At 41.6% G+C, this 58,977-nt stretch overlaps 2 protein-coding genes and 1 pseudogene across 4 annotated transcripts; 1 reads left to right on the top strand and 2 right to left on the bottom strand.

Annotated features, from left to right (window-relative positions):
* Window positions 1-502: 502 nt before the first annotated feature.
* Window positions 503-32,625, bottom strand: CANX (calnexin). Of its 2 annotated transcripts, XM_082836655.1 has the most exons (15): window positions 32,464-32,623; window positions 15,660-15,836; window positions 15,310-15,383; window positions 14,800-14,858; window positions 13,977-14,118; window positions 13,455-13,536; window positions 12,757-12,949; window positions 11,142-11,331; window positions 8,716-8,829; window positions 8,254-8,410; window positions 6,912-7,127; window positions 5,895-6,014; window positions 4,878-5,004; window positions 4,613-4,692; window positions 503-2,843 (listed from the first exon to the last, which is right to left on the bottom strand). In XM_082836655.1, exons 2-15 carry the CDS (start codon window positions 15,831-15,833, stop codon window positions 2,790-2,792), a joined length of 1,782 nt encoding a protein of 593 aa, XP_082692781.1. In that variant the 5' UTR covers window positions 15,834-15,836; window positions 32,464-32,623; the 3' UTR covers window positions 503-2,789. The 2 variants fall into 2 exon arrangements, with proteins under 2 accessions (XP_082692781.1, XP_082692780.1); XM_082836654.1 differs by lacking the exon at window positions 503-2,843 and having other exon boundaries at window positions 3,594-4,692; window positions 32,464-32,625.
* A 2,451-nt stretch (window positions 32,626-35,076) lies between these two features.
* Window positions 35,077-35,643, bottom strand: LOC309958852 (large ribosomal subunit protein uL30-like; annotated as a pseudogene). The gene has a single exon. The product of its transcript is annotated as a large ribosomal subunit protein uL30-like (transcript).
* Window positions 35,644-48,629: 12,986 nt separating this feature from the next.
* On the top strand, window positions 48,630-50,636 carry CBY3 (chibby family member 3; the record flags this gene model as incomplete). Its single annotated transcript, XM_082834996.1, is given in 3 exon segments — window positions 48,630-48,679; window positions 49,951-50,512; window positions 50,514-50,636. Coding segments are annotated over 3 exon segments (735 nt in total).
* Between the last annotated feature and the right edge of the window lie 8,341 nt (window positions 50,637-58,977).

Here is a 58,977-nt window from a genome sequence, read left to right as displayed (position 1 = left end):
TCTTTTCTAATGGGAAAGATAATCGTAACTAGGAGCAGTACATTTTGGGTACTCTTCAGTAAGCAATTCAAAAGCCTAATAATACTGCATAAAAAAGTTATGGCCTAATGTTCAAAAATATTCCTGAAATATGTAGGAATATATAAAAGATGGAGTCTGATTCTGAACAAAGATTTATTTTCTAATAAATGTTTAAAAGTCGAATGGTTCCCATAAATCTCAAAGAATAATCTACAAATTACCATTCCCTTTCTGAGCTGCTATACCTATTATAGAACTGAAATACTGAACCCCAATCCAGCAGGAAAAGGATGCAAAGCCTACTCTGAATTATATTCAAATCCACGTGGTGAGATGTAGTAATTATTTCATCGTCCATAATAGTTTCTGCAATATTAGAAAATTCCATGTAGTAGTCAATTAAAGGAAGATCAACCCACTATTGAACCAGTAAAACACACAAATTGAAGGTTATTATGAAAGAAGGTCAGTCAAAAGCAGATGCTTAACACAGGGCTTTAATGTAATACCATTTAGTAACGCAACAATTGGAGAAAAATGAAGAGTATTTTATGGATGAGAGAAACTGAGGAACACATCTGATGGAGTGGGCATTTTACAACAATGGGACAAATAACCAGCATGTAAAATCATAATGTAAGTGCCTTTTAAAGAGCTGAATACTGCTGCTGGTCATTCATTAATGTGTCAGACTTCTAGGTGCACCTAGAAGGCTGCACCTTTAACAAAGAGTGAAAAGAAAACCAAGAAATGACTTTTTGTTTTGTCTTTCTTTTTTTGGACAAACGTTGCTAAATTACCCTTGGAAAGGCAAATGAACAGTCTACTGATTTATACTTGTTATTCCACAGCTCAGCTGGAAGAAACCGTAATGTCAATGGAGGATAAAGAAGGCAGATTTCTGGAAATGCAATGATCCCACACACTTGCTTCAAGGAGAAACCTGCAGACATATTTTCAGGTCTTGCTAAGTAACTGTTTATTTGCACTCAATACAATTGGGAAAGTCTGCTACATAGCTAAGGTCACTGTGACCACAGAACAACAGATGAAAAGGATAAAGCACTGAACAGTAAGAAAAATGCATCCCACCCTCATAAGAATTTAAGTGAACCAGTAAAAAAACTGAAGATAAACAAAATAAACAGATACAGCCTTCATCTTTTATGAATATACTTCCTCCCCAATATCTCCCCAATATAAACACTCTGGAGTGTTTATATATTCAGTGCAAGGAACAGTATCATCGGTACATTTGAAACACCTCTGAAAAAACAATAAAGCTAAAAAAAAATCTAATTCTGAATACATTTCAGTGTGGTGTAATAATGATGTTATTACACTATAGTGATGGGGGAGAGGCTCTGATAGCACCCATCTGCATTCCACATGAAAAAACAAACCTAAGATCATTTCTTAAAAATTATACAAGCCACATACTTAAAAAAAGTTTTGAACAGGACTGCTTTATCATGTAATTTAAGACAGAACTGTTACATGAACTGCAAATAAAGACTTAAAAGATTTAGCAGCTACAAAAATCAGAAAACTCATGCTAAAAGTCACTTCTCCATAAATACTTTTAGCCTGTGTTCAATTACAGTCAATTCTGAATTGGCTCGCCTCTGGATTACACTTCTAAAGTCTTTACACGGAGTAAAAGAAATGGTAAAGATGAAGGACACTATTCTATCGTGTACTTTGACCCTGGAAAGGTGTGGGTCTGCTTAATAAAGGAAGAAACATACACATAATCACAGTAAAGCTTAACACTATGCAGAGCTCATAAGCATTTTCAGCAACGGACTGCAAGCTGTGCTGTGAAGACAATGCATAGCAGAGAAGAAAGCTGGGAATTTGGGGAAATTGAGAAGGTAAAACAGTGTCAACACAGTGGAAGATGTGATGAAAACATCTGCCTCTACTCTGGTAGCGTTCCTTAAGAAGCCACCTGCTTGAGAAGGCTGAAGCCCAGACACTCCCAGGGTGTGAAGAATGAATGCCCGAGCGCCACATTACGCCACCTCCTCCACTAACTGCAAAGCTGTCTGGGAACTGAGCTGTTCCAAAGGCAAAAGAACACACATACTTCATGGCCTAACCAACATCAAGTGAAAAGTTTTTTTCTTTTTGTATGTCTATTTTTAATACAATTTTAACAGAACCTTTATATAAATTTGGGCTTCCATCCAATCACTCTCCTCAATTTCCTTAGGAGGAATTGAATAATGGAAGCAAGCAAAACAAGATTATAACCACAAATGACTGCACTTTAAACATGATTATCAATTTTAAGGGACAAAGACACGTGAATGTTTTGTAATACCAAACTTAAAAAACAAAATCAGTTACTTCAAATTCAGCCCCCTAGCATTTTTAAAGGTTGGTGTTATTTCTGCATGGACAGATTAATATATTAAATTAAGCCAAGATTTTTAAAGACTGACAAAGTTCTATCACTCTATTTTAAAAAACAAAGATGTTTAAAAACAAAAAAAATACAAGTTAGTTGCTTCATGTTACATTTCACAACCATTATGTTAAATGCTTTCTTTCTACAGAAACAGGGTCCTTTATGTCACAACTGCAATTATTTACTGCTAGATGTTTAAAATTACACGGGCTAGTGTTCAGCTGGAACCTGTTGATGGTGACTCTGAAGGTTTTCTGAGTTTCAACCTAAGATGTGCCAGGTCCTCTCCTAGGACCCACACTTTGCAGGGGAAGGGCAGGGAGAGGAAATCACAGATCAAGTTCTTAAGATTGTTTCACTCTCTTCGTGGCTTTCTGTTTCTTGGTGATCTGTTCAAAATTTCATCCTCCTGTTGGTTGAAAAAACAAGAAATTCACTATAATTAGCATATTTTTTAAAAAAGTAAAAGTTCACCAAGTTTTCAAATGAGCCAGGCTGAGTATAACCCATCTGAGGAAAAACAGGAAAAGAAAAATGATTGGAAGAAAATGCATCAAAAACAATGTTGGCTCAAAGGTGGTGGGATTGTATATGTTCTAATTCAGTCTTTGTTTTCTAAATCTAACCTATAAGCATTTTCTTTAAAAAGGACCAGACACCAGGCTTTCACATGTTATCCTGCTTAATCCTGAATAACTACTGGCCTGTGGACACCTTAGTCCCACTTTGAGGCTGAGAAAGCCTCAAAGATTCATGAGGACTAAAGGCTATCAAAGCTGAGTCCCACATAAAACTCAAGACTACAAACCCAGTGCTCCTTCTACTCTACACACACTTATTGTGTGAGGAAGTTTGGGGAATATAAAAACAGACTGGTCCCTACCTGAAAGAACTATGCATTCTAGTTGAGACAGAATACGTCCACTGAAAATATAAACAACATTGACCTTTATCAATAGAAGGGCAGAGTTGTGGTAGCTGTAAATGGAAACTGGGTAGTTTCCAGAAAGGATCAGAATGAAACAGCAGTGCTTAGAAAAGGGACCTTGGTAAGAAAGGTGTGGACTATTCTCTTTCCCTCATACCTCATATCCAATCCACCAGAAAATCCAGATCCTTCTCTCCTATCACCCTGCTCTGGGCCACCATATCTTGCCTGGATTATTACAGTAATCTCCTAACTAGGCTCCTTGATTCTCCCTGGTCTGTGAAAAACATAGCAGCCAGAGTAATCAGGTCTGATCACTCCTTTGCCCCAAAGTCTACAATGGCTGCCCATTTCACTAGGAGGAAAAGCCAAGCCCCTACAACAGCCTAGGAGGCCTCACCTAATCTGGAGCCTTCCCCATGTTCCTTTGCTCCACCCTCTTAATCTACTGACCGTACTGGCCATCTAGACTACCACTTCAGGCCCTTGTACCGGCTGTTCTCTCAGGAATGCTCTTCCCATGGACATCTCCATGGCAAAGTCCTTTATCTCTTTCAAGTCTTTGCTCAAATGTCACCTCTCCACTGAGGCCTACCTACCATCTTTTAACATTACATACAACACACCCCGCCTCCAGCATTTCCAATACCTTTTCCTGTACAACTTTTATTTTTCATAGCCCATTGCTTTTTAACATACTGTTCTCATTTACTTCCTTATAACGTCTACTGCTTACTGTCTGTTTCCTTCCACTAGAATTTAAGTTCCCCAGATGTAGCGTATCTTTGCCTGTCTTGTTCACTAACAATACCTGGTACACAATGGGTACTCCACAAATATTTATTGAATGAACGAAAGAATGACTCCATCAGCAAGAGGGATAAAAATTTTAGAATGCAGTGATTTGTCCAATAAATATTTTTAAGGGCACAGTGAGGAGAGGTAGATGATGACACAGAACTGTAAAATAATAACCTGAAGCTGCCATCTTAGAAAGCATTTTGTTAGTCTTTCCTTACCTTCTATTTATTACAGAAAACCATTTTCAGCACAGAAAATACTTTTGAGATTCAGATGTAATTTGAAATTTAATTTTTTAGTGCTAAGAATTCCACTTTTACAAAATTGGCTGTAATGGAATTTTTACTGCCACAGCCATTGAAAATTACCCTATGAAAATACTCTCTACTTAAATGTACCTTCACTGAGTTGCTTGAAACATTAAGATATACTCTCCCCCTTTCTATTACCTCTGCTTTAGGTTTCCTATCTTCCTCCTCTTGACTGACAGTGCCACCATCTTCTTCAACGTCACTTTTTTGCTTCTCTTCTAAGACAGAAAACAAAGCAAAACAACTGAGCAAAATCTTATACTTGTTTTTGGTAACTAGAAAATCAGCATTAGAACACACCTCTAGAGTCTGAAACAATCTTGACAGTAACTTGCTTATAAGGGTTTGAAACGTCTTCTTAGGATGTTGGTTTAAAGCAGATATTTTGGGGTCTACTTCTTACCAAGTTTCTCTTCACCTTCCTCCTCCTCATCTCCCTTTTCCTTTTCCTCTTCCTTTTCTTCTTCGTCCTCCTTCACATCTGGTTGAGGAGCATCAGTCTTCTTGTACTCCACAGGATTGGGCTGTTTCTGAAATATTCCCCCAAAGCATGACAGTTTTGTTCACATTTTATGTATTACGTTACCATATAATTACCGAAGGCCTATGAGCAAAGTTCTGTACAAAGGCTATATGCTGGGGTAGATACAAAGAAATGAGTAAGATGGAATTCCTGCTTGAGAGCTTCCTCTTCACTGAGCATGTGTATGGTTCAAGGTAGAAGGAACAGTAGAAGCAAAGGGGTCAGGCAGGAATGTGCAAGTCTAACTAGTCAAAGGTGACTGAGGTACAGATATGCAGAATAGTGGTGGGGGGATAAGGCTGGAAAGGAAGATTGGGGATCAGGTTACAAAACATCTTGAATGCAAGGTGAAGCATAATCCTCATTTAGTAGAAGTAGAGGGTCTAAACAAAATTTTCTTTTTGTTTGATTGCATATAACAAAGGCTAAAGAATAAGGCTGTATCAGCCCTACATGTGTTTTGCGGGGGAAGGGAGGGTAGGGATGCTGAGGGAGAAATGGATAATGAGAAATCAAAGACTGAATTATAAAGTATATGAATAGAAACAGCTATGCCAGAAGGAAAAGCTAGTTTGTGCCCAGATGGCTCAGTTTTATATCTCTAAGTTGTTTTTTTCTTTTCTTTCAGAAAGCTTCTGCCAAATGTGAAGGAGAGTAATATAGTAGGCTAATACTATTAGAAACCGAGGGGCTAACAATCCTACTTCCATCTGGCCACAATAAATGGCCACTGAAAGTAGTGAACAGGGTTTCAGAAGTCAACACCAAATGTGGCCCAGTCACTACTGAGCTGCTACAAAGAAAAACCTCAGGCGATGTATCTTAGTTATTTTTAACAATATAAGAGTGAATCAAAATAAAAAAACAAAGCAAAAACAAACCAGCAACAACTCATACCTTTCCAGAACAGCAGAAGAGGATGACAAGAAATACGGGCAGAGCTACAGTCAAAATGTAGACCACCCAGAGCCATGGGCGCTCCTCGGCTGCCTCAATCATCTGCCCCACTACACCTGGCTGAAAAACAAGACAGGACTCATTTCAAGTTTTGGCTTTTGACACTAAATACAGGCTGTACTGTCCCACTGTTCAATTACCGCATGGCACTACTCAGGCACCTTTTTCAGAGGATTCAAGCCTAGATGTTCACACAATGTAAAAAGGAAATAAGAGAAAAATTTCGATTTTCCTGCTTTCTTTATCATCAAGGGGATTTCCCCTTCCTAGGTGTGAAAGCTGGCTTCTTAATCACCTACAAAGGTTTCCTTAACCTCAGGGACCAGTGAATGAAGAATTTCTTGATCTCAATGTCTCTCCAATTCCCATCTTGGCCTTATGACCAATTATGTGAAAATTCCACTTATTGGGTAAACCAAGATTCAGTATTTAAGAGTGCATTAGCATATACCCTAAATGGCAAATTTTGTTAAATATCTTAAAAAAATTTTTTTTAAATTGGAGTATAGTTGATTTATAATGTTGTGTTAATTTCTGCTGTACAGCAAAGTGAGTTAATTATACATATATCCACTCTTTTTAGAGTCTATTCCCATATAGGTCATTACAGAATAGAATTGAATAGAGTTCCCTGTGCAATACAGTAGGTTCTTTTTAGATATCTATTTTATACATAGTAGTGTGTATATGTCAATCCCTGTTAAATGTATCTTAACACAATTAAAAAAAAATACCCTACACATACCACAAATACAGACTCTAAAGCCATTATATTGGCCTAATGAAATCATGTCCAAAGCCCCAGTGTTTTGTCTTTAGCAGACAAAGTCACACTTTCTATGCCAACATCCCCCAAAAAGGGAAAAGACAAATCTTAGAAGATAGCTTTTCATAACAGAAGCAATTAGTTACCTGTAATAAAAGACATAAATGCACAATAAACAAGCAAGCACAAACCTCAGCAGCCCCATCCGCAGCTTTCTTCAGACCCCATCCATCATTGGCCCAATCATCAACTACTCTTCTATCACCAGAAACAATAAAGTTGTCAAAAAAAATGTCTGAGGTCATAGACCACAGTTCTAAACCAATAGCACTAAAAGGAGTCATCTTGAAAGGCTCCAGATCTTCAAAGAAATCTGGATTTGGTATTTTCCGGGGTTTCCAGATTCCCTAGAGAAAAATATTTTAAAAAATCATTTCAGATAATGATCACCACAAATTTATGGTGAACCTAAATAAGAATTAAGATGAATTCTGCATTACCTGCGAGTTAAGTGCTGACTTTGTAAAACTTAAGTAACAGGAAGAAAACAATAAATGCTACTGATGCCTCTAAGACATCTGGACTCCAGCTACTTTCAATTTCATCCATGACCTTGATCCAAACACCTTGCTCTACCTGGCACATTCCAACAGCCTCCACTCTTATCAACTAACTGCTGGTAGGAGTGGGAGCATAAATCAGTACAGACTCCTTCAGTGGTGATTTAAAATGTACACAATCTTCAACCAGATATTTCACCTCAGATAACTACCTAGAGAAATAGTTACCACATATACTCAGACATTTACAAGGAAAATTACTGCAGCAAGGACTCTAAAAGCAAAAAATGGCAATTCACCTAAATGGCCATCAACAAAACAGCTAAAGCGCAATTTTTAACTTATCTTATTGATTGCACAAGTACATTTAAAAACAGAAAAGTATATACATAGTAGATACATAGAGATACAGACCTACACTTTACATTTTGAAGTGTGACAGAGTAGAAATTAATGATTTTAAATAATTTGACTAGAACAGAAACAGAAGTGAGACCAGGGTCTGAGTTGTTACATTTCCATAGTAAACTTAAAGCTTTAAAATATCACCACCTGTATTACCATCTCATTTGAGCCTCACAGTCTTTTTATAGTTGAAGATACTGAGGTCAAGCAATGAGCTGACTTGTGTTCCCTGACTTGTGGTCAGGGAACCAACTCCCATCATAATCCTCTATCCACCCTACCACAGAGATTGCCAAGTTGGATCCACATGGCAGCAGGGTGCCCAAACCACAAGTTTTCTATTTTTTGTTTGCTTTTAAACACAAGTTACAAAGCAATTATGAAAGTTCTTTCTAGTTTCTAGGTTTACCTTTTCAACACTTAACACACAAGTTTTCTCTCAATTTTGAAGTTTACTTTGTTTTCAATTCAATAGTTTGAATACAGGGGATCAACCTGGCAGCCTCACTATAGACAAAACTTCTATCTGAACACAAAGAGATCTATGAAACCACAGAGAGGTACAAACCTGGTAGTTAGGATTGTCAATCATGGGCGGCTTCCATTTGCCCTTATAATTAGGGTTGTCAATCATAGGTCGCTGCCAGACACCACACCCAGGAGCCGACTCACACTTAGGGTTGGCAATCTGAGGAGCCTCCCATTCTCCATCCATATCTTCATCCCTGTGGAGATACAAACAAACTACAAATGGGTTCTGTGATGCAGGACTGTGAAAAGCTGCCCCAGGGCTTCCCTGAAATCCTGCAGAAATACTTTCACAATGTCGTACTACAGAGCATCATCTTGTTTCCACATTTCCAGTAATAAGGGTTTTTCATGACAGATGCATTTAAAAAAAGAGATGAAAATGTAATCAATTTAGTTTGTTGAGCTCTACACTTAAATTTGAGCAGTTAGCTGTATTTAAGTATTAACTTTTACTTCAATAAAAAAGCAGGCAATTTCAAAAGTTAACTAAAGCTCATACCAATCCTCTGGCTTCTCTGCATCTGGGTCAGGTACATATTCAGGTTCATCATCTAACCAGCCTTCAGGCTTTGTGGCTTCTTCATCTGGAATCTTAGCAGGGGCATCTTCATCCCTTAAACACAAAAGAAAAAGCCAATTACTGACAACATTGGCCAGAGAATCACAATGTGGTCCCACTTTGTGAATCTGAAACAGGGCAGTCTAAAAATATGTAGGCCTTACTTAATCAAAAAACTTAAAATAGTTCCTCCTATAAATATCTAAAATCATATACAAGGGCCTAGTATGCAGAATTTATAAAGAACTCTTACAACCTAATAATAAAAAGACAACTCAATTTAAAAACCAGCAAAGGATTGAATAGACATTTCTTCAGACATAGAAATGCCCAATAAGCACATGAAAATATGTTCAACATCATTAGCCATCAGAGAAATGCAAATCAAAACCACAATAAGATACCACTTCATACCCAGTAGGATGGCTATAATAAAAAAAACTGATAAAACTAAGTATTGGCAAGGATGTGGAGAAAATGAAACCCTCATACATTGATTGTGAGCAAGTAAAATGGTACAGCCACTTTGGAAAACAGTTTGGCAGTCCCTCAAAAAGTTAAACGTCATTACCATATGACCCAACAATTCCACTCCTAGGAATATACCCAAGAGAAATGAAAATGTATATTCACCCAAAAACCTATACATGAATGTTCATAGCAGCATTATTCATAACCACAGCCAAAAAAGGGAAACACCCTAAATGTCAATCAAATAAGGAATGGATAAATAAAATGTGGTATTATCCACACAATGGAACAGTCTTCAGTCATAAAAAGGAATGAAGTACTAATCCATGCTTCAACATGGATGAGTCTTAAAAACATTATGCTGAGCAAAAGAAGCTAGACACAAAGGACCACATATTATATTATTCTATATCCAGAATGGGCAAATCCACAGAGACAGAAGGCAGATTAGTGGTTGCCAGGGGCTGGTGGAAGGGAGAAATACGGAGTAACTGCTTCATGGGTATGGGCTTCTTTTTGGGTGATAAAAATGTTCTGGAATTAGACAGTGGTGATGGTTGCACAACACTGCAAACATACTGTAAAACCACTGAACTGTACACTTTAGAGGGTGGATTTTAGCATGTGAATTATGACTCAGTTACCCTTAAAAGTTCATCAAGAAGTACCTAATTTCAAAGCTTTATGCAGTTATTGTTAGAGCCACTTTAGCTGGTAAGCAGAGACATCTTCTATTCTTGGTCAGGATTATGCTTGGTTTTGAAATTTGCTAGTTTAAAATTGTGTAAGAACTTAAACTTGTATATCATTCAGCTGATCTTTCAAGCTGAACATTCACTTCTCCACCCCCAAAATAAAACAGCTAGTTAAGGAATACAATATTGAACAAGGCTGAGTCGAAATCTAATGTTCACCAAATATACAAATAAACTCACCCACTACACCAGTGCAGCATAAAAGTTATCAACTAGAATTTAACTGTGAAGCCTAAGAGGATACTTACAAATGGAAGATCAGTTTTATCACTTCTCTTTGTTCACTTCCTGACATTTCCAAAAGTCACCATACCAGAGTTCAAAGATGGTTACATACAAGAGTACAACCCACCTGTTTTCTTTTCTTACCACTCTCCAATTTGCACCTTATGTAAAAGGCTACTCAATTTCCCTCACACGTGTTAAGCTCACTCCTATTCCTCTACTTTTGCACCTGATATTCTCCTTCAACCAGGGAATACCATTTTCCATCTTCACCTTAACTTAACTTCACTTTAAGTTAACTCTTGCCCACTTTCAGTTCTCAATTTGATTTGCCCAACTCCAAGAAACTACTGAAGTTAGGTATACCTGGTGCTCTGGTCACAAGTAACACATATTAGACCATTCATCCCATGCATGCCAACTTCAAGTGCCTGTCTCACAACTAGACTGGGAGTTGTGTAGGCAGCTGGTGTGCTTGTGGTTTTGTATTCCAGTGCTCAACACAGAGCAGAGATCTCCTGAGTATTGTTTAAATAGTAAAAAGGTTATTTTTCAAATTAAAATTTTAGGACTCCAGCTTTAAATGTGAATTCATAGAAGCATTGGAAAGGCCAGGCCGAAAGACCCGAGGTTCTGCCACAAACCAACCGTGTCACCACAGGCAAACTCTATCATCAGTTTCAGCATTTGGTGGCTTGTAAAATGGTATGAGGCAGCCCAGATGATCACGATGGCCCTAGTAATCACTAGGTGGTCACTACTATTTTCAGCTATAGTAGTCTACATTTTTCCTAACATTTAGACTGCATCACAGATTATCCAAATTATCAGATTTCAACCACCATTCAATTGTTCAAGCCAAATGGAATGTATGAAATGCTCCACTGCATTCAAAGACAGGTCCCAAAGACTCACCAGTCATCTGGCTTGACAGCATCAGGATCTGGTATTTTTGGTCTTTCATCCCAATCTTCAGGCTTCCGGTCTTCTGGGTCCTCAATTTCACGTGAAGGATTTACAGGAGGAGTCATGTCATTTAACAGATTCCCACTGTTTACAACAGACTGGTCCACTAAGATTTCAAAACTATTATCTGGATTCAAGACTGAAAAAATTAAATGCAATTTTAAAAAGTTAATTAGCCACTCATTCCCAAGCTCTCTTCACCACAACACAAACAATCATATTTCTAACAGAAAGCAGAAGCATGGAGTAAAGACCTTGGGCGTTAGAACATGGTCATGGAGCCTTATGCAAGTTAGCACGCTTTTTCCTTATCTGTAAGTCGTAAATGTTAGTTCTTCAGGTTTTTAGGAATTAGAACAAATGACAGGTAAAATTTTTACACACCAAAAGATTCCATGTATGAACATTAAAAACATCAAAAAAAAGGTACATAAACTAATGCAATATTGGTTTGACACAAATGGTTACACACCAGTCAACAGGCAAATAAGTTTACTTATTATAACTGTCCCCCAACAGAAAAGGCCCATTTCCTCATTTTTTGAGTTGGTATTACCACTATGTTGCCCAAATTTCAAATTACACAAAATTTCAATTACATGTGGTTTATTAAACCACGTGTCTACTCAGGTTGTACTTTTGGAATCCAGTGAAGAATGCAAACATAATTTTAAATCCATAAAGGTATCTTAAGTGTGAATTATGCTAAAGCCTGGATCCTACATCTAAAAGCCTAATAGGCAACTGACTAGGTCACAGAACATCCAGAGTACTATGGAAAATGACAGAGTACTATGCTGCTATCCTCAATGACAATGAAGGTTATCAATGTTATCAGTGATATCTACTCTCACAGAAAGATTCTCATGCTTTTGTGAAGAGAAAAAGTGAAATATAGCACACTTAACTTCTAATAAAAATTACATGTGTCTATACATATATACATGTTTATTCACATATAGCCAAATACATATCACAGTGTTGATATTTCAAATAATTTTAAATGTTTTCTTTTTGCTTTCTTTTTCCTTTTAAATTCCTATGCTGAATATATATTACTTTTGTTATAAAGAAGAAAGGTTATTGCATTCTTTAGGAAAAGAGGCATGTCTATATGTGATCTCAAAGCAGCAGGAAAAACTTCATTAAATAAAAAGACCCATTCCAATGTCCAAATGATTAAACTCAACTGTCTAGGTGTTGGAGCATCCAAACAAGTTCAACTAGAAGATACTTTGAAAAAAACTGTATACATATTTCTATTGTATGTCCTATAACTTAACATCCCATCAACAAGAAAATAAACAAAGGGAGGAAATGAAGGGTGAGAATCAAGCAAAGAAGCTCTTTATGGGACATACAATCTTATTCTTAAAATTGTTTCAAACCCTAGCTCTCAATTCAACCTAAGGAAGAGACATTTTAGTGCTGAGAAATTAAGTTCTTCTCACAACTAATATTAAGTCAACAGAGATTCTTATTTGCAGGCTTACAATCTTTAAATTAAATGGATGATAAATGTGTAGTGCCATAAAAACCAAAATTTATTAATAGTTTTTCTTACTTAATGTATAAAGATGTGTTTTCTTATCAGTAAAATAGGTCTTCAGATCTGCATCTGGCCTCTTAGCATGCTTTTCTTCATATACACCCGTTTTGGGGTTTTTGTGGCGAAAGATGAAGTGCAATTTATAGTCCTCTCCACATTTATCTGGACCAAACATAATCGTGTAAGGGGTCTTGTCGTGGAAGTGATCCTTCAGAAACAAAAATGGATTAAGTAACTCAAAGTGTTGAAAAGCAACCTTTCAAAAGTGTGATATGTCCTCTTATAAAATCCCAAATAGTGTCCTATTACAGGAAAAGTTTATTCATTTATGAGGTTTGTACAGATACCAGTGAAAAGGAATAACCAGAAATTACCGGGAAATTTTACATGAGAATATATGAAAGTGCTTAAAAACACAAAATAATGCATATACCTAGATAGTTACTGCTTCTTTCATAAAACAAAGAAATAAGTTTGCTAAAACTAAAAATTACACAGGACAGAAACCAAGGATAAAACAAAACAGCTTTGAAATTTACATTTCAAATAAAAAGCACAGAAATGTCAAGGTCAGTATTTCCAGCCTCCAAAATATTTCAACAGCAGGAGAAACGGCCTTATTTTCACTGGTCTTAGAAAATTTTCTTTCCTTTTCTCTGAGATTCTTAAAAGGTAACTGTGGGAGGCCACATAAAGAAATAGGAAGTACCTACCAGGTTGAGCTCTGGGGTTTTGGAAAGTAGTTTCACATAGGCACCACCACATTCTATTCCATTTTGGAAATTAACCTCATACCTAATTTCAGAGAGAAAGGCAGAGACCATATGGCATTATGAAAGATCAAATTTCTTAATTTATTTCCCTTTCCCCCACTTTGGTCACATGTTTTATCACAGGTCATATGTGAAGATTCCATCTTCTATTGTTATACTTACCCAATCCCCCAAAATTAACTAAGTAAAAGAAAATTAAATCTTAATGCAGATTCCCAGTAAATACTATTTGCAAAATCCAGAAGTTCATTTGCTATCAGTAGGAAAAACAGCTGATTTATTTCAAAATAATTTACTGGGCATGAAAAAAATGTTACATTACAGGATGCTTAAATACATCCTAAAATTCCTACTGTAGCATGTAATTATTCTCATAATTTTTTTTTACATAGAGTAATAGTTTTATAATATAATGTCTTCACTCTTCCTAGAAAGGGTCTATCAAGCAATTGTTTCACTCACTGAATAATGAGAGGCTTGGTATCAAAGATGAAAGGCTTGTTCAGTTTAGCAGAGATAGCATGATGCTTGGCTCGAGACATCAATACAAGTCCTTTATCGCCTGGAAGTTTTGTTTCCTTCATTTCATCTACCTCCCATTTTCCTGCAAGACAACAAAAAGGTCCCACTCCCTAATTACACCTCTGAAGATCCTGAAATCGTAACAAACAAAACTCCAAGTTGTGCAAATCCATCATACTGACAAATGTTTAACATGTTCCATTTACCTCTGAGAGCTGGTCTATTAATATTAAACACACATAATTGACAAATATTAGGATATGGTTTTTAAAAACCTATAGCACATTCATTCTACCAATGCCTAGAAAAGACCTTCCATTTCCAAAATACAGCACCATGAGTAATAAATCTTCCATTTTATGGTGTAAAAATAAACATTAAACAGGTCTAACCCTATAAAATATAATAGAACACACAAAGAAAGCAAACTTCCAGTGAAAAATCTTAAAATGTATACATACTCTTTTTTTTTTTTTCCCGGTACATGGGCCTCTCACTGTTGTGGCCTCTCCCGTTGCGGAGCACAGGCTCTGGACGCGCAGGCTCAGCGGCCATGGCTCACGGGCCCAGCCGCTCCGCGGCATGTGGGATCTTCCCGGACCGGGGCACGAACCTGTGTCCCCTGCATCGGCAGGCGGACTCTCAACCACTGCGCCACCAGGGAAGCCCTATACATACTCCTTTTAAACTAGTCTTGAGAGATACTATGGAAATACATCAAACCTCAATCTGCTATTATATCTAAATCAAATGCAACTCTCACCATCATATTTGGCAATTTCGTCATCAGTGTCATCTTTCTTGGCTTTGGATAAAATCCACCTGTAATTAAGACATACCCCTAAATTAAGATTCAAATTATAGTTGGCCTGTAAAAAGAAACAATGTAAACAATAATAAAAATAGGAACTATCCAGCTCTTCTTAGCCTACCTAACCACTGTACTTTCAACTTTTAAATGTCATTCAAGTAGTGATAATATATTGTACTCAACTCAAAAATCTGTAAGAAAAAGTACCAAACCCATGAAATAATGTCACCTTTTAAGACTCAAGAGAAAACAACTTTCTCAAAGAACAAAATACAGGGTGAAGGGAAAAGATATGGAAGCAAGAACCACATGTTCTAAAACACTATTTTCCTAAAAGGGATGAAAGATATAATATAGTTAGACATTTCACTATATAAAATAATATCCAAAAAGGAATACACTATCCCATCTTATTTATATGATGTCTGCCTCTAAGATTTTTTCCCCCTAAGAAACACTTACCCTGACAGAGTTCCTCTGTCAAAGCTATCAGCAAAATACACTTCCCCTGTTGGAACTGGAGCTTTGTAGGTGACCTGTGTTAAATATAAAAATGAATTAAGAATTGAAATATTCAGCAACACTCCTTTCTCAGTAGGATCTATTCTCTTGATTTGCTTTCAAACTTTCATAGCTGGCCCTCGAATTCAATCCATATAACTTATCTTTGGGACAATATAACAAAGGCTGACAGAGAGATCAATAAAAATTTTAGCAAATTTTGCTTTCCCTGTGATAAGGATCCAAAATTTACCTTCATCCTTTGGTTATCTCAAGAGGCAAAATGAATAGATTCAAAGACCACTTCAAACCTTTGGAGATGGAGGAGTGCTGGTATCTGCTTTCGGTTTTGAGTCTTCTACCTCTTCAATGACATCATCAAGGTCATCCTCAATGTCAATCACATCATCTTCATGTCCATCATGAGCCTGAACAAGAGCAGTTCCAAGCACCAGTAACACACACAGCAACCACTTCCCTTCCATGATCTAAATATAAAAAAGGGTACAGTTAAATGCATCACCTCCTTTTAAAAAAATTTTGTAAGACCACTACATGGACCACTTATTTATTTGTTTTTTTTTCTTTGCGGTACGCGGGCCTCTCACTGTTGTGGCCTCTCCCGTTGCGGAGCACAGGCTCCGGACGCACAGGCTCAGTGGCCATGGCTCATGGGCCCAGCCACTCCGCGGCATGTGGGATCTTCCCAGACCGGGGCACAAACCTGTGTCCCCTGCATCAGCAGGCGGACTCTCAACCACTGCGCCCCCAGGGAAGCTCTAACCCCTCTCTTATTTAAAATTAAGGCTTTCAAATCAGAACTTCATTGTAGTTCATTTTACAGATAAAGAAAGTGAATCCAGAATGATAAAGCGGTTTTCCTAAAATCAGTTAGTTAAAAGATTCAATTTCAATAAAAATTTCAAAATAAAACTCAAACATAAACAGGTATCCCCATATAGAATATCATGTTGGCTACACAAATTTATGGTGTTCAGATACAATTTCAAACTAAATTCCTGCATTTGTAAAGAGCTCTACAATGGACAAAGCCCCTTTTACAGGTTAGTTTAAATGAGTTAAAACATTACAATGAAGTAACAGAGGAGCTAACTAGCCTCACATTAAACACTTAATTTAGATGCTGCTGCTCTTGTCCAAAGACCATCAAGTGTAGATATGGTTTTAAATTAGTGTTTTAAGACTCAACAAAAAAATATATTAAACCACAGACCAGCTATCTTTACCTCTTATTTTCTAAGCCTGTAAGTGCCTTATGTATTGTATTAGACTGTCATGGATGGTAGTCGGTCCTTTTCCCAAAACCGCAGACCTAAAGATATAAAAACTGAGCCACATGGATGCACAAAAAGATTTGGTAGTAGGTAGTATAGAGTTTCAATTCTCCAAGACGAAAAGAGTTCTCTCTGGAGATGGATGGACGTGAAAGCTGCACAACAATGAGAATGTACTTAATGCCACTGAACTTAATAATGGTTAATATGGTAAGTCTTATGATAAGCGTTTTTACTACAATAAAAAAGATTTTAGGGGCTTCCCTAGTGGTGCAGTGGTTAAGAATCCGCCTGCCAATGCAGGAGACACGGGTTTGAGCCTTGGTCCAGGAAGATCCCACATGCCATGGAGCAACTAAGCCTGTGTGCCACAACTACTGAGCCTGCACTCTAGAGCCCGTGAGCCACAACTACTGAGCCTGTGTGCCACAACTACTGAAGCCCACGCGCCTAGAGCCCGTGTTCTTCAACAAGAGAAGCCACTGCAATGAGAAGCCCACGCACCACAACGAAGAGTAGCCCCTGCTTGTCGCAACTAGAGAAAGCCCGCGTGCAGCAACGAAGACCCAACACAGCCAAAAATAAATAAATAAAATAAAAAATTTTAAAAAAAAATTTAAAAAAAGAAAATAGCTTAATTTTTTTTGGTGTCTTATACATCAACTTATTCCAATGCTGAATTTGACGCCTAATTCCTTATAAACTCTATAATCCTTTAAAGTGAGTAACAGTATGTAGAACTAGATTTTCACATATCATTTGGTGGTATTTCTTTTATTTACATATCTTGGGTACTGTTTTCACAAAATGAAAGAAGGTAAAGTTCACTGGATTCCTAAATGCTTAGCATTTAGGCAGTGCAGAAAATAAAAGTGCTAAAAAAAAAAAGTGCTAAATAAAATCATTGATAATGTTTCCTAGGACTGGTATTAGTTTTTAGGAGAAACTCTCAATGTCAACATTCTGCTCTAGTTTCTAATATACTAGGAATATCACTGATTTCATTTATTCACTGGAAAGGCCTCTATTCTCTACTATCAAAATAATATACAATGGCACAGCAACATTGCTTTCATTTACAACTACAAGGGATTCTCTAAAACTAAACAGGTTGATCCAACACTTTTATCTAAATCAACTCTATACAACTCCCAAGTCCTCACAGAAACAATGCTATAAATGATAGCTGGGTTCCCAGGGATAAGCTACAAAACCAAATTAGCCCAAAACATAGCTAAAACAATATATGCATACAATTGTTAAAACTTTTTAAAAGACAAAATGTGGTAAGCCTAGTAGTAATTAAATGAAGCACAAAACCAGTGGATTAATCTGGACTAAGTACTGATGCTGGAACATCGCTGCTCAAGGAAAAGCTAATCAGGGAGATGAGCTAACTACTTACCTTTTAAAAAGGTAAGCCTGATTTTTTTTTCCCAATAATTTTTAATTTGTTGATACATTGCTGTTGTGGGCTTAACTGTGCCCCCCTCCCCCCATTCACATGTTGAAGCCCTAACTCCCAATGTAATATTTGGAGATAGGACCTTTAGGGAAGTAATTAAGGTTAAAAGAGGTCATAAGGCCTAATCCGATAGGCCTGGAATCTATATAAGATGAAGAGAGCCAGAAGTCCGTGTGCACATAAGTCCATGTGAGAGGACACAACAAGATGGTGGCCCTCTGCAAGCCGAGGAGAAAGTCCACACCAGAAACCAACTCTGCCAATGCCCTGATCATGGACTTCCAGACTCCAGACTGTGAGAAAATAAATTTCTGTTTTTTAAGCCACCCAGCCTGTGGTACTGTTACGGCAGTCCAAGCAGACTAATACAACTGTCCTTAGGTTAAGCATAATTTTATATAAGGCAGTGCTTCTCAAACTTTAGCATGCATCAGGGGGCTTTTTAAAACAAATCACGGGCTTCCCTGGTGGCGCAGTGGTTAAGAAACCGCCTGCCGGGGGTGGGGTAGTAGTGGTGGTGGTGGTGGTGGGATGAATTGGGAGATTGGGATCGACATATATACACTAATATGTATAAAATGGATAACTAATAAGAACCTGCTACATAAAAAAATAAATTAAATAAAATTCAAAAAGAGAAATCCGCCTGCCGATGCAGGGGACACAGGTTTGAGCCTTGGTCCAGGAAGATCCTACATGCCGTGGAGCAACTAAGCCCGTGCGCCACAACTATTGAGCCTGTGCTCTAAAGCCCACGAGCCACAGCTACTGAGCCCGCATACCACAACCACTGAAGCTTGCGTGCCTGGAGCCCTTGCTCCACAACAAGAGAAGCCACTGCAATGAGAAGCCCGTGCACCGCAACAAAGAGTAGCCCCCACTCGCTACAACTAGAGAAAGGCTGCACGCAGTGACAAAGACCCAACACCACCAAAAATAACTAAAATAAATAAATTTATTTTAAAAATTAAAAATAAATTTAAAAAATTGCTGATTCAGTAGATGTGGGCTGGGCCCAGTGGGCTAGGACTTCACATTTCTAACAAGTTCCAGGAGATGCAAAGGCTGCTAGCTCAGGAATCACACTTTGAGAACCACTGATTAGGGTTTATGAATAATCAATTTGTGCTTTGTTTTCCAGTTAATAAAAGCACTTTCACATAGGCACACTGTTTCGCATAAACCTCCCTTGAGGTATTACTCTAATTTTACTTTACATATTAATAACTAAGACTAGTAAAATGAAAATAACCCAATCATTTACTCATTATCACAACCAATAAGAGTCAAAGAATTCATATCCCATATTTCTATTATGCTAGACAAAATGTAGTTGAATACTGAGAAGGTGTGATAGAGACAGGACTGGAAGACTAGTCAGTAAGGGTACTAAAGGGAGTGGTCTAGAATAGGGGATTCAGGTAGGGTTTAGTAAAGTAAAGTGCAACTGCAGAACAGCTAGCCCTGGTTGGTGGACCAAAGATCCTGGGAAAGGAGGCATCTGTGTGGCGGAGGCAGAATGACCCAATGAAAGGAAAACAGTTTTCAGGTAGCAGAAGGCTACCATCCCTGTCAAGAACAACGAAGGGATAGGGAGTCTCCAGCAAACTTCAGGAAATGCACTTCGCTCCACCACCGTTTCCCCTACACCCTGAGTTGCAGGACCCAGTTTTTCAGAAGTCTTAGGCACATATCTGTTAACTTTTTGCATTATCCACAGGGTTGTAAAGCTGTGGAGGAACCACTACTGCCAAACCATGGTAAACCGATTCTCATAGCTGTGCACTGATGATCCTAAGCCACTGCTAGTTTTACATATGCTATTTCAACATTTGTAATTTGCCAAGACTCCCGAGAAATTGCTACAGCAAACAGGTCTAGTCCCAAGAGCCACTATGAAGCCAGCCCAAACATTTCAAGTTTTGTTAAAGACCTGGTCACACTTACAAATAATTCAAGACTATATATTTTAAGGTGATATTAATTCTCTGCTTCATTAATGAAAATCCAATATTACCAAGAAACAAAATCCACCCTCATTTCAATCCTCCTACCCACACTCCTTATATCAAATGGAGTCCAAAAAGGATGTTGCACTATTACGCTTTCCAGATGAAAACACAGGAGAAATTTTAAGTGATCTTGGGTTTGACAATGAGTTTTCAATACAACATCAAAAGCAAGATACATTATTTGCACAGTATATCTTTTCCAATTCTTTTACTTTCAACCTTTTTGTACCATTTTTTGTTTTTTTAATAAATTTTTAAAAATTAAAAAAAGCAAGATACATGAAAGAAAAAATTGGTTAAACTGAAATTTATTAAAATTTAAAACTTCAACTCTATGAAAGAAACTTAAGAGAATTAAAAAACAAAACAAGGTAGGAGAAATATTTGCAAAATACATATCTAATAATGAACTGGTTTCCAAAATGTACGAAGAACACAACTCAACAATAAGGAAACAGGGACTTCCCTGGTGGTCCAGAGGTTAAGACTCCGTGCTCCCGGACTTCCCTGGTGGCACAGTGGTTAAGGATCCGCCTGCCAATGCAGGGGACACGGGTTTGAGCCCTGGTCCGGGAAGATCCCACATGCCGCGGAGCAACTAAGCCAGTGCGCCATAACTACTGAGCCTGCGCTCTAGAGCCCGCAAGCCACAACTACTGAAGCCCACACACTTAGAGCCCGTGCTCCTCAACAAGAGAAGGTACTACAAAGGCCGTGCACCACAACAAAGAGTAGCCCCCCACTCACTGCAACTAGAGAAAGCCCACGTGCAGCAACAAATATCCAACTCAGCCAAAAATAAATAAATTAAAAAAAAAAAAGACCCCGTGCTCCCAACACAGGGGGCCCAGTTTCAATTCTTAGTCAGGGGACTAGATCCCACACACCACAACTAGGAGTCCGCATGCCGCAACTAAAGATCCCGCATGTCACAACTAATACCCACAGCCAAATAAATTAAAAAATAAATATTTTTTAAAAATAAGAAAACCACTCAATTATAAAATGGGCAAAAGATATGAACAGATACCTCACCAAAGAAGATATTCAGATGGCATATGAAAAGATCAAACATCATTTGCCATTAAGTAACTGCAAATTAAAACAACAATGAGGGCCTTCCCTGGTGGTGCAGTGGTTAAGAGTTTGCCTGCCCATGCAGGGGACACGGGTTCAATCCCTGGTCCAGGAAGATCCCACATCCCGCAGAGCAACTAAGCCCATGCGCCACAACTACTGAGCCTGTGCTCTAGAGCCCTCGAGCCACAGCTACTGAGCCTGCGTGCCACAACTACTGAAGCCCGCGAGCCTACAGCCCATGCTCTGCAACAAGAGAAGCCACCGCAATGAGAAGCCCGCACACCACAACGAAGAATAACCCCCACTTGCCGCAACTAGAGAAAGCCCGCACGCAGCAATGAAGACCCAACACAGCCAAAGATAAATTTTAAAAAATAAATAAAATAAAACAAAACAATGAGATACTACTATACACCTATTCGCATGGCTAAGATTTAAAAAACTGGCAAGGATGTGAAGTAACGGGAACTCTCATTTCACTGCTGGTGAAAATCCAAAATAGTACAGCCACTCTGGAACACAGTTTGGCAATTTCTTACAAATCTAACTATAGACTTACCACAGGATTCAGCAATCATGCTCACAGGTACTTGCCCAACTGATCTGAAAGCTTACAAATGCACAGAAACTCACACACAAATGTTTATAGCAGCTTTATCCATAAGCACCCAAAACTTGAAGAAACCAAAATGTTCTTCAGTAGGGGAATGAATAAACAAACTGTAGTACACCTATACGATGGAATATTGTTCAGAAATTAAAAGATGAGCTATCTAAAATGAATCACTTTGCCATACAGCAGAAATTAACACAACATTGTAAATAAACTATAAACTATACTTCAATTAAAAAAAAAGAGCTATCAAGCCAAAAAAAGACTTGGATGAATCTTTAATGCCTATTGCTAAGTGAAAGAAGCCAGTCTGAAAAGGTGACATGCTATAGAATTCCAATTAGATCACATTCTGAAAAAGGCAAAACTCTAGATACCAAAAAAAAAAAAAGTCAGTGGTAGTCAGAGGTTTAGGGGAGGAGGTCAGGTTGAACAGGTAAGCACAGGGGACTTTCTTAGGCAGTGAAACCATTCTGTTATGATGCTATAATTATGGATACATGACACTATCCATCTTTCAAATCCCATAAAACTTTATAGCACAAAGAATGAATCTTCATGTATGAAAAAATTATTTTAATATATTTTTAAAAACTTATTTTATTTATTTATTTTTGGCTACATTGGGTCTTCGTTGCTGCACACAGGCTTTCTCTAGTTGCGGTGAGGGAGGTTACTCTTTGTTGCAGTGCGCAGGTTCCTCATTGTGGTGGCTTCTCTTGTGTGGAGCATGGGACCTAGGTGTGCAGGCTTCAGTAGTTGTCGCACGCAGGCTCAGTAGTTGTGGCTCGCGGGCTCTAGAGCACAGGCACAGCAGTTGTGACACACTGGCTTAGTTGCTCGGTGGCATGTGGGATCCTCCCGGACCAGGGCTCAAACCTGTGTCCCCTGCACTGGCAGGTGGATCCTTAACCACTGCACCACCAGGGAAGCCCCATGTATGAAAATTTTAAAAAATCATTGAAGAGGTTGAGTGATCCAAGGATGGCACACAGGATGTGACAAAACAATCTAACTGTATTACAAACATACAAAACAACCTCACTGAATGGGGTGGAGGGAAAAGATGTTAACCTAAGTAACTCTGGAAATGAGTGGAGTCTGTAAAACCAGACTGTACAAAAGCACTGCTCAAGTTGAGTAAGTTGTTTCACATGAATATACAGGTTAAGAATTCGGATACTGCTATATATGTATATCAAAATTTAAAAACTAAATAAATGGATTGTGGGAGCCACTTTCAGTGTTGGGTGTGTGAATTTTACAGATAAGCAAGGGAAAGAGGCTAAAATAATCCTCATGGTAATGGGTGAGAGAGACTATAGTATGAATTCATGTTCATCTTAATATACAGAGGATTACACAGAGAAGTATTTATAGATATGTGCATATATACCAGTTAGTATACACACATATATTTCCTTGCTCTGTCAGCTAAGAGGGCATACAAGAAACTGCTACACCCCAGTAGCAATAAATACACCTAGTAGCAAGGATCTTGGTTTCCAATATCATCTCGAATACAAGGAAACAGTGTTCCTTGGCTGACTCTAGGATTAGGGCAGGAAATATACAAGACGAGCCTGGAGCATCTTGTGGTGCCCAAAAGGGAAGTGTTCAAAGCAAAAACAGAACACCCACAGTGATGGGGGCTATGTCAAAAGAACACAAGAAAAAGCAATGGCCAAAGCTGGAACAATACAAGCAACAAAATAAGTGGTACTGGATTATACCTCAAATTATAAAATAAATGCCCATGAATCTACACAATACAAATATATTATTGAGTAAATAAATAAATGAGGAAGAGACAAATTTCCCATGAAGAAATATTCCAAGTAACAGATGTAGATACTCCACTGTCAAGGAGGTGGAACGTAACCCCCCACTCCTTACGGGTGGGCTACACATAGTGATACTGATATCCTTCCAAAGAGCACAGTATGGAAAGGGGGAAAAACAAGAATTTTACAGTGGAGAAACCTAGCAAACACTACCTCAGCCAGCTGATCAAGGTCAACATCCAAAGTAATAGGTCATGTTGATAGTATGTACCCTTGATAAAATATAATGAAAACAGTACTTTAACCTCTGTGGTCTTCTTCCCAAAAATCCATATTCCCTCTCGTCATGAGAAAAACATCAAAGAAATCCCAACAGAGGGACATGCTACAAAGTAATCTGACCAGTAGTCCTCAAAATATGTCAAGGTCATCAAAAAACAAAGAAAATCTAAAAAACTGTCACAGCCAAGAGAAGCTTAAGGAGACATGATGACTAATGTAGTGTGGTATCATGGAACAGAAAAAGGGCAGCAAGTAAAAACAAAGGAAATCTGAATTAAATCCGGGCTTTAGTTGGTAATTATTTATCAATATTGGTTCGTTAATTATAATAAACGTACTATACTAATGTTGTTAATAATGGCAGAAACTGGGTATGGGTTATATGGGAATACTCTGTACTATCTTTATAATCTTTTTGTAGATCCAAAACTATTCTGTAAAAATTTTTTTTTAAAAAAGATGTTCCATTATTATGCACCAAATGTGATTGATTTGCCAAAAACCAGTTATTGGCAGAATCAGGATCAGAGGCCAAGTCTCCTGTCTCCTAATACCTTACTTGGTAATTCTATACTGGCTTTGTCTTAGAAACACAAAATAATTTTTCACATTTTAGTGTCTAAAAAGATTTCAGAAGCTTTTTTCTCCCTTTAAAACCCTTCATTTGGGGACTTCCTTGGTAGCACACTGGTTAAGACTCCATGCTCCCAATGCAGGGGGCCCAGGTTCAATCCCTGATCAGGGAACTAGATCCCACATGCATGCCACAACTAAGAGTTCGCATGCCACAACTAAGGAGCCCACCTGCTGCACATAAGACCGGGCACAACCAAATAAAAATAAATAAATATTTTTAAAAAAAAACCCTCTTCATTTGTCTTAACATTTACAGACTCCTAAGCAGAGAGCGTATTTCTCTGTTGTCACCCACTATTTCTAGGATTATCAATAGGAAATACGTAACAAGTAGCTCAGCAACAAAGCAATAATGCTTTTAAAAAACAAATAGCACATCTCCCCCACCCCCAACTTGCCCAAAGCCACAGAGCAAGTGATTCCTAGATCCAGAATGCTCAGGAATAAAAGTGAATAAAGAAATTAGGTACCTTTAAACCGAGTAACTTTCCAGCAGTAAATAAACATTTACTACATTTTCTAAGTCTCTTCTACTTCACAGTTCATGCTCACTAAGCTACATTAGCTCTTCTAGTACAAGATTTCTCATATTCCTGAATGCCATTATAGCAGTTTCTCCCATACTTTTACTTTCTGCTTGAAAGCCATCATTTTCTTGGAGCACTTCATTTCCTGGTTTTCTTCCAAGAGCCATTTTCTCGCTCTAATTTTTTTATCACTGCAAGACCGTTACTCTACAGCAGTGCCCCTTTGAGCTAGGGTGCAAATGCTGGGTGGATGTCTAACTCATGACTAAGCTACTTAATGCCACAAACTGTCCCACAGTAGGCCCATTTAAATTCCTGTCTTGGCCAAATTACAAATTACTTACAGGCATAGACCTCCAGAAGAGCCAGCAATTAAAAATCAAAACCACGAACAAGAAAATCTTTTAATATTTATGAGTCTACTGAAGTGAACTTTTCTTTAAAATACCTTAAGTTATATGTAAATTTGAGTTTTTAACTAGAGCAAAGCCTAAGTCAATAAAACCAATACTATGAGGGCCAACACTATATAGTCCAAGTTCTGATTTCTGTTGATCCAGAACTGATCTACAAATAAAACTTACAATTTCTAGGTTCTAGAGAAGTGAACAGACTGCACTTCCTTCAAATACTCATCAATAAATCTCTCAACTGGACTTTATCTTTTTTTTTTTTTTGGCCGCACTACACAGCTTGCAGGACCTTTGTTCCCCCACCAGGGATCGAACCCAGGCCCCAGCAGTGAAAGCACTGAGTCCTAACCACTGGACCACCAGTGAATTCTCTCAACTGGACTTTTAATAAATGCTGGGTGGCAGAGTTCAAGACTGTTTTCTGGCAGTCACAAGACTGAACTGTCGGAATTCTGCGTTACAAAGGGTTAAAGGAGAATATATCTGATGCCCATCAGAAAACCCAGCACATGTTAGAAACTAAATGAATGTTTGCTGATAGTGGTCAATTCCATGAGTGTCAACTAGTTACTAAGGATTAAAAAAAAAAAAGTCTCTGACCTTCAGGATCAATCTATATAGGGTGTCCTTAAAGTCTGGAAACATAAAAAGTATTTGCCCATGTTTTCAGAGTTTATGAATATTCTGTAGTATTAGTTCTATTAATCAAATGTTGGGGGTTTTGGGGGGATAATACCAAAATAAACTCATAACCTTTTATCTAACTAGGAAAAAAATGTGCATAGGTATGTTAGTACTACTTAACGCTCTAGCTTGAGTATTTTCCTTCTATTAAAAAAAAAGTCAAGTAAAAATTTCAAAAATGAATTAGTGTCATGATAAAACTGCACATAACTATGTACACACAAGGGCATATAAAACCTGGAGAAATCTGAATAAGGTCTTTAGACTGTACCAGTGCAATTTTTTCCTAGTTTTGATATTTTACAATAGTTATCTATCTATACTACTATTGGGGGAAGCTGGGTGATGGGTACAAGAGACCTCTCTGTACTATTTTGCAACTTTCCGTGGGTCTATAATTATTTCAAAATTAAAATCTTCTTTTAAAAAATTTATTACTGGATCAGTATAGATGGTTCTTTAGACTTGATCAAAGTTAAATTTAAAAGCACAGAAGTACAGAGGAAGACTCAGAAATGAGTTGGATTAGAAATATGAACCTCTTACTCCCTTCCTTCCAGTTAATAAGTGTTTTGTTTTTAATAATAAAATATAATTATCAACCTATATCCAAGTCAGAGAAGCTCTACCCTCTGGGATCACATAGACAAACATACACAAAGCCAAGAAAACAGGAGCTAAACATATGCACATTTGTAATATATATTTATAAATAATATAAATAATTTCTGACTTGCTTCTCAGTTTCCCAAGGACAGAGCAAAAAGCCCAGTTCTCAAAATCTGAGTCAGAAGGATTTTTCAAGAGAAACTAATCTACTCACTTTTAATGTTTCAGTTCACTCTTTTAACTTTTCAAAGAGTGAATTTATCTTGAATTCTAGAGATGGAAGTTTTCTATTTTAAAAACTGATGATTCAGAAAATGAACTCCTTATACAAAAGGCAGTATGGTATATGTGATGGTGTAAACTGTCAAGTCAGAGAAAGCTGGGTTCTAGACTTTCCTGATCCTCTTTGTGGCCTTGGTCAGCTTACTGAATTTCCATGAGTCTTTCTTCCCTATTTTATAATGTAGCTAGTAGTATTAGTGGCTCGAAGGCTTGCTGTGAAAACATAAAAAGATAATACAAAGTCTATCAGAGTCCAGTACTTCATAGGAGTTCCCAAATGGTTTATTCTTTGATACAAAATTAGTACAACCACAGTGAATACATTTTCAATTCCCAGAATGGGCCAAAAGGTGTAACTGTGCCCGTACACCTCCTATATTTCAACAAAGCTGAATGATTTTATGTAACAAGAAACACTAGCTTTCCTCTGATTATACTCTATGATTTCGTCTTTAACTCTTCCTTGCAACGGTGTATATACAATTATAGCATTTGGACAGGGAAATATCCCTATTTATCTGTGATTTTCTTTTTTCCTGCTCTTCCACCAATTTTCTTTATGAATTCTCCCAAATTTAACTTATTTTTGGTTAATGATAATTCTGTTCTCAACACACATTCTAAAAAAAGTCCATATTATTTTACTATACACATTTAATAATGTACATGAGACTTCAACTGAACACAAAATATTCTATTTAATGGAAACAGACACATTCTGCATTGAATTTTAACAAATCCAAAATTGATCAACTTTAGGAATGGGCAAACACTAAAGAAATATTACATTTGTCACCTCTCATTGGCAGAATCTTTATGCTCAGTAAGGGTCCATTCAGAAAAAAAATCTTTAAAACAAAGAGAGGCTCAAATTATTTTTAAATTAAATTTAAACTTTAATATTTTCAAGTTAGTCTAGTTTTGCATCTATTTTCTTAAAAGATACCGGTCTACGGTTTTCTTATGAAGTCTTTGTCTGGTTTTGGTATCAGGGTAATATTGGCCTCATAGAATGAGTTGGAAAGTGTTCTCTCTTGTATTTTTGGCAGAGTTTGTGAAGGACTAGCATTAATTCTTCCCTAAGTATTTGGTAGAATTCACCAGTGAAGCCATTTGGTTCTGGGATTTTCTTTGTAAGACTTTGTTTCTTAAAAGTAGTTAGGAAATTTCACCTCTAATTCCTTTAATCCATGAGAAATTAGAAAGAGGAACAGAAGGAATCCCACAGAAGGGATTATTTGTCTCAAGAGGGCTGAGGAAGTTCCTTTCTATTCCTAGTTTGTTGAGTGCTTCTATCACGAAAGGGTGTTGCACTTTATCAACTGCAATGATCATGCGGTTTTTGTCCTTTATTAATGCAGTATATTACATTCTTTATTATAGTTTGGTGAACCAACCTTACATTTCTGGGATAAATCCCACTTGGTTGTGGTGTATAATTTTTTTTTTTTAATTTTTAAATTTTATTTATTTACTTTTGGCTGCACTGGGTCTTCGTTGCTGCACGCGGACTTTCTCTAGCTGCGGCAAGTGGAGGCTACTCTGTTGCAGTGCGCAGGCTTCTCATTGCTGTGGCTTCTCGTTGCAGAGCACAGGCTCTAGGTGCTCGGGCTTCAGAAGCTGTGGCACTCAGACTCAGTAGTTGTGGCGCACAGGCTTAGTTGCTCCGCGGCATGTGGGATCCTCCCAGACCAGGGCTCGAACCCGTGTCCCCTGCATTGGCAGGCAGATTCTTAACCACTGCGCCACCAGGGAAGCCCTATAATTCTATATGTTGCTGGATCCCATTTGCTAGCATTTTGAGGATTTTTGCATCTATTTTCTTAAGGGATACTGTTCTATGTTTTTCTTTTCCTGTGAAGTCTGTCTGGTTTTGGTATCATGGTAATATTGGCTTCATAGAATGAGTTGGGAAGTGTTCCCTCTTCTATTTTTTAGAAGGGTTTGTGAAGGATTGGTGTTAAAACCATTTGGTTCGGGGCTTTCCTTTGTGGAATTTTACCTCTTAAAAGTAGTTAGGAAATTTCACCTCTAATTCCTTTGATCCACGAGAAATTAGAAAGAAGAACAGAAGAAGTGGCCTAGCTGGTGTTCTAGGATTCTGGGGGGGGAAAAAAAAAGATTTTTATTTTTTGGCCATGCCGCATGGCTTGTGGGATCTTAGTCCCCCAACCAGGGATCGAACCCTGGCCCCCTGCAGTGGAAGAGCCAAGTCCTAACCACTGGACTGCCAGGGAATTCCCAAAAGTGATTTTTTTTTAAAAGGCAGTGTGTAATAAAAAATGAGGCAGTCTTTCTTTCATGTAGGCTATCCATTCATCTATTAATATACCCTTTTATTTTTTAAATATATTTATTTATTTATTTAGTTTGGCTGCGCCAGGTCTTAGTTGCAGCACGCAGAATCTTCGCTGCGGCATGCGGGATCTTTTAGTTGCGGCATGCATGTGGGATCTAGTTCCCTGACCAGGGATCAAACCCGGGCTCCCTGCATTGGGAGCACAGAGTCTTAATCAATGGACCACCACGGAAGTCCCAATATACCCTTTAAAAATGTTAAGTCTTACCTTAGGTTGTCTAATTTAACCCTCAGAAGAACCCCAGGAAGTTCTATCATTCCCATGTGACACATGACAAAACTAAGGCTAAGAGAAGTTACATAAGCTGTCCAAGGTCACAGTTAGGCGTAGAACACAGAATAGTGTTATGAGCAGGAACTCAGAAGTCACAATCCCTAATCGGCTACTTAATAACTTCAGGGCCTCAGTTTCTTCATCTCTAAAATGAGAATAACAACACTATGTACTTCTTAGGATTGTTATATAAACAAAATGCATGTTAAGTGTTTATGTCAGTACTTGGCTTACAGTAAATGCAACATTAGCAGTGATTTCTACTATTACTAGGTATTGCCCAGTGACACCATTTAAGTTTTGATGGTTCTAAAACGCTGAGTTTTAAGGCAATAAGAAATTTGAAGTCTTAGATTGAAAAGGAACCACTTAAAAGGAATTTGATTCCAGTCGCAGATAACCATTTTAATACTACTACTTTCTGTCCCTCTGATATTACTACATGTGCATCTAGTCAAAATATAGAAGCACTTAAAGGGGGAAAAAGTACATAAAATTCAAAGTGGTCTTTATTGTAAATGATCATCCACTTAAAAACAGATATATACTACTGCCTAGTTTACAGTTTTGAATTTTGCTTTTCACTGACAGGAACATTAAAATCTATTTTTCCATAGCACTTTCTTTTCTCCTATAAACTAAGTAGGTTTAAGATGTGGATACGCAAAACATTGCTGAAGATTCTAAATTATTTAAAAAACAAAATTCTCCAAATAATTTTCAGAGCGCACAGTTAAGCTTAATTTAAAGGCACATCTGTTTTAGTTAACAAAGCATTCAACATACACTTTACTGACAAAGTTCTACGGTAAGCTATATAGGTTATAACTATGTTCAGGCACTTTTATTATTTCCTAGGAGTTGTTATGAGCTGCCAATTCTTCTATTTGCACAGTTCACTATGCCATTCAAAGTAATTTCATGTTCACCATCTTATTTGTCCCTCCTGGTAAGGTATCCAGGGCACTCTTCATTCCCATTTTAAAGAGGTGGAAACCAATGTAGTTCATTAAGCTAGTTACCATGCTGGGCCTGGAATTCAAGTCTCTTGAGCCTGCATTTATGCTTACCAACTGTCACTTCATCCCCTTAAGCTATCTCTCAGGGCAAAGTGAACTCTGTAACTGAAAGGATGCAAGAGCATGATTGCCAAAACTGCAGCAACAACTTCCGTCAAAACGTTTACCCCTCGAGGTCCTTGAAAGATAATGTGCTAGTTGAAACTGCTGAGTTAAGATAGTAAGGTAGCGAGGGATGCTAACACCCATTATCAGATAGGTCAGAAAATTTGTTTGTTGTGCGACACATTTACTCCAATACAAAGTTCATTCTGGCCATCTCATAATCCAGTTCCCCCGCTTATTTGCTTGTGTACCCTGGGTGGTGCACAGAACTCCCCACACCATCTTTTACCTCTGCTCTAACTATAGCAAATGTACAATTCAGCAGTGATTTTATTCATGGCCCTTAAACAGCACTGTCAAAAGACTGAGATACAGAATGATTTTAAGATCAATACAGTTCCTCCCTTAAAAGAAACTAAACCAAATCAAATCCTCCCAACCCACCAACTCTACTTATTAAAAAATTAAGCAAAATGTTCCATTTCCTAAATTAGAGGTAAAGAGCCTAACTGTGGCTCACCTTTGTCCTCCCAACCTTTTAATATTCAGCTCAGTTTAACTTCCTTCAGCCAGCATTCACTTGTGTCATGCCCAGCAGTTAATCCACTAAGTCAGTTTCTTCCTCTATCTCCATAAATGTGATTTTAGGTCCCAGGGCTTAACCAACTCAAAAAGTAGGATGCTGGTGTAGTGGACCAACATCATTCAGACCGTAACAATTTATTTCAATCGTTTATCAAGCAGTTAAAGTCCTTTTTTATACACAATTTAATTCTAACAACTCCACCAGGTATTATACCCATTATTTGGAGAGAACTGGGGCACAAAGGGGAAGTAAACTGTCCAAGTTCACATAGCAACAAATTGCTGATGAAGGACTTGAATCAGGGCTTAGCCTTAACAACTACACCAAATCTGCCTCAACAGTAATTCCAACGTGATCATAAAATTAATCGCATGACCTTGAGCCAATCATTCAGAGCTCTGGGCCTCAGTTTCCTCCACTATAAAACAACCTGCCCACAGAGAGCTTTTGGGAGCTTTCCTGCTTTAAAAATCCTGTGAATTTACTAGTTTACTTACTCCCCATCCCCGAATAGATGTAAATGTTAGGACTGAAATTTTTCAACCACTGCGTGTTCTAGCACATTCTCCATACTCGTCAGGCTACCAGAGTCCAGTCTTCACTTTGTGGTTTTAATTTTCAAATACTGAACCTGTAATGCTAATCCTAAACATTCTCTCTCGGCCCACTATCACCCTTCCCCACTACTAGGGATACCGACTAGGCCCGGTCCTATTCCAGATCTTTACCCGGTTACACCAGAACACCTCGCAGCTTCACAAGCAGCCAACAACAGGCTTAAGAAAGCCCTAGAAGCAAAGCCAGAAGGAGAAGTTAGCTTTCCCAGAGGTCAAGAGAGGCTCTAGGGCACCTGCCACGCCTCCCGACCCCGCCGGCGCGGCTTGGGCCTGGCTACCCAACTCAGGCGGCCCAGGTTCGGGCCTCGCCCTTCATGGCCCGAGCGTCCGCCTGGGCCTGAGCTCTCGAAACCCAGCCGGACCCCTCGGCCCCGGCCACGCCCGGCTCCTCGGGCCCTCGGCCGCGGCGCCGCGTACCCAGGCCCCCAGGGGTCCTCACAGGCCCGAGAACATGAGCATGCCTCCCGTCTCACCTCGAGCCTCAGGGGGACCGCCGGCGGCGCCGCGTCTCCTCCCGCCCGCACACCCGGCCCCGCGCTGCAGTAAAGACAGCGGCTGAGGCAGCACAACCGTCACGTGCTGCTGAACCAAGAGGCCTTGACTACCGCGACCGCCGCGCGAGCAAGCCCCACTGCACGAAGCCCGGCCCTGCGTCCGCCCCTCGCTCCTGAGTAGCTGCGGCCAGCGCTAAATCCCGCCCCCCCGCGCAAGCTCCGGGATTCGGTTGGTCGATGAGACCATCGCTCTCTTCACTTTCCCATACGCCCCCTAGGGCTATTCTTCGTGGAGAGTGGGGATTGGCTGAAAGTGAGGCAGGAAGTGGCCGTTGGTTGGGCGGGAGGGAAGGGGTCGGGCTGCGGCGGAATGGAGTACCGCCCAGGGCGCGCGCCCTGAGGCGGAGCCGGCCGGGTCGGCCTTCCCGCGCCGTGTTGCCTTCGTTCCTTACTGGGCCTGCTGCCCGGCGTTGCATTCCAGTCTCTGTGGTTCCGACCCCTCCTGGGCCTGGACCTGGGTCTCGGGGTCTGGCATCCCGTTTCCTTCTCTGGAGGGGCAAATGGCAGCTGGCAAGAAGGGGTGGGAAGTCCGGTGAGATATCGGGAAGGGCCTGGTCCCCAATGCAGCGAGTGCGCGGCGCTGACGGAACCCGTCACGGCTCCTTAAGTCAGGCCTGAGGTCGACTGCATCACGCTGTGTAACCAGGCGCCACCGTTCCTGCAGAGTCACTGCTCTGGGCCCAGCAGCCTGAGGCCACCCTGTTACCCAACATCAAATACAGTCCAGAACACTACCCTCCAAGGTTATTTCAACTTTCAATTTGTGATGTTTCCTTAAGTAACATTAGACAAAGAGGGCACAAAGACACACTGACAACAGGATTGAAAGAAAAGGATGGTGCAATGGAAAAATTTCAAACACACCACAATTTTTGTAACTCACTTTTAGCACATCTTCAGTTTTCAGTATACTGAGAACCTCAGAAAATGGAAGTGGTCTATCGTTTTTCTAGACCTTTATAGGTCCTGGTCTCTGTCTTCCATTTGTTTGGATACCCAAAGACTGAATGCTAGGCTGGGAAAAACTAGACTCAGTAGCTGTATCAACTACCCCAGGAGCCAGCTTTATTCCCTCCTGCCATCTGGAAGGGAAAATGAGAAGTCAAGAGTTTGGTGTTTGCATGAGTTTAGTATTCTCCAACTCTCACCCCCCAAATTTGTGTTAAGAGCATTTGCTTCCTTTTTACGTGGGGAAGTGGATATTCGAGGCAAAATGATGTTCTGGATGTCACAGGTTCCAAACAATGAGCTTAAAATGTAGTTACAGGAACTGTATGTGACCAAAAGAGCTACTGCAGCAAAGGTAACTGCTAAAACATGGTGGTACTGAAAAGAATTTAATGGGGTCTTGAGTTGGGAGGAACTGCTTTCATCTAGAATGGACAGGAAAATAGGTAAGACTTGAGCTGGGCCTGGTAGGATATGCAGGATTTCTATAGGTGGAGACTTGGAGAAAGGCTTCTTTGGATGAGGGAATGGCATATGCAAAGGCAGGGAAATGGGTATTGTGTTTGGGGACACCATGTATGAGAGTATTTTGGCTGGAGAAAGGTGTTCAAGAAAGTAATAGGAGATCGGTCAGCTCCAGAGTTGGGTTAGGACCTAGCCAAGGAGTCTGTAGAGAGATAGTTTAAATTCTAGGTTTGGGTTATGATTTAGATATTTAGGGAAGCTTTTTTTTTTTTTGGCCACACCACGTGGTATGCAGGATCCTAGTTCCCCAACCAGGGATCAAGCCTGCCCCAGCAGTGAAAAAGCCGAGTCCTAACCACTGGACCGCCAGGGAATTCCCTAGGGAAGCATTATTTTAATATTATTCCAGGGCGCAGTGGATAAGAATCTGCCTGCCAATGCAGGGGACACAGGTTTGATCCCTGGTCCAGGAAGATCCCATATGCCAAGGAGCAACTAAGCCTGCGTACCACAACTACTGAAGCACGTGTGCCTACAGCGTGTGCTCTGCAACAAGAGGAGCCACTGCATGGAGAAGCCCGCATGCCGCCACTATGAGGCTGGTTAGGAAGCCACTTCTTGAAGTTGATTAAAGGGCAGAATTAGGGAATGACAGAGTGTATAGGAACAAAAGTATTAAATGTTGATGCTGAAGAATGCTCCACTGGATTCAGGAGCCTAGGGAAAGAGAAGAACCAAAGGCAACGATGAGAGTATGAGCCTGAGTGACTGGTGGTAAAGTATAGAGCCCCTAAAAAAAAGGGAATTCAGGTTTAGCTGATCCTGGGAATCCTGGGTCTGGGCCCAAGACAGAGCAGGACTGTAGGTCCTGCCAAGAATCTTGGAATTCTAGGGGTTTTTCTGCTAAAGCATAATGTTCTTGAAAAGAAGTTGAGGACAAATCCCTGCAGAATGAGTTTTTAATTTTTTTATACTCTGAAATCAGTCACTGTTTATTAACTGACCAGATTACAAAAATAATCATGGTAGACACACCTCAGTTCATCCATCTAATAAGCCTGTTAGATCTGTTGATCTGGGCTCCCGGAGAAGGTAATTTGAAGGGCCACAGGAAGCCCTTCAAATTAGATCCTCCATGTAGATGATGCCATATTTACCAAGGGATGGAGCAAAGTGTTATCTGTCAGGGCAATTCTCTTCTTGTTGATTTTGCCATAACAATAATTGTAGATGCATTCATTTTCTGACTTCAGGTTCAGGTACCCCCATGAAATATGTGGTTCCACATTCCTCAAATCTTAACTGAAGCCTTGCTGAGCTTAACAAAGGTGCCGTGGAAGATGCAGCGAAAACGAAGAAGCTGTAACACCTTTCAGATCTCTGGGCTCACACCACTGATACCTGTGATCCTGATGAGGAATGCCCATTTGGGTCCAGCAGGTACACCAAACTTGCCCGCTTTTCTTGTCATCCTTTCCTTCTGAATCTCAGTTCTATCTGCCTATATTCCTTGTGACAGTGATTAGCTTTTTCATAGATAAGCTTCTTCCTTGCCTTTTGAAGCATCTTTTGGGCAAACTTCTTTCTCAGGCACTCGATCTCAGGCTCTGTAAAATCCCTCCACTTGTTTCTTAAGGCTTTTCCTTCTCTTCTACACCCACCATGGTTCCAGTTGGAAAAAGGCATAAGATCTTTTCTTGATAATGCAAAAGTTACTTTGAGGTATTGGAGTATTTCTTTAAAAGAAATAATCATTTTATAATTAGATGTCGAACGTATGGGAGATTGGGTTGAATGTATTTTGACCTTATAATCTGCAAGATGATTTTCAAAATAAATTATTTATATTCATTTAAAAATGCACACATGGGAACTTCCCTGGTGGTCCAGTGAGTAAGACTCTGCGCTCCCAATGCAAGGGGCCTGGGTTCGATCCCTGGCCGGGGAACTAGATCCCACATGCATGCATGCCACAACTAAGAGTTTGTGTGTTGCAACTAATAGTTCAAATGCTGCAACTAAGAAGCCTGCATGCTGCAACTAAAGATCCTGCATGCTGCAACGAAGATCCTGCGTGCTGCAACTAAGACCCAGAGCAACCAAAATGAATAAATTTTTAAAAAACTTTAAAAAATAAATAAAAATAAAATAAAAATGCACATATGCTTTGGCCCAGCAATTCTACTCCTGGGAATATATCTGTATCTATATCTAGGTTTGATAGAATATTCACATGATGTACTTGTATTTAAAAATATACACGGGCTTCCCTGGTGGCACAGTGGTTGAGAGTCCGCCTGCCGATGCAGGGGACACGGGTTCATGCCCCGGTCTGGGAAGATCCCACATGCCAAGGAGAGGCTAGGCCCTGAACCATGGCCACTGAGCCTGTGCGTCCCGAGCCTGTGCTCCGCAACGGGAGAGGCCACAACAGTGAGAGGGCCACGTACCGCCAAAAAAAAAAAAAAAAAAAAAATATATATATATATATACACATACACAATGATGTGCATTGCAGCATTGTTTGTAGTATCCAAATCCTAGAAACAACCTAACCACCATCATAGAGAACTGGTTAAATAAAATATAGCTCATCCATATAATGGTTCTGCATTGGAAAACTTTCGGTGAACACATATGTATATAGATATGATTGCCAAGATTTAGTGTTATGTGAAAAAGCACTGAGAAAAGTATGTTTCCTTTCATGTTGCAAAGGGAGCTATATTCTCATGGATATAAGCTTGGACAAACAAGCTTTCTGGAAAGATGCAGGAGAAACTGCTAAGAGTGGTTGATGCCCAAGAGGTGGCTAAGACTTTGGATATGGAAAGGAGATATTTTTATAATGCGTATGTTATTTTTTCAGTAAGTAATCAAATTTCTGCTTTTGTGCTTAGATTTTCAAAAAAGATAGAATATATATTAAAAATCCACCATAGGGCTTCCACCACAAGCCTAGAGCCCATTCTCCGCAACAAGAGAAGCCACCACAGTGAGAAGCCTGAGCACTGCAATGAAGAGTAGCCCCCACTCACTGTGACTAGAGAAAGCCCGTGCGCAGCAATGAAGATCCAACACAGCCAAAAATAAATAAATAAGATAAATTTTTTAAAAAAAGTAATCTTTTGATGTTCCGACTACCTGGTTTTTGTTGCAAAACCCCCTATATATCTTGACTCCTACCTTACCTCTTTGGAGCAGTCACTCTGAGCTATCTGAGAGGCTATCCCCTGGGCTTAAGTCCTCAGCAAGCCCACCAAATAAAACATAATTCTCAACTTTTAGGTTGTGTAATTATATTTTTTCAGTTAACAGACTGCTCTTCAGCCACTGTCACTGGACCTCCTTGTACCTCCTCCTGGGTTCAGATCTCCTGTTTCCTCAACTCCTAGACCCCACATTTTAAAAATTCAACTTTATTGTACAGTTCCATAATTTTGGTAATGTACAGCACATACCATGTAACCACTACATAATGAAGATATAGAACATTTCCATTACACCATAAGTTTCCTCTGAAGTTCCCCGACACCAAATATGAGTTCTCTTCTGACACCACTTCTGTCAGTTCAGTTCAATTTTGACACTAACTACCCGGTTAGTTTCAGACACCACAGGTTTAGAGGCTAAGACTGCCCCCACATCAGATGCCCAGCTGCAAATGAGGTGCACAGGCTACCCACATGTCTTCTTGACCAGCTACAAATTTGGGGGTTCCATGACACCCCCCCTTCAGGTTCAGTAATTCAAGAGAATAACTCACAGAACTCAGGAAAGTGCTTTACTTGCTATCACAGGTTTACTAAAAAAGCTACAACTCAGGAACAAATGGAAAAATGCATAGGGCAAGGTATGGATGTGTGTGTGTGTGAATGTGCAGAGCTTCTGTACTCTCTCTGGCCATGCAACCTCCCAGCACCTGCATGTGTTGACCAAGCTGCAAGCTCTCTGAACACCATTATTTAGGAGTTTTTATGGAGGTTCCATTAGTAGGCACAGTTGATAAATCGTTGACCATTGGTGATTGTACTCAATCTCCAGTCCCTCTCCCCTTCCTAAAGGTCAGAAGTGGAGCTGAAAATCCTACTCCTCTAAATCACTTGGTTTGGTTTCTCTAGCACCCTTATCCTGAATTGATCAAGGGGCCCAGCAATAATCACCTGATTAGCATAAACTCAGGTGTTGTTGGAAGGGGACATCATCATAATGATATGAATGATGATATGATATTCATAATGATATGAATAACAAAAGGCTCTCATCACTCAGGAAATGCCAAGGGTTTTAGAAGCTCTGTGCCAGGAACCCAGAATAAAGACCAAATGTATTTTTTATTATACCACAGTTTCCTCATATCCATTCCCATTCCGTTCCCACCACCAGCATCAGGCAAAAAATTGATCTGCTTTCTGTTACTATAGAAAAGACTGGTCATTTCTAGAGCTTAATATAAATGCAATTATATAGTATATAGTGTTTTGTATCTGGCTTATTTCACTCATATTGTTTTGAGATCCTTATCTGTGTTGTAAAATGTATCAGTAATTTGTTGCTTTTAATTGCTGAGTAGTAGTCTATTGTACAAGTATGCCACAGTTTGTTTATCCATTAACCAGGTAATAAGACAACTGGGCTGTTCTCAATTTTTGGCTATATGATATACAACTGCTATGGACATGGTGTACCACTCTTTGTATAGACATATATTTTATTTTTCCCTTAAAACCCAACATTTTCACTTATTCTTGGTTTACTACCTCAATTAATAGTTACATCTATCCCAAGAAAGACTGTGTAGTAATTTTTTTGAAATCTTGCACATGTAAAATTATCTTTATTCTACCCTCACATAGTTTATTTAACTTTATTGAAATATAATTTACATACCATAAAGTTTTCCCACTGTAAGTGAATGATTCGTTGATTTTTAGTAAATTTATAGAATTGTGCAACCATTACCACAATCCAGTTTTAGAATAACTCCACCACCGGACTTCCCTAGTGGCGCAGTGGTTAAGAATCTGCCTGCCAATGCAGGGGACACAGGTTGGAGCCCTGGTCCGGGAAGATCCCACATGCCGCGGAGCAACTAAGCCCGTGCAACTCAACTACTGAGCCTGTGCTCTAGAGCCCGTGAGCCACAACTACTGAGCCCGTGTGCCACAACTACTGAAGCCCACGCGCCTAGAGCCCGTGCTCCACAACAAGAGAAGCCACTGCAATGAGAAGCCCGTGCACCACAACGAAAAGTAGCCCCCGCTTGCTGCAACTAGAGAAAGCCTGCGTGCAGCAATTAATACCCTATGCAGCCTAATTAATTAATTTTTTTTAAAAAAAGAATAACTCCACCACCAAAAAGTTCCTTTGTGCCTATTTGTAGTCAACTCCCAACCAACCCAAGGCAACCATAGAACTGCTTTCTCTCACTATTGATCTCCCTTTTCTAGATATTTCACATAAATGGAATCATTATCTGACTTCTTTCACTTAGCATAATGTTTTTGCACTTCATGTTGTAGCATGTATCAAGAATTGATTCTTTTTCCATTATTGAATAATATTACATTGCATAGATATACATTTTGTTTATCCATGGCCACACCGTGCAGCTTCCAGGGATTGAACCCCGGGCCAGGGCAGTGAAAGCGCCGAATCCTAACTACCGGACCACCAGGGAACTCCCTGTATACAAGTCTTCATATGGACAAGTTTCCATTTGAGTAGTACATAGGAATAGAATTGCTGACTTGTATGCTAAGTTTATGTTTAACTGTTTGACACTACTAAATTGTTTTCCAAATTGGCTGCTGATTTTACATTTCCCATGTAGGAGGATTTGTTTCTCCACATCATCGCCAATAGCCATTTTAGCAGATATAGAGTAGTATCTCACTGTGGTTTGCTTCGGATTCAGTGAGCCCCCCTCTGGCAGTGAAGCTGTTGGTTTGTGCAGCCTCCCCAATTCTGGGACAGCTAGCTTGCTGACCAAGCTCGGGGAATGTTAGCAGCCTCAGACAAGAATGCCACAGACTCTCACTGTTCTAACCAGAGTTCAGAAGTTTTTCATGGATAAATGCTTCTCAATTTCTCATTTACTTATGGTCAATTTCCAGAGCCCTAAATCTTTAAAAAAATCTTTTTTTCCAGTTTCATAATTGTTTTCTGGGGAGAAAATTTGCTGACTACTTTTGGTTGAAAATTTTTTTCTCTGTATGTTTTCGCTGTTTCCTTTCAGCTGTTTTCTGTTTGCTTGCCTTAGTCTCTATGTTTTACATTGCAAGGGTATTTTTGTTTTGTTTTTGTTTTTTGCCTTGTCTGCACATTGGAATTACCTGGAAAGCTTTTAAAATCCTAGTGCCCAAGCTGTACCCCCAGAACATTACATCAGAATCTCTGGGGGAGGGCCCAGCCAGCTGAGAATCAAAATAATTAAATGAACTATAAACCACTGAAAAAGAGAACTGTAAACAAATTTTAAAAAGGAAAAGAAAAGGGCTTCCCTGGTGGCGCAGTGGTTGAGAGTCCGCCTGCCAATGCAGGGGACGCAGGTTCGTGCCCCGGTCAGGGAAGATCCCACATGCCACAGAGCGGCTGGGCCCGTGAGCCATGGCCGCTGAGCCTGCGCGTCCGGAGCCTGTGCTCCGCAATGGGAGAGGCCACAACAGTGAGAGGCCCGCGCACCGCCAAAAAAAAAAAAAAAAGGAAAAGAAAAATAGAATTAATAAGTCTATACCTGTAAAGAAAAAACTCACACTCCTCCTGTGTTGCTTTTTTTAAAAATAAATTTATTTACTTTTTATTTATTTATTTTTGGCTGCGTTGGGTCTTCATTGCTGCGCATGGGCTTTTCTTTAGTTGCAGCGAGTGGGGGCTACTCGTGGTTGCGGTGCGCAGGCTTCTCATTGCGGTGGCTTCTCTTGTTGCAGAGCACGGGCTCTAGGCACGTGGGCTTCAGTAGTTGTGGCTCGCAGGCTCAGTAGTTGTGGCGCACGGGCTTAGTTGCTCCGCGGCATGTGGGCTCTTCCCGGACCAGGGCTCGAACCTGTGTGCCCTGTATTGATAGGCGGATTCTTAACCACTGCACCACCAGGGAAGTCCCCCTCCTGTGTTTCTTCTTTACTGTCACACTACTACCACATTCACATCACTTCCTACACCAGATGTGTGGCAGTTTTCCCCATTGCAAGCAATTCTGTGACACCAGCTGGGTGTCCTACAACTTAATTCTGACACTAGCTACCCGGAGATAGCTAGTGTCAGATCCCACAGGTTAAGGGCTTAGTTCTGTAAGACTGACCCCACTTCACATGCTAATCGCAAGAATTGGATCCTCAGCTTACCCACAATTTCTGTCCGACTTGGCTATAAATCAGAGGTTTCCATGACTTCCTCCCCCTTGGCTTCGATTATTTGCTAGAACAGCTCACAGAATTCAGAGAAACACTTACATGTATCAGTTTATTAAAGGATATGATAAAGGATACTGATGAGCAGCGAGATGAAGAGATACACAAGGCGAGGTCCGGGAGGGTCCCAAGCACGAACTTCTGTCCCCGTGGAGCTGGATGTGTTACCCTCCCAGTACATGGCTGTGTTCACCGATCTGGAAACTTTTTGAAACCAGGACTTAGGGGATTTTTATGGAAGCAGGATCAATCATTAACTCCATTTCCAACCCCTCTCCCCTTTGGAGAATGGGGGAGGGGAGGAGGGGCTGAAAGTCCCAAGTGTCCAATCATGGCTCTGTCTTTCTGGTGAACAGCTCCTATCCAGGAGCCCACCATGAGCCACTTCATTAGACCAAAAGACACTGCTATAACTCAGGAAATTCTGAGGGATTTAGAAACTGTCAGGAACAGGAGTCAAAGACCAAATATTAGAACAAAAGATGTGCCTGGGGGCGGAGATATATATATATGTGTATATATATATGTATTTTTTTTCTCTATTATCTCACCATACCAGCAGAGGAGAAAGAAGATCCCTTGCTTACAGTAGAATGCTGAGGGCCGACTGATAAGTATGTGCTAGTGTTGGAAAAGCATAATTTGGCAGTCATAAAGATTGGATCAGGCAAGAGTCACCAGTGGATGCTAACTTTAGTGGGAATTTTGAGGAACAGGACATTTAAATGGTCTTAAAAGTGTCTGCCCACAGGAGGGAAGGTTCCTTTGCAACACTTAAATGCAATACCTATCCCTAGATGGGATCCTGTACTAGAGGGAAAAAATGCTATAAAGGACATTCTTAGTAAACTGACAAAATTGAAATATGGATGGTTGTATTATATCAATGTAAATTCATAAGGTTGATAACTGTACTGTGGTTACGTAAGAAAATACACATTGAAGTATTTAGGGCAAAGGACTATGATGTATGTAAAAGGTTCAGAAATGATCAAGGAAATAGGGTAAAATGCTGAGTGTAGGGGAATCTAGATAAAGGGTATACTGGTGTTCCTTGAACAATTTTTATTAAAAAAATTTTTTTTCCTTGCACAATTTTTAAATTTACAACTTAAAAAAATAAAAAAGCCAGGGGATTTTCCTGGTGGTCTAGTAGTTAGGATTCGGCGCTTTCACTGCCGTGGCCAGGGTTCAATCCCTGGTCGGGGAACTGAACTGAGATCCTGCAAGCCACGCAGCGAGCGTGGCAAAAAAAAAAAAAAAAAAGTCAGGCTCTCACAATTCAAGACAATTGTTCAGAGTTGTTCAGATCCTATAGAGCCTATTTTGGAAGTTAGAAGCCCCCAAATAATTCTGTTTTCTGCAGGAAGCCTCAGATTTTCATTTAAATGATAACAGGTACCTGTATAAAAAGGAATATTCAGGACAACTATATATGGGCTAATCAGAATATTAACCCACCACACATTCTTGTTTAAATGTCTATAAACATAAGCCTACCTATTTACAGCTGTTATACAAATATAAAACCACAATAAATTTATAAATTACCTATAAAGCATTTAAATTAACATTTCAATAGGACAACAAAAAATGTTTTTCTGCTGAAAATAAGTGCTATTTGACCTGTGATCTGCTCCCAGTGCCCTGAGGCAGATGTTTCCAAATTCTGCTGCCACACACTCTGTACTGTGTCATGATGCACATTCTAAGTCCACTTTTCACTCTTCAGAAGACTTTGAAATCTTCCATTCTCAGGGGGACTCAGTGCTCTCATGCCTGTCTGCTTACCTTCCCCTCTGGTTAGCCACTACCACTCAAACCCAGGTGCAGACTCTCAGGTTCCAGGGTGCTTCCTGGTGGTTATCTAGAGCAAATAGAACATCATCAACACTTTTTTTCAGTTATTTTTTAAAACAAAATTTAAACATTTTCTATAGAGTATTGAAGATTCCAGAGAACATGCATGTAACTAATTTTAAGGCAAAATGGCTTGGGAGCAGCATGGGTATGAGAGAGGAAGCAATAGCAACACTTAGACCACCACTGTGGTTACCCCTCATGCTGCATCCCACCCCTGCTGAAACCACCAACCCCATGAGGAGGGCTGAAGGAGAAGCTAAAGAAGAAAAAGCCCAAGGGAAGGATGAACCACATAGGAGATGGGCATCCTTTCATGCATCCTAAAAAGGCACCGTGCAGAAAATGGAAGTACCAGGTGAAGCGTGTGCATTTTGTATAACTATGTTCTTCTTGTGTTCCGTACTACTTGAATTACTGTTTTTATCAGGTCTTATACAAATGCAAATATTTGTAGTTTTTAAAAAACTATGTTAGCACAGAGAACCCCTCATTGTTTCAGAGAAGGTTAAATATCACTAACAGATTATCATAGAAGCTGGATTGAAATGGTCATGAGGGTAAACAAGATTTTGCTTCCTTGGTTTTGGAACTATTCCTCTTGGTTGCCAAGAGAAGGGATCCACTGACATTTACAGCCACTATGGCTGTGAAGAAATGAAAATTCTTTTTTAAGTCCTCTCTCCTTTCCTCTGTGCCATCAGAATGAGCTTTACGTCCTTAAACTCAGACCTGTTGGTACTCCTTTCCTCACAGGCTCCAAATCTGGTCTTTTCAGTGACATTTAGATGGAGTGCCTCAAAGGAGCCAGGAACCATTGTTATTGACTGTGCATTTTTAAATTCTACAGTTTTCGGGACTTCCCTGGCAGTCCAGTGGTTGGGACTCCGCGCTTCCACTTCAGGGGTCATGGACTTGATCACAGTTAGGGGAACTGGGATCCCGCATGCTGCACCGTGCAGCAAAGAAAAAAAACCAAAACAAAACTAGTTTTCATTAAATTTCCTCAAAATCAAGGTCTGTTTGTGAAAGGAGTTAACATGTTAAGTGGGAATTATTCCTCCTCTAAACTTTTCCTTTTCAAATCATCAAAAAAGACTTCCTTGGGTTTTGTAGCTTTTCCTCTTTTGTAGACCATGGAAATAGGGAAATTGAAAGTTGCTGAATACCATTCCTGATGATCACTCAGGACCTTCCTGAAATGTCATGAGTGTTAATGAAAAGTAGCTTTAATAACATAGACACAATTGGGGGGGGTGGTGGAAGAGGGAGTGAGGGAGAGAAGGCGAATGTGTGATTGGCTGGGTTAATATATTCCTGGGCTCTGATTCCATGTCCATTAGATAACCTTCTGAGGGCTGATTCAAGCTTATCCTGATGATAAGAGAGAGCTTTGAACAGTGAGCATAAAGGTTTATTTGTGGAAACTGACATTCTAATTCTAAAATTAGGATAGAAATTCAATTACATGGAATTGAAATTATATGAAAATTCCAAGGACCTAGAAAACCAAAGCAGTCTTAAAAAAAACTGTTTGAAGATTTACATTACCAGATAAAGACTTACTGTAAGCTACAATAATTAAGAAAATATGGTATTGGTACAAGAATAAAAAGAATAATAAAGGGCTTCCCTGGTGGCGCAGTGGTTGAGAGTCCGCCTGCCAATGCAGGGGACGAGAGTTCGTGCCCTGGTCCAGGAAGATCCCACATGCCGTGGAGTGGCTGGGCCCGTGAGCCACGGCCGTTGAGCCTGCGCGTCCGGAGCCTGCGCGTCCGGAGCCTGTGCTCTGCGACGGGCGAGGCCACAACAGTGAGAGGCCCGCGTACTGCAAAAAAAAAAAAAAGAATAATAAAGAGAATAGAGAGCCCAGAAACAGTCATACATACACAGTCACATGACAAACAATAAAGACATAACCGCAAATAGTGAGGAAAGGCTAGTCTTTATAAATGGTGCTGGGTCAACTTGACAACCATATGAAAAGAACACTATCAACAAAAATTAACTCAAAATAGAACACAAAATGTAAAGCTAAAATGGTGAAACTTTTAGTTTGGCAAAGCGTTCTTTAATATGACATGAAAAGCATGACCTTTTGAGGGTCAAAGTAAAAATTGATAAATTGGACTTTATTAAAAACTTTTGCTTTAATAGGCAAGCCATAGACTGGGAAAAAAATATTTGCAAAACATATCTGCAAAGGACTTTTATCTAGCGTTAAAGAACTTACACTCAACAAGACAAACAATCCAGTTTAAAAAAAAAGGTCAAAAGACAAGAACAACTTCAACAACAAGGCTAACAAATAAGCACATGAAAAGACACTCAACATTATTAGCCAACAGAGAAATGAAATCAAAATCACAATTTAGACAAACCCACTAGAATAACTAAAATTTTTTTAAATAAACTTATTTTATTTATTTATTGGGTGCATTGGGTCTTCGTTGCTGCACGCGGGCTTTCTCTAGTTGCAGGGAGTGGGGGCTACTCTTCGTTGCGGTGTGCGCAGTCTTCTCGTTGCGGTGACTTCGTTTGTTGCCGAGCACGGGCTCTAGGCGCACGGGCTTCAGTAGTTGTGGTGCACGGGGTTAGTTGCTCCGCGGCATGTGGGATCTTCCCGGACCAGGGCTCGAACCTGTGTCCCCTGCATTGGCAGGCGGATTCTTAACCACTGCACCATCAGGGATGCCCATAGAATAACTAAAATTAAAAGGGTTTAACATACTAAGTGTTGGCAAGTATGTGGAGGAAAAGGAACAGAAACTCTTTCAGTGATGGTAGGGATATGGTACAACCATTTTGGAAAAACCTTGGTAACTTCATAAAAAGGTAAATACACCTACCATATAACCCAGCCATTCTACTCCTAGGTATTTATTCAAGAGAAATTAAAGCACGTGGCCACACAACGAGTAGTACACAGATGTTTATAGCAGCTGTATTTGTAATAGCCCCCCAAATGGAACCAACCCAAATTTCCATCAACAGGTGGATGGAAAAACAAATTGTGGTATTTCCATATAATGGAATACTACTCACCAAAAAAGGAATGAATTGTTAATAAATGCAACATCATGAATGAATTTCAACTTAAAATAATTATGCTGCAAGAAGCCAGTGCAGGGACTTCCCTGGTGGTGCAGTGGTTAAGAATCTGCCTGCCAATGTAGGGGACATGGGTTCGAGCCTCGGTCCAAGAAGATCCCACATGCTGCAGAGCAACTAAGCCCGTGAGCCACAACTACTGAGCCTGTGCTCTAGAGGCCACAAACCACAACTACTGAGCCCGCATGCCACAATTACCGAAGCCCACGTGCCTAGAGCCCATGCTCCGCAACGAGAAGCCACTGCAATGAGAAGCCCGCGCACTGCAACGAAGAGTAGCCCCCACTCACCACAACTAGAGAAAAGCCTGCATGCAGCAACGATGACCCAACGCAGCCAAAAATAAATAAATTTATTAAAAAAAGCCAGTGCAAAAAAAAAAAGTACATACTAAATAATTCTATTTATATAAAATTCTAGAAAATTCAAATTAATCTATATAGTGATGGGAGCAGAGGAAACTTCTGAAGGTAATGTGTATCTTCATTATCTTGATTTTGGTTATGATTTCTTACATCAAATTATCCAAACATATCAAAGTGTGCATTATAAATATTGAATATATGTAGTTTATTGTGTCAATTATACCTCAATAAAACTGTTACAGAAAAAGGTTTCCCAGAAGGTGGCACTACTACTTGGCTCTGCCCTATGTTGTGAGCTCCCTGGAGCTGGGTGACCCCTTCTAGAGCCATCAGGATGCTGGATTAACTAGGAGGCCCCTGCAAGAGACCCTTGGGGTCAGAAAAGCCAAGTAAACGTGATGGCAATTGATTGGGTGTGGCTGGCGAGTAGGGCTGACTTCATTTCCTTCCACAGCTCAACACAGCACTTGTCCTTCAAACAAGCCCAACTCCTTTGTACCTTTAGCCCCTGTCTTCATGTAGCTAGAGTCTCTCATCATTCAGGTTTTAGTATGAATATCAAGTGCCTTCATCGAGTGCCAGGTCTAAATTGGTTCCTACACCTCATTTTGTCCTAAAGTCACTTTCTGTATTTCTATATTTTCTTCATGGCATGTATCACAACCAGAAATTCTTATTCATTTAGTTATTTCCTTTCATTAAAAAAAATTATTTATTTTATTTTTACTTCTGGCTGCTTTGGGTCTTCGTTGCCGCGTGCGGGCTTTCTCTATTTGCGGTGAGCGGGGCTACTCTTCGTTGTGGTGCACAGGCTTCTCATTGTGGTAGCTTCTCGTTGCGGAGCACAGGCTCTAGGCACGCGGGCTCACCAGTTGTGGCTCGCGGGCTCTAGAGCACAGGCTCAGTAGTTGTGGCACATGGGCTTAGTTGCTCTGCGGCATGTGGGATCTTCCCAGACCAGGTCTCCAACCCGTGTCCCCTGCATTGGCAGGTGGATTCTTAACCACTGTGCCACCAGGGAAGCCCCATTTCCTTTCATTTTTATTACCTATTCTCATCCTCCCTCTTTTTTTTTTGCGGTACGCGGGCCTCTCACTGTTGTGGCCTCTCCCGTTGCGGAGCACAGGCTCCGGACACGCAGGCCCAGCGGCCACGGCTCACGGGCCCAGCCGCTCCGTGGCATGTGGGATCTTCCCAGACCGAGGCACAAACCCGTGTCCCCTGCATCGGCAGGCAGACTCTCAACCACTGCGCCACCAGGGAAGCCCTCTTCCTCCCTCTTTTATGCTGTTGACATCCTACAAATCCCTTTACTGGGGGTGCACCCACCCCATAGGTGCCTTAAGTGTTGGCTGACAAACTCACAGTTGCCCCTGACAATGACTGACTGAGGGCTGGGTGAGGGAGAAGGGCACAAAAGATTGGCTCCCTTGCAGTAAGGAGACCTAACTCTGTGGCACAATTTCTACAGTTCCCCGTGAGATCTGGCTAGAGCTCTTCTCCACTTGAGGCCACATTCCTGCTTAGCTTTAGCTCTTTTCCCTGCCCTGTCCTGCTTCCCTTACTCCCTTCTCCCAAAAACACTTCCCCAGTAAATCCCTCAATAATTCTCATCTGAGGCTCTGCTTCTAGGAAACCTGACCCATGACACCCTTGGTTAGCTTCATGAGGGACTATTTTGTTCAATCCCCTAGAACAAATTCCTATCTTAGGCTCTGCTTATGACATTCTCCCCCTTAAGAATGATAGCTTGATGACGGAAGATCTTCCTCACGTTGGAAGAACAGTGTTTGGAACAGAGAAGGCACTCAATAAGTGTGCTGAATGAATACAGGGGAGAGCCCAGGGGTCTGTTTTATAGATTAGCTGATCTGGCCTAGAGGCATTGTGAGTCATAGCCGGTAGACAGCAACTGAGTGGTTCAGAGATGGGGCCAGGCCTGGGACAGCAGTTTGGCACCTCCAACACATCCTCCAGGTGAGGTACAACATGTGAGGATTATTGGGGAAGGATCCTCTGGAATGATGCAACCTCAAGGGTGGGTCGGGTTCTAGCCTTGGGCTTCCAAGAGACATGTCCCTGAGCCAGATCTAGGGGGTAGTACTGCCCAGCTATGTGTGAGGAGTAAGTGTGTGTTGAATTAATGAAGGCATGACAGAGGTAACCCTGCCCCAGGGTTCCTTCTCTTTTCACTCTCCATTGGGAGAAGAGAAATTCAAAAGAAAGCATATAGTCTTCTTTCTCACACAACAGAATCAGAACGTACAGGAATGGGGGGAGAAGGAGTATGGGACATGTCTGTTATCTGGACTTTAGTTTCCTTGAGCATGTAGTCTGCTTTGGATAAAAGTCACATCCAGTCTGTGCAACCCCTTTTGGCTCAAGCCCTAAGCATAGGTGCTAGCCCATGGCACATGCCCCTACTGGACTGACCACACCAGACTATGATCTACACGCACACATCTGGCTTCCCAGCTGGACCAGGAACATCTTCAGGGCAAGCATAGGCTGTGCTGGCACCCTCTACCCAGACCAAGGCCTGGCACAAAGCAGATGCCAGTCAGTTCAAGGTTGTAAAATAACTGAATGACGAGGGCAGTAATGCTGTTGGGTATGCTAGACATCCACCAGATACTTTTCAGAATGTAGATCCAGCCCTGGCTTCGCAATGCTTCAGCAGCGCCCTCTAACCCACGGAAGGAAGTCTAAACTTTTAAGCCTGCCTGTACAGCACCCTCATATAGTGTCCTGGTCCCCCTTTCCAGCTTCCTCTTCTGCTATTTCCAGCTCAATACCCTACACCAATCCTACCCCAAGCTCTTCCTCACATGTGCAACATTCGAGCCTTGCCTAGCTCTTCACTCTGCCTAGCGGCTCTCCCTTACCCACCCCCAATCTACCTGTCAAATTCCTGTGCATCTTTTAAGTACGTGCTTGTCTCTGCTATCATTCCTTCCTCCCTTAAGGGCCTATTAACCCCTTCCAGCAGCCACCCAGCACTCAGAGAGCAGGGTTCTGGTCCTTCACCTGCCCATCTATCCCCAAAGCCTGACAGAGTAGTCTTTGGGGAAGCGGGTTTCGGGGAGACTTCTGCTAGTACGAGTGTGCAGGGAAGGACTCCTCAGTGGCCAGCAGCTGGCTAACCCTGAGCGCCAGCTGCGGGCCTGAGCCCTGCCCACCAGGCCTCGCGGTTTGAGGGGGCAGCACGTCCAAGCAGGCTGCTCACCCAGACTCTTGCTCTCCAGCAGTGCCCCTGGCTCGCCTTTATCATTCTGGACATCGAGGCTTGCGAGGCAAGGGAGCAGCCTGGGTCGCCCGCGTCCTCGAGACTCTGCTCTGGGTATCCGTGCGCCTGACGAGGCCCACCCGGCCCTTGCCCTGGAGGCCTTCGGGTACTCGGCCTCGGGCCATGCGAGCCGCCTGTGGGAACAGCTGCGGCAGTTCTGGGCCCACCATTTCTCGCGGCGCTTCTCGCCGCGGCGCCCTCCGCTGCGCCGCATCTCCTCCATGTCCACCTTCTACCTGCTGGACCACCAGACGCGCCAGGCAGAGCTAGGCCTCAGCTACGGCACACCGCGCACGCGCCTCAGCGACGAGGCCTTTGTGTTCCGCGGCGGCCGGTGGACCACGGAGGGCCAGCCGGTGCGGTCGCGGCCGCAGCTGCCCTCGCCGACCACCTCGGGCTGGAAAGCGCAGGTGCAGCGGATTAAGAGCCAGGTGCTGCTGGAGGAGAACAACTACCTGAAGCTACAGCAGGAACTGCTCATGGACATGCTGACGGAGACCACAGCACGCATGCACCTGTTGGAAAAAAAAGATAGAACACGAGGCAAGCACTGCCGCTGCGGCGCGCGCCTGGCAGAGGAAAATGCGCAAGCGCGAAGGCGCGTGCAGCGCGCTCCTGACCGAGCCGCTGACTCCAGAGTCGCGGTGACGCAATAAAACCCGTGCAGCACATGCGCACCTCGCTCCACACCTTAGGCCCGGTCTCGTTCCTGTGGCCCCTAGAGGGCCCGGCCAGGACTGGGCTCCGGGTGCGCGGGGGTCCGCTGCGCGCCTTCAGGGACCATCACTCCGGGCCTGGTGTGGAGGGGAGACTCAGCCAGCAGTCCGTCTCGGGAGGGTGCGATAGGGCGGTGGAGGAAGATGTTTGCAGCCCGTTGGAAACGCGGAGTGGGAGCCAGGCTTGCAACAGTGCAGCAGGGGGCGGGGATGGCCGGCGATGAGAGGTAGTGGTAGCAATGGCTTTCTTGGCCCGAGGGACGGAGGGCAAAGTCCGGGAGGCAGGGAAACCTGGGCTCAGGGATGGAGGGTGCGGTTGGGCGGGCGGGCGGGCGGGGTCGGTGACCTTACAGTTGGCCTTTCCCTCCCTGAGGCGATCCCGGGAGGGGTTTCAGCCCGAGTCCGGGATAAAAGTGTATTTTACGACCTGGAAACTGTTTCCCGAAAGAATCCCTCGAAACTTTGAGCTCTGCCTCCCCCTTCTGGCTGTGTGGCTTTTGGCGAGTCGCTTTTCGTTGCGGGTTTCCTTTTCCTCTCTCTAGAATTATGGGTCGGGGATACAAACAAGCACTGTCCAGAGCTAATCCAGCGCACAGATAGGATTTGCTCGACCCACCTTATTTTACAATTTTGCATGAGTTGCCAACATTTAAGAATTTGGAGATTTCCCATTAAAAATCCAGATTTCCCGTGTTCTCCTGAAAACCCAGAAGACTCAGCAATTGCTGGACCTTGGTTTTGCCCAGCAGCAGTTAGTTGCCTGAATTGTGGCTGTCAGCTCCTGCTCAGCTTCACTCCTTTCCTCCTATAGGTGTCTGATTTTGGATCTCCTTCTATATCCGTTCTAGATCGATGTTCTCTCCTGGAGCATAGGGAGCCCTGTGCCCAAGGTATCATATAAAGTGCTTTTGGTGAGGGTGTTGTGAGTGATGTGGCTGCACAACAAAGGTGATGGCACTGGTCCTTGCAATCTGCAACCTTCCCTTGGAATGTAGACAGGCCCTTTCAGCACCCAGTGAAACTTAAGTCCGGTAGGATTACAACACATTTTCTTAGAGTCATGTGAAAACTTTGAGAGAAGTGGGTGTCCTTCTTCGGCCTAACTTGCTTTCAGGAGAAAGACTAGGGATTACTAAACCACTACTGAGTATAAAAATGTGGCCTAATTAAATCAGCAAAACAACACAAAACATGTCATTAGACACTATGCTTAAAAACATTTCTTTTGAGCAGTGCTCTTTTGTATTTTAATAATTTTATATTAACATAGATTAAAATATTTTAAAATAGTTGTAAAATATAATTTCCTTTTAGAATAACTTAGAAAATAAAAAATATACAGAAAAGGAAATGAGAAGGGAATCAAAACAATACCTAGAAAAAAACACAAAATAAGGCACTGATGGAGAAATTATACTAAGTGAAAGAAGCCAGATGCAAAGGACCACATATTGTATGCTTTTGTTTATATAAAATATCCAGAATAGACAAATCCACAGCCGGGGGATGTGGGGAGGAAGGAGTGACTACTTAACAGGAGCAGGGTTTCCTTTTGGATTGATGAAAAATGTTTCGGAGCTATAGTGGTCGTACAACATTGTGAATGTTCTAACAGCCACTGAATTGCACACTTTAAAACAGTGAGTTTTATGTGAATTTTACCACAATAAAAAAAGATTTTTTTTAAGGAGGAAAGTGCTTTACATTAAAACATGAGATAAAAACTATGTGGTAGGGCTTCCCTGGCAGCGCAGTGGTTAAGAATCGGCCTGCCAATGCAGGGGACACAGGTTCAAGCCCTGGTCCGGGAAGATCCCACATGCCGCGGAGCAACTAAGCCCGTGCGCCGCAACTACCAAGCCTGCGCTCTAGAGCCCGCGAGCCACAACTACTGAAGCCCACGCACCTAGAGCTCGTGCTCTCCAACAAGAGAAGCCACCGCAATGAGAAGCCCACGCACCGCAACTAGAGAGGAAGCCCGTGCACAGCAACGAAAATGCAGCTAAAAATAAATAAATGTTTAAAAACAAAAAAAAAACAAAAAAAAACTATGTGGTATGGGGAAATAGCAAAAATCATAAAGGTGATCCAAGAGTACCTAAAGTTTAAGGAATATCGCTTTGGCCAGAGCACTTGCAAACAAATAGTTTATTTTCTAGAACAGAGAAAAGTATCTGCCTTGCCAGATCAGCAGCAGATGGGGAGCCCCATGTTTAGGGAGGGGTATCCAAGTGGATAAAGGACCCAGATCAAATGGGGCAGAATGATATTTTAAGATATCTGACTTTGTTCTTTCTGCTCTGGAACTTCACCCCCTGACTGAGGCAGCAAGCTCATTGCCCCGGGGGTGGGGGTGGGGCTGTACGTGTGTGACAGAGCAGAAAGTAGGAACAAAGAACTCTTTGTGGCTTTCACCTTCTACAGCTCAGAACCCTCTGGGGAACAGAGCTTTGAAAACATATTTTTTGGGCTTGAGGAGGGAGGTCAAAAAGGCTGTAGATTTGTCTACAGCAAGAGGAAAGATGAAGGGAAATGGAAGTAGAGATCCTTCCATCTTGGAAAGAAGTCCTTTCTTGACCCTACATTACTTTCCAGCTACTGCCTCATTTCTCTGCTTCCCTTTATAACTAAGCTCCAAAAAGTTGCTTATATTCACTGTCTTCAATTCCTCCCCTCCCTCTTTGCTCTTAGTTCCCCTCAGCTTTGGATTTCTCACCTCCAAGTCTCCCCAGCCTGCTCTTGTCAAGAATGACATTGCCTCCAGTGTTGTTAAGTCCTTTGGCTAATTCTCCATCCTCATCTTGGCCCATCAGCAGCATTTCATGCAGTTGACGCCTCCTCATCTTCACTTGTCATCTAGGACACTACACTCTTCTGATTTCTCTCCTGCCTCACAGTTGCTCCTTCTCAGTGTCTTGCTGATGTCACTTCCTTCAGGTGTCTACTTAAATGTCACCTTTTCAGTGAAGTTTTCCCTAATGACTTTATTTAAAAGAGCATGCATTCTCCCCACACCCAACCGAACCAGCACAACTTATCCTCCTTTCCTGCTTTGTTTTCTAGCATCTGTCACCATTTGACCTCCTATGTATTTTGTCAGTCTCCCTCCACCCGCTCTGCCCCAACTAGAGTGTAAGTTCCATAGGGTTTTTTTGTGTGTGTGTGTGTGTGGTACGCGGGCTTCTCACTGTTGTGGCCTCTCCCGTTGCGGAGCACAGGCTCCAGACGCGCAGGCTCAGCGGCCATGGCTCATGGGCCCAGCCTCTCCGCGGCATGTGGGATCTTCCCGGACCCGGGCACGAACCCATGTCCCCTGCATCGGCAGGCGGACTCTCAACCACTGCGCCACCAGGGAAGCCCTCCATAGGGTTTTTTTCTGGTTTTTTTTTTTTTTTTTTTTCTGTATCTTAGTTAGAAAAGTGCTTAACACTTACTAGGCTCTCTCCAGATATTCCTAGAATGAACAAAGGTCTATAAGAGACAGGCACCTGAATCCCAGGAGCAGATGGTGTTTGGCCTTTGGTACTGTCATAGGTATCTAATCCTCTAGGAGGCAGGGAAGGTGTACCAGATGCTTTTGGAACTTTTGGTTGCATCTGATAAGCCCACCTCTGATTTTAGCCGCAACTATGGTGGATGGCTCTGCGTATACTGTCAGTGCCTCATTTCAGGTGTCTACTGTGGGTTTCTCGGCCTTTCTGCTTCAGGGCTTTCTCCTAAGCCTCAGGAGCTCTCTCAACCCACAGACATAGCCTGGGAGTGCAGGAGAGTTAACGCCTTCTGGGGGCAACCTCCAGTAGAGGACAGAAACCAAAACACACTTTGTTGAATTTTCCTTCTACTATTTTCCTCACTCCCCCTCTCTCAGTTCATGGAATCATCTACCAGATAAACTGCACCCAAGTCTAAGCTCAGACTCTGCTTTTATGGGGATTCAAGCTAAGGCAGTTAGTAAGAAGTAGCACTAGAAGGCAGGCCATAGGGAAAGGAATCTAGAACTAGATCACCCCCCATTCAGAAGGCTCGCTCACCACTGTTGGTGAGAAGGATGGTAGTAACCCCTAGTGTCCTAAAGCATAAGACTCTTACCTTTGATGGATTGGAATGAGATAGAAATTGAAGGGAAAGTTTGGCTTATGTAGTAGCTTTGGCACTCGAAAGATATGGAGGCAGCTGTAATTACAAGGATTATGGAAGTGGTTAACTTTTCTAAACTGTCTTAGAAGCTTTGAAGAAAGAATGAAAGGCTCTTCTTAGCCCACTCAACTCAGGGCATGATATGAAAGCTGGAAAGTCTCCCAAGGCAACATGTAAAGAACTGCTCACTTCTGCTGCCAGGAAGCAGAGTGTGCTGAAAATAAGGCTCAAGATTTAATCAAGGGCAGTAGAGCTGCAGAGAAGACCCGGGCATCCTTAACAATTTTCCTGTACTAAAGTCAAGCATTTTAAGGGGAAGGAATGGGACCCTAAGGCCTGGCATGGGGATGTTTGGGTGGATATACCTAAGAACCTTGAGCCCCCAGAGCCCCTGAACCCTTCTGGCCAGTAGCAGCTGCTCCTTCCCTTGATAGAGGAGAACAGCTTTATTTTTCCTGGAGACAATGCAGGGATCTCACCTGAGGTAGATGTCATAAAATGATGCTAATCCTTCTGAAGCTCCACCTCTCGTTGCCTCTAGACCAATAACTAGGATCGAGTCTCAGCATAGCCCAAGCAGTGAAGCACAGTCCCTACTCTAGAAGGAAATAGTTTGATCGTCCAAAAGGTTGCAGGACATGTCTAACCGCAGGACCTCTGGGGGAACAGACATTGGAGTGGATCTAGAGGGTGGGGGTGTATATAACACTGGGTAGGAAGTTGATTGCAATGGAACATTTCCCATAACTCAAGACTAGAGTTCTGCCAAGAGCTTGTCCTAATGTTCTACTAGATGACTCTGGAAAATTGGACACGATGGTGGCCTAGGGTCAATGAGGTGGAGACACCAGAATTGCCTTGGCTGAGTTTAAAGAAGGGTCTGAAGGCTACAGGGAAGTGAGAATATTAGAATGGGTTTATTACATGAGACCAGAAGATTCACCATTTGACTCTGTTCTCTGGGAGATGCCCAGAGGATGCCCCTTTGGCTAAAGCAGTAGGGAATATGACAGTGAGGGGGGGCATTGCATCACTGAGAAGGTGTTGATGGTTGTCCCCAGTATGCCAGGGTTGACAGCAGGAGATGCTGCTAGGGAACTGGGCTCCCTAGTGTCATTGGGGATGATGGGATTTGGGAATGGCATTTAACCATTCTGGATGGTGACATTTATAGATCAGAAGCCAGGAGGGCATTCTTATTATACTTTGCAGCAAGAGTGGAATGGCAACTTGGGGGGCCTCGCTTCTCAGAGACCTGTGGTAATGATGATAATAGGCCACAGTGTTCGTAGGGGCAAAATAAATGGGCAGCCAATGGAGGCAGAGAATAAGTGATAGAAAGGGTTGGGGAACAAGGATGAGAGACATGCCAGCAAAGACAGTCTTGCTATTAAAATGCCTTCCTTAGTATTAGGTCAGTATTTAGATACATCCTAGGAAAGGTAGGTGAGGAATGCTCCAAATAGACTGAAGTTAAGTTTCCACCACTGCAGCAGAGTGGCAGGTTTGACATACAAATTGAGTTATTGAAAAGCAGTTAAAAACCATGTTTCTTGAGCACCCAAGAACATGGAGCAAGATCTGTACCAGCCACAAATACCAACAAGGAGACAAGGCAGTGTGAGATGCTGATGTATGGCATGCAGAGAAATGAATGTGACAGTGACTAACCAAATTCAGACCTTTTGTGGATGTCTTAGTTCAGGCTGCTGTAACAAAACATCATTGACTGGAGGACTTATAAACAACCGAAATTAGTTCCTCACAGTTTTAGAGGGTGGAAATCTTAGGTCAGGGTGCCAGCATGGTCAAGTGAGGGCCCTCCTGCCGATGGCTAACTTCTTGTGTCCTCACATGGCAGAGAGCAGAGGTGGGAAGCCAGCTCTCTTGTGACTCTTATAAAGGCACTAATCCCATCATGAGGTCTCCACGTCATGATCACATCTAATCCTAATCATCTCCCAAGGCCCCACCTTCTAATACCATCACATTGCAGGGTAGGGTTTTGACATATGTTATGGACACATTCAGTCCATAACAGGAGGCAAATCCCAGAACTGGAATCAGGCTCAGCAGGCAGCAGGGAGACCAGGACCTCTACCTGCAGCAACAGTGCTCTGCACTTAACTCACCCCACAAGTCCAGGTGATAAATGGCAGCAGGGACAGTAACATGGGCCAGTGAAAATGGTCAGTGGTTTCACTTTTGCAAGATGAAGAGAGTTATGGGGATGGATGGTGGTGATAATTGTACAACAATGTGAACTAAACAGTACATTGAAAAATGATTAAGATAGTAAATTTTATGTCATGTATATTTTACCATAATAAAAAAAAAGAAAAAAATGGTTAGTGGTGACTGTGTAGAGACTGGGGTCTAGAATAGAATATTAGCCAGAGGAGCATAAGAAGCAGCATAGCTCTTAAGAGGAAAAACAGACTGTATCTGAAAAACAGTATGTGTCCACAAAACAACCTGCAAATCCCAGGACAGAAGTGCTTTCGAAAATACATGTAGGATAAAAGGGGAGAGGAACAGGATGTGACTGCCGAGCGGCTGTAGACAATGGTCACGTGTCCAGGAGAGCCAATGCATTGGCCTTGTGTTGGTTAGGTTGGGGCTTTGCCCTCTTGCCTTTTGTAGGGGACCCAGCTGTCTGGTGGTAGCTGATCTGGGGTATCTCCCAGAAAATCACCTGCTTCCCCTGTGTCTGGCCAGGAGGAAAGTGTTCACAGCCTCGCCCCATTTCTCTACTTTTCCTGTCCCCATCTAGCTTAGCTCTTACCATTGCTCCTGCCTCACCTGCCAGTTCCAACACATGTGTGTCTCCTCCCTCATACTCCTGGGGCCACTCCTACCAGGACCGACCTCCTCACCTGGTCAGTCTGGGAGGCTGTCTGTGCATGGCCTTGCCTGCCTTTGATTCTCAGATGTGTCTAGCACAGGAACCAGATCACTCAGAAGCCTGTGCCCATGGTGTTCCGTGTGCATCTGCACACGTGTGGGATGGGATTACCACAGAAGTCCATGGCGACCAGAGAGGATGGGCAAGGACCAAAGGCCCACAGAGCCTGCTTGGTCACCAAGAACAGTGCTGACAGGGGAGGAAGGGGGCCTTGCATGGGATCCTGGGAGCAGGACTGGCCTAGGGCTAGACCAGCACCAGCTGCCTCTGGAGCACAGTTCAGGAGCTTTGGCTCCTGCCCCCTTGGGAGCCAACACCAGTGGTGTGTCTGCTGCTTTCTGTCCTCTCCTAATATATTGCACCTACAAAAGTTTAATAAAACTGTAGTATCAATATCTTCAAATACTCAGTCTGTTTTCAACTGGTCTATGTCCAACCTAGCTCTAATCAGCCAGGGCTGACATGAAGTAAGGGAAGCAGGGTCATGGGGCCTCTGTGCATTCAACAGGGTCTGGGGATGGGTTTGGACTCTTGAGATCCATGTCCTGGGGTCATACCAGTGGTCCCACAGCTCTCCAGAGAGAAAGCACAAGGCCAGTCAATGGCTTGGGGTGTGGCCTGTGTGTAGCCTAAGAAGTAAAAGGCAGGTGGGAGAGTGGAGCCTAACCCTCGAGCTGTGAGCAGACCTATAAAGAGACTTAAGAGATATATCAGCTAGTTACAATGCATGGACATTATTTGGCTCCTGATTTTCAAGCAAACAAACTACAAACAAAACGACAACAGGCCTTTCCTGGTGGTGCAGTGGTTAAGAATCTACCTGCCAATGCAGGGGACACGGGTTTGAGCCCTGGTCCAGGAAGATCCCACATGCCGCGGGACAACTAAGCCCGTGTGCCACAGCTACTGAAGCCCACGCTCCTAAAAGCCTGTGCTCTGAGACAAGAGAAGCCACTGCAATGAGAAGCCTGCGCACCGCAACGAAGAGTAGCCCCCGCTCACCGCAACTTAGAGAAAGCCCGTTGCACAGCAACGAAGACCCAATGCAGCCAAAAATAAATAAAATAAATAAATAAATTAAAAAAAAAGAAATTTCTGATTAGATAGATGTCCTCCAAACACAACATCCATTGTTTTTAAGTATTGTTTATTACCTCATCCATTTTTTGTAAACAATTAACTGCACATATTTAAAGTGTATAATTGGATGAGTTTTGACTTATGTATATAC

Source organism: Leucopleurus acutus (assembly GCF_964270905.1).
Source record: "Leucopleurus acutus genome assembly, chromosome: 3".
Lineage (NCBI taxonomy): Eukaryota > Metazoa > Chordata > Mammalia > Artiodactyla > Delphinidae > Leucopleurus > Leucopleurus acutus.
This window is presented reverse-complemented; position numbering and strand designations above follow the sequence as displayed.

Excerpts from the sequence above, each read along its gene's own strand:
- CANX (XM_082836654.1), bottom strand. The coding sequence starts at position 15,833 with ATGGAAGGGAAGTGGTTGCTGTGTGTGTTACTGGTGCTTGGAACTGCT. Across the intron at positions 13,537-13,976 it reads ACCAAGCCTCTCATTATTCA|GTATGAGGTTAATTTCCAAA; the intron begins GTGAGTGAAACA and ends CTCTGAAATTAG. Across the intron at positions 8,411-8,715 it reads GCAGAGAAGCCAGAGGATTG|GGATGAAGATATGGATGGAG; the intron begins GTATGAGCTTTA and ends GTATCTCCACAG.